This window comes from Triticum aestivum, chromosome 1B, assembly GCF_018294505.1.
Source record: "Triticum aestivum cultivar Chinese Spring chromosome 1B, IWGSC CS RefSeq v2.1, whole genome shotgun sequence".
NCBI lineage: Eukaryota > Viridiplantae > Streptophyta > Magnoliopsida > Poales > Poaceae > Triticum > Triticum aestivum.
This window is the reverse complement of record NC_057795.1, coordinates 15,800,461-15,872,549: the sequence shown is the minus strand read 5'-3', so window position 1 is coordinate 15,872,549 and position 72,089 is coordinate 15,800,461. Positions and strand designations below refer to the sequence as shown.

At 43.0% G+C, this 72,089-nt stretch overlaps 4 protein-coding genes and 1 long non-coding RNA gene across 7 annotated transcripts in view; 4 read left to right on the top strand and 1 right to left on the bottom strand.

Annotated features, from left to right (window-relative positions):
* Positions 1 to 526, top strand: part of LOC123103832 (uncharacterized) — a 10,499-nt gene extending 9,973 nt beyond the window's left edge. For both annotated transcript variants that reach the window (XM_044525522.1, XM_044525514.1), the window contains one exon: positions 1 to 526. This exon is cut by the window's left edge and continues 124 nt beyond it. The gene's annotated coding sequence lies outside the window, so the exon portion shown is untranslated.
* Positions 527 to 2,141: 1,615 nt separating this feature from the next.
* On the bottom strand, positions 2,142 to 3,948 carry LOC123103821 (uncharacterized). Its single transcript, XM_044525505.1, has 4 exons — positions 3,569 to 3,948; positions 3,227 to 3,421; positions 2,863 to 3,101; positions 2,142 to 2,754 (listed from the first exon to the last, which is right to left on the bottom strand). The coding sequence occupies exons 1-4, from the start codon at positions 3,660 to 3,662 to the stop codon at positions 2,611 to 2,613; spliced, it is 672 nt and encodes a 223-aa protein (XP_044381440.1). The 5' UTR covers positions 3,663 to 3,948; the 3' UTR covers positions 2,142 to 2,610.
* Positions 3,949 to 32,045: 28,097 nt separating this feature from the next.
* Positions 32,046 to 36,598, top strand: LOC123084735 (uncharacterized). Its single transcript, XM_044506234.1, has 6 exons — positions 32,046 to 32,344; positions 32,609 to 32,674; positions 32,966 to 33,242; positions 34,059 to 34,256; positions 34,345 to 34,574; positions 35,832 to 36,598. The coding sequence occupies exons 3-6, from the start codon at positions 32,981 to 32,983 to the stop codon at positions 36,390 to 36,392; spliced, it is 1,251 nt and encodes a 416-aa protein (XP_044362169.1). The 5' UTR covers positions 32,046 to 32,344; positions 32,609 to 32,674; positions 32,966 to 32,980; the 3' UTR covers positions 36,393 to 36,598.
* Positions 36,599 to 39,944: 3,346 nt separating this feature from the next.
* LOC123084727 (uncharacterized) lies at positions 39,945 to 41,841 on the top strand. 2 transcript variants are annotated; one of them, XR_006439386.1, is made up of 5 exons: positions 39,945 to 40,236; positions 40,306 to 40,441; positions 40,561 to 40,815; positions 41,274 to 41,371; positions 41,575 to 41,841. It is a non-coding gene; the product is annotated as an uncharacterized lncRNA (long non-coding RNA). The 2 variants fall into 2 exon arrangements; XR_006439382.1 differs by having other exon boundaries at positions 41,274 to 41,841.
* Positions 41,842 to 42,405: 564 nt separating this feature from the next.
* LOC123075898 (uncharacterized) lies at positions 42,406 to 46,703 on the top strand. Its single transcript, XM_044498403.1, has 6 exons — positions 42,406 to 42,714; positions 43,526 to 43,663; positions 43,884 to 44,154; positions 44,275 to 44,472; positions 44,556 to 44,785; positions 46,146 to 46,703. Exons 1-6 carry the CDS (start codon positions 42,406 to 42,408, stop codon positions 46,701 to 46,703), a joined length of 1,704 nt encoding a protein of 567 aa, XP_044354338.1.
* Positions 46,704 to 72,089: the final 25,386 nt, after the last annotated feature.

Here is a 72,089-nt window from a genome sequence, read left to right as displayed (position 1 = left end):
TTTGCCAAGGAAAACGTTGCTGCTGCTGTACACTAACCTGCCAACTTGAGAACACAAGACGCGATACAGAATCGGACATACGCTGCTACTGCTATCCGAAACATCTGTCTGTCTTACCTTGTTAGTTGTTGCAGATGAGAGTATGAGATGAGGAAGCTCTTTGCCGCTCTGCCAGATTCAAAATTAATGAACTCACCAAAGCCAGACCGAATTGCTATGTACAACAGAGCATAATTTGATGGCGTACCATGTGCACATGGTTGCAGATTCTTGTGCTGTTGTGCTTGCATATATATATATATATTTGCACATGGTTGCCCTTTCTTGCCAAGTTGCTTCCATTCTATCTATGTCTGCAAAACGTTTCCTTCTTCCGTTGTATTGCAGTATCGTTTATAGTTGCTGTGAAGTTGTGCTATAATTATTACAAAGTCCTTTTTCCTAAATGTAACGTACGCTGTTACATGTGAAGCAGGCTGTTCTATAATCTTCTTAGACCCACGTTTTTCTCCTAACTTTCCATCAATGTATAGAATCAGATCAAACAATTTATAAATCATGGTTAGCAATTTTTTTTCCAATTTATGCAATATATTTTTCTGAACTATATATGTAGATAAATTGTTTTCTACATATAAATGTTTGTGAATGTTAGATAAATTGTTTATGCAACTTCCTTTCTTTCGTGGGAACTACTGATGCAACTTATGCCTGAAAAGAAAATCTTGAGATAACTTAGGTTATCATATAAACTTGAGTGACAAAAAATAGGGCCATATATAGTATAAAATGTGAGACGTGGATGAGTTCGTTGTGTGTTTAGTTGTGACCCTTAAGTTGTGGGAAGGGCTCAACATAGGTGTGAGCATCAATATTGGTTCCTGATGAGGGGGGTGGGGGTCATTCGGTGAGAACGATAACTACGATCATTTCACGACCTGCAACTCTGCTACCAACCAACCATATTTGGAGAGCCACACACAACTAATATGTATGGCACTTGTCAAACAAATTTCAAGGTGTTAAAAAGGACCTGCTAGCAGCGGGGCTTTATTATTTGATTATCAATCAGTCTAGAAATAGCTACTCCCTCCGTCCCATAATATAAAAACACTTTTTATACTAGTGTAGTGTTAAAAACGTTCTTATATTATGAGACAGAGGGAGTACCTTTTACCGTGAGGTGGGGAGCGCCTAAGGCTAGAGCTACGATTAGAGAAAAGTGTTGACGAGGAAGACTTTCAAACTTAAATAAGCTTCATCGGATACCATACATGAAACTTGACAAAACTCAGCATCATATCTAAGACTTGTGAGACGTAATGTGGGTTCATAGTTTCATACTGATAGTATAGAATGTTTTTCTAAACTGAGGCAAAAGACTTCCCATAATGTAAGACGTTTTTTGACACTACACTAATGAAAAAAACATCTTAGATTACGGGACGAAGGGAGTACATAACAGTGTCTCCACAGAATAGCATGAGGAGAAAACAAACAAACAAACAACAAGCGGATTACTCTCGCAGCATGATGATGCTCAAGTGCCTAGCCCCCACGGTGGTCCAGAGTTTATTAGCCTCGTCTTGGATAAGCTCGAGTAGGTAGAATGGCGGCGTCGATTTCTTCCTGAAAACTCTAGCATTTCTCCCATTCCAAATGAACCAGCAGACAAGCATGGATGTCCTCTGGTTTGTGGTATTAAGAGCGTGATGTCCTCTGTTTTTCAATGGTACTATTCAAGCAATGACATTAAAATGAAAACTAGTCTTGTAGAGGTTTTAGCGGATGAAATTTCAATGCAGCTTTGAAATATTTTCAGGGTAAAAGGATAGAGAAAAAACTTGAATTATATTTTTCATTGACTAAACATACCAAGAAGTGGTTTCGAGCCTCCAGTTCTTAGTGGGAAACAAAACTGGTTACTACTTGCATAAGAAGTTGAAGAAAACCCAAAAGAAAACGTAGAACTCAAATAAATGACTTGCAAATTAGCTTTTGGAAGAATTCCATTTAAAATTTAGAATGATGCAAGTCTTCTGGTATTTTTGAGCTATGAAAACTTGATTTAACATCTAGTTCATAAGACATGCTAAAATAGTACACCAATAAGCACACATTTTGTTCTCTTCCTCTGCAAATACTATTGAGTTAACCTCCAACATATATATATATATATTCCTTAGTAGAGGACTGTCGACCAAGACACTTTCACAGACACCACAGCACTATTACAGAAATAATATTCTTTTTCTTCGCTGCCATGAATATCCGCTTTAAATGAAATTGGCATACTCCCCTCCATAAAATCAATAAACAATGTGTCATCCATCTGCACAGCTGCTACAAAATATTGTGAAAAACTCCCAGTTGAAGACACGAAGCTATTGCAGTCGCATTCTTTATCGTCTATGAAGGCATACAAGTTCTTCCAGATGGCAGTATACCCACACATCTTTATATCAAACCCATCTCCAGGCACTTCCAAAAAGTTCATATGTATGGTCGCCTCGACACTGTCTCGAAATATGATAAGATTAAAAACAAGAGCACCATGTTCACCTTCCATTTTGATTCTAGAAAGGACGTCGAAACTAGACCGGCCCTCGATTAGGTCGAAGCATCCATCAACAAGATTTTATCATCTGTACTATCACCCGACAATGCCTTTGTTCTAATATCCACTTCAACTAGGCAATCGAATTTCATCGAGATGCCTCTTTTGGGGCTCAACAAGCGCAGATAGTCGCCGGCCTGAAATTTAATCGAGAAGCAGAGTCAGCATACCAACATGGCAACATATGCTGTATTTAGAACACAGCTAAACAGTTAAAAAATAAATAAATAAAACTTGACGATTACCGAGTTGATAGTGAGCGGGTCATCTCGGGATCGGTTGAAAAGATAATTGCGGCGATAATCCTCGTCATCTCGGACCGCAATATAACCGTATACCTCGACTGGTCTGGTGCAATCTTCCAGAAAGGTATGCACCGTGGTAGAAAAGAGTTGGAGTATAGGGCGCGGCTTGTGAAAACACCTTTGCTGCCCAGTTGAAGCTTCATTGCAACAGCGAGTATACCGCATAGGAGGCAGGCAAGCTATTCATTCAAAGGCAGGCAGGGAGCAACATATTAAACACAAGAATGATGCAGCAAAAACAATCTAGACAGAAATGTGTATTGTATTGTAACACGGAGAGAGAGCTTGCAGTTGAGCTGCTTACTCTCGGAGACTTGATTCATCTGGTAGGCCTGGTGCCAGTAAAGATCACACGCAGACCTCCGATCTCTGGACGACCCGGGGAGCGGGCAGATGTTGGGCCAGTCATAGGGTTCGGGCGGAACCCCCATAGTGTCTTTCATCAACAATTTCCTCTTGGCAAGTTCCACGGAACCAACTCTCTCGACAAATCGCAGCACTGATGACGATACAAGGAAAAGAACACATCAACTAATAATAAAAATTATAACCAGTCGCACATGTAGTAGCTTGGAACCGCATCCATCCAAGGAAATAAGTAACCAACAAGGGAAAAATATTTGAGAGTATAATTGGGGAATGTTACCATCCTCGGGGCTTAGGGGGCCGTCCTCAAGATCATCGTCTTCCTCCTCCTCCTCCTCCTCCTCCTGCTCCACCTCCTCGTGAGAGAGAGCCATGAGTCCTGAAACACCAAATTCGTAGATCGAACTTGCCCTCTGCAGGAGGAATCACTTAGATTTGCAAATCTACGGATCTGCAAAAAAACGAAATATTCGTATGAAGAGATCGATCGAGCCGGCTCGGTAAATAAACTGTTAGAGCATCGAGTCCGAATTGGATTTGGGGGTGTAGAAATTAGGTCATGTAGACGGATTCGGGGCTGGCGAATTTTGGGGCGGCGGCGGCGATACGTACGCCAGGGTTAGGGTTTTCTTTCTTGGTTCCTGGGAGAGAGAATTCGTTGGGGGTAAGGTCAAGCCCGTGTCCCTTTTGGGCCACCTTTTTTTGTTGAGAATCCCTTTTGGGCCGCCCTACTGTTGGAGGGATCGACTCGGAACACCCTGCTAAGGGCCTGTTTGAAACTGCTCTTTTTTCCTAAAATCCAGCTCCGCTCTGAAAGAGATGCAAGCCAAATGAGGTAGCTCCATGATGTCTCACTTCAGAAAAGAAACAATAATCTAAAACTTGGTACAACTCCCTATTTGTGAAGCTATTACGGGGTGCTTCAAAAACTCTAGTTCAAAGAGCTCTTGTGGAGCTTGAAGAAAAATTATCCACCATTACCACCAGTAGTGGATACCCCCTTCATTTTATTTCTCACGTCACCCTATCAAATAGACTTTTCCCATATAAGTTTTCTATTAGTAAAGCTGCAACTAGCTGAAAGCCAAACATGATAAATTGCTCTGTGGTCAAGCTGGTACTCCTGGTTGAACTATTCGAAAGTGGATTTGGTGGAGTGGAGCAATCCCAAACAAGCCCTAAATTTAATCTACCTTAATAAATAATAAATTTGATCTAGATCGAGCACATGATCATTTTTTCAAACATGTGTTCGTTTTCCTGTTAGTATTTTTCGCTTTTTTGGCTTCTTCTCCGATTTTCATCCAGTTCTTCCAGGTTTTTTAATGTTTTGTTTCAACACACATTGTCATTTTTTGTATATTGATATATTTCGAATATTTTTTAAGTAAATGGTGAATATTGTTTCTTAAAATAAACGTGTTGAAACCCTCTTAATATATGTGTAATATATTTTTAAATACACATTGAACATTTTTTTACATTGTATTAAAATGTTTTTAAAAGTATCACAGGATTTATTTTGAAGTGCGTGAACTTTTTCTAAAAGGTGATGTTTTAAAATGGTAACAAAGTGATGCTACTGTGTCAGCACACTTCGCGCTCCCTAAGGCAAGCGGACGCTTTGTCTTGCACTCCCCTCCCGCGGCGCGACAACTATGGGGGTGTTTGTTTCCAGTGACTTTTTTGTGTAGGGACTAGAAAAAGTCCCTTTTAGAGATTTTTTTACCAAATGGGAGGACCATTTTAGGGATTAAACTAGGCATTTAAGACTAAATGAAGAAGACTCTCAAGGAGAGTCTTTTTTGGGACTTTTTCAACAATGCCCCTCCATGCATCCATTGGCCCGCCACCCCATGGTGTTGTTTGATTGTGAATTTTTTATATACTAGGGGCAACATGGTCATTTAATAACCTCTAGGAAGGGACTAGGGACTTTTTAGTCTTTGGAAACAAACATAGAGGGACTTTTTAGTTGGGACTAGAAAAAGTCCTAGGATTTATGAACCAAACAGGGCCTATATATCGCTTATAGATAGAGTATATACTGTCTCGCTGAAGCTTTTCCCTTACACGCTATAGCAGTGGGCCGGCCCGTTCGTTCGCTCGCACAATGCGCTCGCTATGTCGATGCCCTCGGGTCGCTGTTCGTTCGTTTTTTTTTTTTGGTTTTCTCTATTTCTTCAATGGTTTTCTTTGATTTGCTGTGTTTCTTTGTTTTTTCACCTGTTTTGTTGTTTTTCATTGGTTTTCTTCATTTCTTTATTGATTTCCATTGGGTTTTTCTTTTTCTTTTCGGTTTCTTTGTTTTTTCCTTTCTTTTCCTTTTTAATTCATTTTTTGTTTCTTTCCTCAGTTTTCTTTGTTTCCTTTTCTTGTCTGCATTGGCTTTCTCCGGCTTCCTGTTTTCTTTATTTCTTTTAAGATATCTTATTTTGTGGCATTTCCGTAAATTGTATATTGATGTAAGAAATCGTGTCCAATCTTTCATAATTTGAATTCAAAATTAATTTTTTGAGGAATTATACTCTCAAAATTTCCTCTTTAAATAATCAAATTTTTAGAATTGCATAATTTTCAAATTTAAAGCAACTCTAGAGAATTGGATGTTCAGATTTTTTTAATTCCAAGATTTATAATTTTCATTTTGAAAATTTCAAAATTTTGAAGCTTCGCATGGGAAAAAACTTTGAAAAATTCACACCTGCGTGGCCCTTCTCCCCTGTAGAACAGAGAAAGTTTGTAGGAGAAAGAGAGGATCACATACACTTGGCTGGGCCCACCCCCTTTATCGTGTAAGGCATGTGCGTGCAATAACAAAAAAAAAATGTGCGTGCAATAACAAACCCAACATGTTCCCAACAAAGCCCTCACGTCCCGCCATGGAGTTGTGATAGGTACACGGTTGTTCGATATATCTCGATGAGATAGTATCGATTTTGGTGGAGAGACTTTGATGATCTGACTACAACAAACAGTCGACGGTGTGCCTTAGCAATTGCTAAACTGACTCTGATATGGATATTGAGGATGTTGGAAACATGGTGAAACTAATACAAAGATGAATCCCTACGTGTGGACTAAGAACGAGCAAGAATTTAAGACATGCAATCTGAATTTTAGAAGATGGAGTACTTGATTGATAAACTAGGGTTTTGATGCTGCGTAGTACAAGAGGTCTCATCGGGACTTGTGCCTACGGCTAAAAGTAGCAAACGCTACACCTCAATCAAACAAAATCTCAACCCTAATTCGACGTCATAAGGAGGTATTTATGGAAGGATAAAGTGGGAATTTAGCCAGTTGAACTGCACCTAGTCTTTTACTCTAAAAATACGCGGTCATGGTCCAAATGTGAGGTGGCACAACATCCATAGATGTTTATGGATGAAATTATAAAGTGTCATCTGTATATTCCGCTTGTGTCTTTACTTGCTATCACGAAATATGCAATAGCAGCTTTTTGTCTTTGATCCATGTATGCTTGTTGCCATCTTCGTGTTTGACCATACTCCAGTGTCTTTCCCGACTGTCCATGTTAGGTCCTTTATTACCGAGTAAGACAAATACATCTGACTTACGCGTCATCATATTCTCATAAAACGCTTGAAAGAGTTCAAAAAAATATATGAAAGCACATGATATTTAAGTTGGAGTGTGCGAGCTCTAGTCATTGATCCTTGTGTTTCTGGAACTTGAACTAGCTAGTCACGGGGGCTTATGGTGTTACTTTAGTATGTATATCGTCATCGGGTTGGTTCCGCAGAGTGGTGACCATTGCGCGGTCACCCGCTATGGAGTTAGAGCATCTCCAATAGCATGTGTATATTTGGATGTCTATATATTCAGATAGACAATGGTCTAAAAAGATTCCCTCATATACACGTTCAGTTTTGCATTAGAATGTCTATATACAGGGACCATGACAGGTGGGCCTTCGCTGGGGAGAGGAAGAAATCATAACTGCAGCTGAGTTTAGACAACGCCTTCACATTGTCCAAGCGTGGACATTGTCGAGATCGATATAGAGGATGTCTATATTTGGACAACCATATAGACAAGCTGTTGGACGCCTGTTTTGGGCTCAAGTCGTGAAAAACAAGTATAGACATCCATATAGACAAGCTATTGGAGATGCTCTTACTATGCAGAAAAAACTAAACCTTTACTAAATCTGATCAAGGAAGAAGTCTCTACTTAGTCATCTCCAACTTTTGTGTTAGCGACCATGACAAAGGGCCCTCATCTTCATCGTCTCATGCAATCTAACCACTTTCAGGACAACTGTCCCCTCCCTCACATAGTTATGACACACTTCTTTTTTTTAGAAAAGGAGGATGACCCCCGACTTCTGCATATGTCCACTTTATTAATTATTTTTACAAGATCTTACAAAGTCATACAACAGTAAGACTAAAGCCACGGTCTAAGCAATAAATGTTGATACTCCTATCCAATTGATGAAGGGGCGCTGATAGTCTAGGCCTAATACCAAACAGACATCGCAACCAAACCTAAACATCTAAGACCTGAGGTCCCAACCAGGACGCCTGCCGGGTATGGGGCACCTACCAGTCCGGCGCACTCCTCAACCAGGACGCCTGCCGGGTATGAGGCCGCCGCAACCACCTGCCACCAATCCATCTTCAAGTGTTGTACTGCTGCACCACCTTGCCTGGCATATCTGCCATCGACGCCACCACGACGCCTGATAACGTCACCCTCCTACGCAAGTCCCTCGCCACACATCAGGCGCCGAGTCTCCGCTGTGCCACGCCGCCGAGATACGCCACCATTAATGTGTAGGATGAATCACCGCTTCACCAAATATTCCGTCCACTGGTCCCTCGAGCCCGTGTACACCTCCAAGAATGAGGCCACAAGAGGGAAACGACACAATAATGCCGCCGTCATCCGATCTACTGATCTAGGGTTTCCCCCGGAGGTAGCAGATAGTGGCCTGAAACATCTCAACAGCGATGCCTTCAACAAGGGAACGACACCGAATAGTGCCGCCATCGCCGGCCTCGGCAGCAGCCGCGAGCATGTCTTCACCCAGATCTGTTCCAATGGCCTCCATCAAGCGTCTTGTGCACGGATCGTCCACCACCGCGGCCGCCGCGTCGCCTATCGCGAGTCCACAACCGCCGACACATCCTCCGCCGTCCGAGGCCGCCGCCTCGGGATCCAGCCCTCGCTGGCTGCCGGAACGAAGCCACCGAGCCCCATCGAGGGCGGCTAACGGGGGCGGAGAAGCTAGATCCGGCCAAGCTCGACCAGGATCCGGCCTCTCCCCGCGCTAAAGCCACTCCCGCGGTCCTGCATCTCGCTCGCGCCCGAGGCGATGCAGGCAGCGCCGCGCGCAACGCCACGGAGAGGGGGAAACACCTCGCCACCACCTTCCTTGGGGCGCACGCAGACTTCACCGGCGGCCCCTCCAACGGCGGCAAAGCAAGGGAGACCTGGCGGTGGCGGCGCTAGGGTTCCCCCGAGTCTTTTAGGGAGTTGTTGGCTTGAGTTATGAAGAAACTTAACTGAAAGACGCCTGCTCTTGCTCTTCTCGAGCCAAGTTCTTTGTGTGGTCATTACCCGCTCCACTCTAAATCTGACATAAAAATATGTTAAAGGCGGGGTCCGTCCCGTAGGGTGACGGTTCACGTATCGCTCCGAAGATCACTGAGGCGATTAGGGTTTTGGGCCTCCTGGCTCCCGATCCAATCTGTGATCGTCCTCGCCTGGGTTCCTAGTTGATCTTCGTTGCGATCCGGCCCGAGCCTTTGTCCCCGATCCATCCACCTCGAAACCTTCTGCGCGTTCCTGGGGCGCGCAGTCGTAAAACACCGTAGACCCTAGGCGGCTGTTTGGGGGCACGGAGGAAGGGCGATGGAAAGGGTGGGGAAGTTGTTGAGTAGGCTGTTGGGGAACGTAGTAATTTCAAAAAATTTCCTACGCACACGCAAGATCATGGTGATGGCATAGCAACGAGAGGGGAGAGCATTGTCCACGTACCCTCGTAGACCGTAAGCGGAAACGTTATGACAACGCGGTTGATGTAGTCGTACGTCTTCACGATCCGACCGATCCAAGCATCGAACGTACGTCACCTCCGAGTTCAGCACACGTTCAGCTCGATGACGATCCCCGGGCTCCGATCCAGCAAAGCTTTGGGGATGAGTTCCGTCAGCACGACGGCATGGTGACGATGATGATGTTCTACTGGCGCAGGACTTCGCCTAAACTCCGCGACGATATGACCGAGGTGGAATATGATGGAGGGGGGCACCGCACACGGCTAAGGAACGATCCGTAGATCAACTTGTGTGTCATGGGGTGCCCCCTCCCCCGTATATAAATGAGCAAGGGAGGGGGTGGCCGGCCTAGGAGGAGGCGCACCAAGGAGGAGTCCTACTCCCACCGGGAGTAGGATTCCCCCCTTCCAAGTAGTAGGAGTAGGAGTCAAGGAAAGGGGGAAGAGAAGAGAAGGAAGGAGGGGGCGCAGCCCCTCCCCCTAGTCCAATTCGGACTAGGCCTTGGGGGGCGCCCAACCTCTCCTCTCTCTTTCCCCTAAAGCCCAATAAGGCCCATATACTCCCCGGCGAATTCCCGTAACTCTCCGGTACTCTGAAAAATACCTGAATCACTCGGAACCTTTCCGAACTCCGAATATAGTCGTCCAATATATCAATCTTTACGTATCAACCATTTCGAGACTCCTCGTCATGTCCCCGATCTCATCCGGGACTCCGAACTCCTTCGGTACATCAAAACTCATAAACTCATAATATAACTGTCATCGTAACGTTAAGCGTGCGGACCCTACAGGTTCGAGAACTATGTAGACATGACCTAGAACTATTCTCGGTCAATAACCAATAGCGGAACCTGGATGCTCATATTGGCTCCTACATATTCTACGAAGATCTTTATCGGTCAAACCGCATAACAACATACGTTGTTCCCTTTGTCATCGGTATGTTACTTGCTCGAGATTCGATCGTCGGTATCCAATACCTAGTTCAATCTCGTTACCGGCAAGTCTCTTTACTCGTTATGTAATGCATCATTCCGTAACTAACTCATTAGCTACATTGCTTGCAAGGTTTATAGTGATGTGCATTACCGAGAGGGCCTAGAGATACCTCTCCGACAATCGGAGTGACAAAACCAATCTCGAAATACGCCAACCCAACATGTACCTTTGGAGACACCTGTAGTACTCCTTTATAATCACCCAGTTATGTTGTGATGTTTGGTAGCACCCAAAGTGTTCCTCCGGTAAACGGGAGTTGCATAATCTCATAGTTACAGGAACATGTATAAGTCATGAAGAAAGCAATAGCAATATACTAAACGATCAAGTGCTAGGCTAACGGGATGGGTCATGTCAATCACATCATTCTCCTAATGATGTGATCCCGTTAATCAAATGACAACACATGTCTATGGTTTAGGAAACATAACCATCTTTGATTAATGAGCTAGTCAAGTAGAGGCATACTAGTGACGCTATGTTTGTCTATGTATTCACACATGTATCATGTTTCCGGTTAATACAATTCTAGCATGAATAATAAACATTTATCATGATATGAGGAAATAAATAATAACTTTATTATTGCCTCTAGGGCATATTTCCTTCAGTCTCCCACTTGCACTAGAGTCAATAATCTAGTTCACATCGCCATGTGATTTAACACCAATATTCATATTTGTATATGATTAACACCCATAGTTCACATCGTCATGTGACCAACACCCAAAAGGTTTACTAGAGTCAATAATCTAGTTCACATCGCTATGTGATTAACACCCAAAGAGTACTAAGGTGTGATCATGTTTTGCTCGTGAGAGAAGCTTAGTCAACGGGTCTGTCACATTCAGAGCCGTATGTATTTTGCAAATATTCTATGTCTACAATGCTCTGCACGGAGCTACTCTAGTTGATTGCTCCCACTTTCAATATGTATCCAGATCGAGACTTAGAGTCATCTGGATTGGTGTAAAAGCTTGCATCGTTGTAACTTTTTACGACAGGCTCTTTTATCACCTCCATAATCGAGAAACATCTCCTTAGTCCTCACTAAGGATATTCTTGACCGCTGTCCAGTGATCTACTCTTAGATCAAAATTGTATTCCTTTGTCAAACTCAGAGCAAGGTATACATGTTGGGGAACATAGTAATTTCAAAAAATTTCCTACGCACACGCAAGATCATGGTGATGGCATAGCAACGAGAGGGGAGAGTGTTGTCTACGTACCCTCGTAGACCGTTAAGCGGAAGCGTTATGACAACGCGGTTGATGTAGTCGTACGTCTTCACGAGTCGACCGATCCAAGCACCGAACGTACGGCACCTCCGTGTTCAGCACACATCCAGCTCGATGACGTCCCCCGAGCTCCAATCCAGCGAAGCATCGGGGATGAGTTCCGTCAGCACGACGGCGTGGTGACGATGATGATGTTCTACCGGCGCAGGGCTTCGCCTAAACTCCGCGACGATATGACCGAGGTGGAATATGGTGGAGGGGGGCACCGCACACGGCACATGTATAAGTCATGAAGAAAGCAATAGCAACATACTAAACGATCAAGTGCTAGGCTAACGGAATGGGTCAAGTCAATCTCATCATTCTCCTAATGATGTGATCCTGTTAATCAAATGACAACACATGTCTATGGTTAGAAAACATAACCATCTTTGATCAACGAGCTAGTCTAGTAGAGGCATACTAGTGACACTCTGTTTGTCTATGTATTCACACATGTATTATGTTTCCGGTTAATAGAATTCTAGCATGAATAATAAACATTTATCATGAAATAAGGAAATAAATAATAACTTTATTATTGCCTCTAGGGCATATTTCCTTCAATACAATAGGTCTGGTTCACAGCATAGCATACTTTATAGAACCTATGAATGAGGCATAGGGAATGAGTTTTCATTCTCTTTCTATTTTCTGCCATGGTCGGGTCTTGAATCTTACTCAACTTCACACCTTTGCATCACAGGCAAGAACTCCTTCTTTGACTGTTCTATTTTGAACTATTTCGAAAATTTATCAAGGTATGTACTCATTGAAAAAATCTTATCAAGCGTCTTGATCTATCTATATAGATCTTGATGCTCAATGTGTAAGTAGCTTCACCGAGGTCTTTCATTGAAAAACTTTTATTCAAGTATCCCTTTATGCTATCCAGAAATTCTATATCATTTTTGATCAACAATATGTCATCTACATATAGTATCAGAAATGCTACAGAGCTCCCACTCACTTTCTTGTAAATACAGGCTTCACCGCAAGTCTGTATAATACTATATGCTTTGATCAACTTATCAAAGCGTATATTCCAACTCTGAGATGCTTGCACCAGTCCATAGATGGATCGCTGGAGCATGCACATTTTGTTAGCACCTTTAGGATTGACAAAACCTTCTGGTTGCATCATATACAACTCTTCGTTAAGAAAACCATTAAGGAATGCAGTTTTGACATCCATTTGCCAGATTTCATAAAATGTGGCAATTGCTAACATGATTCGGACAGACTTAAGCATCGCTACAGTTGAGAAAATCTCATTGTAGTCAACACCTTGAACTTGTCAAAAACCATTTTGCGACAAGTCGAGCTTTGTAGATAGTAACACCACTATCAACATCTGTCTTCCTCTTGAAGATCCATTTATACAATATGGCTTGCCGATCATCGGGCAACTCCACCAAAGTCCACACTTTGTTCTCATATATGGATCACATCTCAGATTTCATGGCCTCAAGCCATTTCGCGGAATCTGGGCTCATCATCGCTTCCTCATAGTTCGTAGGTTTATCATGGTCTAGTAACATGACTTCCAGAATAGGATTACCGTACCACTCTGGTGCGGATCTTACTCTGGTTGACGTACGAGGTTCGGTAATAACTTGATCTGAAGTTTCATGATCATCATCATTAGCTTCATCACTAATTGGTGTAGTCATCACTGGAACTGATTTCAGTGATGAACTAGTTTCCAATTCGGGAGAAGGTAAAAATTACCTTATCAAGTTCTACTTTCCTCCCACTCACTTCTTTCGAGAGAAACTCCTTCTCTAGAAAGGATTCATTCTTAGCAACGAATGTTTTGCCTTCGGATCTGTGATAGAAGGTGTACCCAACAGTTTCCTTTGGGTATTCTATGAAGACGCACTTCTCTGATTTGGGTTTGAGCTTATCAGGATGAAACTTTTTCACATAAGCATCGTAGCCCCAAACTTTAAGAAACGACAACTTGGGTTTCTTGCTAAACCACAATTCATATAGTGTCGTCTCAACGGATTTAGATGGTGCCCTATTAAACGTGAATGCAGCTGTCTTTGATGCATAACCCCAAAACGATAGTGGTAAACTGATAAGAGACATCATAGATCGCACCATATCTAGTAAAGTACGATTACGACGTTCGGACATACCATTACATTGTGGTGTTCCAGGTGGCGTGAGTTTGTGAAACTATTCCACATTGTTTCAGTTGAAGACCAAACTCGTAACTCAAATATTCATCTCCACGATCAGATCGCAGAAACTTTATTTTCTTGTTACGATGATTTTCCACTTCACTCTGAAATTCTTTGAACCTTTCAACTATTTCAGACTTATGTTTCATCAAGTAGATATACCCATATCTGCTTAAATCATCTGTGAAGGTTAGAAAATAACGATACTCGCCACGAGCCTTAATACTCATTAGTCTGCATACATCAGTATGTATTATTTCCAACAAGTTTGTTGCTCGTTCCATTGTTTCGAAGAATGGAGTTTTAGTCATCTTGCCCAAAAGGCATGGTTCGCAAGCATCAAATGATTCATAACCAAGTGATTTCGAAAATCCATCTTTATAGAGTTTCTTCATGCGCTTTACACCGATATGACCCAAACGGCAGTGACACAAATAAGTTGCACTATCATTATTAACTTTGCATCTTTTGGCATCAATATTATGAATATGTGTATCACTACGATCGAGATCCAATAAACTATTTTCATTGGGTTTATGACCATTGATGGTTTTATTCATGTAAATAGAACAACAATTATTCTCTGACTTTAAATGAATAACCTTATTGCAATAAACATGATCAAATCATATTCATGCTCAACACAAACGCTAAATAACATTTATTTAGGTTTATCACTTATCCCGAAAGTTTAGGGAGTGTGCGATGATGATCATATCAATCTTGGAACTAGTTCCAACACTCATCGTCACTTCCCCTTCAACTAGTCTCTGTTTATTCTGTAACTCCTGTTTCGAGTTACTAATCTTAGCAACCGAACAAGTAGCAAATACTCAGGGGCTACTATAAACACTAGTAAGGCACATATCAAGAACCTGTATATCAAATATACCTTTGTTCACTTTGCCATCCTTCTTATCCACCAAATGTTTAGGGCATTTCCGCTTCCAGTGACCATTTCCTTTGAAGTGTAAGCACTCAGTTTCAGGCTATGGTCCAGCTTTGGGCTTCTTTGCAGGAGTGACAACTTGCTTGTCTTTCCACTTGAAGTTTCCCTTTCTTTCCCTTTGCCCTTTTCTTGAAACTAGTGGTCTCGTCAATCATCAAAACTTGATGCTCTTTCTTGATTTCTACCTTCGTTGATTTCAACATCACGAAGAGCTTCGGGAATCATTTTCGTCATCCTTTGCATACTATAGTTCATCACGAAGTTCTTCTAACTTGGTGATGGTGACTACAGAACTCTGTCAATCACTATCTTATCTGGAAGATTAACTCCCACTTGATTCAAGTGATTGTAGTACCCAGACAATCTGAGCACTTGCTCACTAGTTGAGCGATTCTCCTCCATCTTTTAGCTATAGAACTTGTTGGAGACTTCATATCTCTCAACTCGGGTATTTGCTTGAAATATTAACTTCAATTCCTGGAACATCTCATATGGTCCATGACGTTCAAAACGTCTTTGAAGTCCCGATTCTAAGCCGTTAAGCATGGTGCACTAAAGTATCAAGTAGTCATCATATTGAGCTAGCCAAACGTTCATAACGTCTGCATCTGCTCCTGCAATAGGTCTGTCACCTAGCGGTGCATCAAGGACATAATTCTTCTGCGCATCAATGAGGATAAACCTCGGATCACGGATCCAATCCGCATCATTGCTACTAACATTTTTCAACACATTTTTCTCTAGGAACATATCAAAATAAACATATGAAAGCAACAACGCGAGCTATTGATCAACATAATTTGCAAAATACTACCAGGACTAAGTTCATGATAAATTTAAGTTCAATTAATCATATTACTTTAGAACTCCCACTTAGACAGACATCTCTCAAGTCATCTAAGTGATCACGTGATCCAAATCAACTAAACCATAACCGATCATCACGTGAGATGTAGTAGTTTTTAATGGTGAACATCACTATGTTGATCATATCTACTATATGATTCACGCTCGACCTTTCGGTCTCCGTGTTCCGAGGCCATATCTGCATATGCTAGGCTCGTCAAGTTTAACCTGAGTATTCCGCGTGTGCAAAACTGGCTTGCACCCATTGTAGATGGACGTAGAGCTTATCACACCCGATCATCACATGGTGTCTGGGCACGACGAACTTTGGCAATGGTGCATACTCAGGGAGAACACTTCTTGATAATTTTTAGTGAGAGATCATCTTAAAATGCTACCGTCAATCAAAGCAAGATAAGATGCATAAAGGATAAACATCACATGCAATCAATATAAGTGATATGATATGGCCATCATCATCTTGTGCTTGTGATCTCCATCTCCGAAGCACCATCGTGATCACCATCGTCACCGGCGCGACACCTTGATCTCCATCGTAGCATCGTTGTCGTTTATGCCATCTATTGCTTCTACGACTATCGCTACCGCTTAGTGATAAAGTAAAGCAATTACAGGGCGTTTGCATTTCATACAATAAAGCGACAACCATATGGCTCCTACCAGTTGCCGATAACTTCGGTTACAAAACATGATCATCTCATACAATAAAATATAGCATCACGTCTTGGCCATATCACATCACAACATGCCCTGCAAAAACAAGTTAGACGTCCTCTACTTTGTTGTTGCAAGTTTTACGTGGCTGCTACAGGCTGAGCAAGAACCGTTCTTACCTACGCATCAAAACCACAACGATAGTTTGTCAAGTTGATGCTGTTTTAACCTTCGCAAGGACCGGGCGTAGCCACACTCGGTTCAACTAAAGTTGAAGAAACTGACACCCGCTAGTCACCTGTGTGCAAAGCACGGCGGTAAAACCAGTCTCGCGTAAGCGTACGTGTAATGTCGGTCCGGGCCGCTTCATCCAACAATACCGCTGAACCAAAGTATGACATGATGGTAAGCAGTATGACTTGTATCGCCCACAACTCACTTATGTTCTACTCGTGCATATAACATCAACGCATATAACCTAGGCTCGGATGCCACTGTTGGGGAACATAGTAATTTCAAAAAATTTCCTACGCACACGCAAGATCATGGTGATGGCATAGCAACGAGAGGGGAGAGTGTTGTCTACGTGCCCTCGTAGACCGTTAAGCGGAAGCGTTATGACAACGCGGTTGATGTAGTCGTACGTCTTCACGAGTCGACCGATCCAAGCACCGAACGTACGGCACCTCCGTGTTCAGCACACATCCAGCTCGATGACGTCCCCCGAGCTCCAATCCAGCAAAGCGTCGGGGATGAGTTCCGTCAGCACGACGGCGTGGTGACGATGATGATGTTCTACCGGCGCAGGGCTTCGCCTAAACTTCGCGACGATATGACCGAGGTGGAATATGGTGGAGGGGGGCACCGCACACGGCTAAGGAACGATCCGTAGATCAACTTGTGTCTATGGGGTGCCCCCCCTCCCCGTATATAAAGGGGGAGAGGAGCAGGGGGCCGGCCTAAGGGGAGGCACGCCCTAGGAGGGGGAAACCTACTCCAAGTAGGTTTGCCCCCTCCCTTTCCTATTCCAAGAAGGAGGGGGAAGGCAGGAGTTGGAGAGGGGGAAGGCAAGGGGGGCGCCGCCCCCCTTCCTTGCCCTATTCGGACTGAAGGGCAGGGGGCGCGCCACTTGCCCTGGCTGGCCACTCTCTCTCTCCACTAGGGCCCATCAAGGCCCATTACTTCCCGGGGGGGGGGGTTCCGGTAACCCTCCGGTACTCCGGTTTTTCTCCGAAAACACCTGGAACACTTCCGGTGTCCGAATATAGTCATCCAATATATAAATCTTTATGTCTCGACCATTTCGAGACTCCTCGTCATGTCCGTGATCACATCCGGGACTCCGAACAACCTTCGGTACATCAAAACTTATAAACTCATAATAAAACTGTCATCGTAACGTTAAGCGTGCGGACCCTACGGGTTCGAGAACTATGTAGACATGACCTAGAACTATTCTCGGTCAATAACCAATAGCGGAACCTGGATGTTCATATTGGTTCCCACATATTCTACGAAGATCTTTATCGGTCAAACCGCATAACAACATACGTTGTTCCCTTTGTCATCGGTATGTTACTTGCCCGAGATTCGATCGTCGGTATCCAATACCTAGTTCAATCTCGTTACCGGCAAGTCTCTTTACTCATTCCGTAATACATCATCTCATAACTAACTCATTAGTTACAGTGCTTGCGAGGCTTAGGTGATGAGTATTACCGAGAGGGCCCAGAGATACCTCTCCGACAATCGGAGTGACAAAACCTAATCTCGAATTACGCCAACCCAACATGTACCTTCAGAGACACCTGTAGAGCACCTTTATAATCACCCAGTTACGTTGTGACGTTTGGTAGCACACAAAGTGTTCCTCCGGTAAACGGGAGTTGCATAATCTCATAGTCATAGGAACATGTATAAGTCATGAAGAAAGCAATAGCAACATACTAAACGATCAAGTGCTAGGCTAACGGAATGGGTCAAGTCAATCTCATCATTCTCCTAATGATGTGATCCTGTTAATCAAATGACAACACATGTCTATGGTTAGAAAACATAACCATCTTTGATCAACGAGCTAGTCTAGTAGAGGCATACTAGTGACACTCTGTTTGTCTATGTATTCACACATGTATTATGTTTCCGGTTAATAGAATTCTAGCATGAATAATAAACATTTATCATGAAATAAGGAAATAAATAATAACTTTATTATTGCCTCTAGGGCATATTTCCTTCAATACAATAGGTCTGGTTCACAGCATAGCATACTTTATAGAACCTATGAATGAGGCATAGGGAATGAGTTTTCATTCTCTTTCTATTTTCTGCCATGGTCGGGTCTTGAATCTTACTCAACTTCACACCTTTGCATCACAGGCAAGAACTCCTTCTTTGACTGTTCTATTTTGAACTATTTCGAAAATTTATCAAGGTATGTACTCATTGAAAAAATCTTATCAAGCGTCTTGATCTATCTATATAGATCTTGATGCTCAATGTGTAAGTAGCTTCACCGAGGTCTTTCATTGAAAAACTTTTATTCAAGTATCCCTTTATGCTATCCAGAAATTCTATATCATTTTTGATCAACAATATGTCATCTACATATAGTATCAGAAATGCTACAGAGCTCCCACTCACTTTCTTGTAAATACAGGCTTCACCGCAAGTCTGTATAATACTATATGCTTTGATCAACTTATCAAAGCGTATATTCCAACTCTGAGATGCTTGCACCAGTCCATAGATGGATCGCTGGAGCATGCACATTTTGTTAGCACCTTTAGGATTGACAAAACCTTCTGGTTGCATCATATACAACTCTTCGTTAAGAAAACCATTAAGGAATGCAGTTTTGACATCCATTTGCCAGATTTCATAAAATGTGGCAATTGCTAACATGATTCGGACAGACTTAAGCATCGCTACAGTTGAGAAAATCTCATTGTAGTCAACACCTTGAACTTGTCAAAAACCATTTTGCGACAAGTCGAGCTTTGTAGATAGTAACACTACTATCAGCATCTGTCTTCCTCTTGAAGATCCATTTATACAATATGGCTTGCCGATCATCGGGCAACTCCACCAAAGTCCACACTTTGTTCTCATATATGGATCACATCTCAGATTTCATGGCCTCAAGCCATTTCGCGGAATCTGGGCTCATCATCGCTTCCTCATAGTTCGTAGGTTTATCATGGTCTAGTAACATGACTTCCAGAATAGGATTACCGTACCACTCTGGTGCGGATCTTACTCTGGTTGACCTACGAGGTTTGGTAATAACTTGATCTGAAGTTTCATGATCATCATCATTAGCTTCATCACTAATTGGTGTAGGCATCACTGGAACTGATTTCAGTGATGAACTAGTTTCCAATTCGGGAGAAGGTACAAATTACCTTATCAAGTTCTACTTTCCTCCCACTCACTTCTTTCGAGAGAAACTCCTTCTCTAGAAAGGATTCATTCTTAGCAACGAATGTTTTGCCTTCGGATCTGTGATAGAAGGTGTACCCAACAGTTTCCTTTGGGTATTCTATGAAGACACACTTCTCCGATTTGGGTTTGAGCTTATCAGGATGAAACTTTTTCACATAAGCATCGTAGCCCCAAACTTTAAGAAATGACAACTTGGGTTTCTTGCTAAACCACAATTCATATGGTGTCGTCTCAACGGATTTAGATGGTGCCCTATTAAACGTGAATGCAGCTGTCTCTGATGCATAACCCCAAAACGATAGTGGTAAACTGATAAGAGATATCATAGATCGCACCATATCTAGTAAAGTACGATTACGACGTTCGGACATACCATTACATTGTGGTGTTCCAGGTGGCGCGAGTTTGTGAAACTATTCCACATTGTTTCAATTGAAGACCAAACTCGTAACTCAAATATTCATCTCCACGATCAGATCGCAGAAACTTTATTTTCTTGTTACGATGATTTTCCACTTCACTCTGAAATTCTTTGAACCTTTCAACTATTTCAGACTTAGTTTTCATCAAGTAGATATACCCATATCTGCTTAAATCATTTGTGAAGGTCAGAAAATAACGATACTCGCCACGAGCCTTAATACTCATTAGTCTGCATACATCAGTATGTATTATTTCCAACAAGTTTGTTGCTCGTTCCATTGTTCCGAAGAACGGAGTTTTAGTCATCTTGCCCAAAAGGCATGGTTCGCAAGCATCAAATGATTCATAACCAAGTGATTCCGAAAATCCATCTTTATAGAGTTTCTTCACGCGCTTTACACCGTTATGACCCAAACAGCGGTGCTACAAATAAGTTGCACTATCACTATTAACTTTGCATTTTTTGGCATCAATATTATGAATATGTGTATCACTACGATCGAGATCCAATAAACTATTTTCATTGGGTGTATGACCATTGAAGGTTTTATTCATGTAAACAGAACAACAATTATTCTCTGACTTTAAATGAATAACCGTATTGCAATAAACATGATCAAATCATATTCATGCTCAATGCAAAAGCTAAATAACATTTATTTAGGTTTAACACTAATCCTGAAAGTATAGGGAGTGTGTGATGATGATCATATCAATCTTGGAACTACTTCCAACACTCATCGTCACTTCCCCTTCAACTAGTCTCTGTTTATTCTGTAACTCCTATTTCGAGTTACTAATCTTAGCAACCGAACAAGTATCAAATACTCAGGGGCTACTATAAACACTAGTAAGGCACACATCAATAACCTGTATATCAAATATACCCTTGTTCACTTTGCCATCCTTCTTATCCACCAAATATTCAGGGCATTTCCGCTTCCAGTGACCATTTCCTTTGTAGTGTAAACACTCAGTTTCAGGCTTTGGTCTAGCTTTGGTCTTCTTCATGGGAGTGACAACTTGTTTGCCATTCTACTTGAAGTTTTCCTTTTTTTCCTTTGCCCTTTTCTTGAAACTAGTGGTATTGTCAATCATCAACACTTGATGCTCTTTCTTGATTTCTACCTTCGTCGATTTCAACATCACGAAGAGCTCGGAAATCGTTTTCGTCATCCCTTGCATACTATAGTTCATCACGAAGTTCTAGTAACTTAGTGATGGTGACTAGAGAATTCTGTCAATCACTATCTTATCTGGAAGATTAACTCCCACTTGATTCAAGCGATTGAAGTACCCAGATAATCTGAGCACATGCTCACTAGTTGAGCGATTCTCCTCCATCTTTTAGCTATAGAACTTGTTGGAGACTTCATATCTCTCAACTCAAGTATTTGCTTGAAATATTAACTTCAATTCCTGGAACATCTCATATGGTCCATGACGTTCAAAACATCTTTGAAGTCCCGATTCTAAGCCGTTAAGCATGGTGCACTAAACTATCAAGTAGTCATCATATTGAGCTAGCCAAACGTTTATAACGTCTGCATCTGCTCCTGCAATAGGTCTGTCACCTAGCGGTGCATTAAGGACATAATTCTTGTGTGCAGCAATGAGGATAAACCTCAGATCACGGATCCAATCCGCATCATCGCTACTAACATCTTTCAACAAAATTTTCTCTAGGAACATATCAAAATAAACATATGAAAGCAACAACGGAAGCTATTGATCTACAATATAGTTTGCAAAATACTACCAGGACTAAGTTCATGATAAATTTAAGTTCAATTAATCATATTACTTTAGAAGTCCCACTTAGACAGACATCTCTCGGGTCATCTAAGTGATCACGTGATCCAAATCAACTAAACCATAACCGATCATCACGTGAGATGGAGTAGTTTTCAATGGTGAACATCACTATGTTGATCATATCTACTATATGATTCATGCTCGACCTTTCGGTCTCCGTGTTCCGAGGCCATATCTGCATATGCTAGGCTCGTCAAGTTTAACGTGAGTATTCTGCGTGTGCAAAACTGGCTTGCACCCGTTGTAGATGGACATATAGCTTATCACACCCGATCATCACGTGGTGTCTGGGCACGACGAACTTTGGCAATGGTGCATACTCAGGGAGAACACTTCTTGATAATTTTTAGTGAGAGATCATCTTAAAATGCTACCGTCAAGCAAAGCAAGATAAGATGCATAAAGGATAAACATCACATGCAATCAATATAAGTGATATGATATGGTCATTATCATCTTGTGCTTGTGATCTCCATCTCCGAAGCACCGTCGTGATCACCATCGTCACCGGCGCGACACCTTGATCTCCATCGTAGCATCGTTGTCGTTTACGCCATCTATTGCTTCTACGACTATCGCTACCGCTTAGTGCTAAAGTAAAGCAATTACAGGGCGTTTGCATTTCATACAATAAAGCGACAACCATATGGCTCCTGTCAGTTGCCGATAACTTCGGTTACAAAACATGATCATCTCATACAATAAAATATAGCATCACGTCTTGACCATATCACATCACAATATGCCCTGCAAAAACAAGTTAGACGTCCTCTACTTTGTTGTTGCAAGTTTTACGTGGCTGCTACGGGCTTAGCAAGAACCGTTCTTACCTACGCATCAAAACCACAACGATAGTTCGTCAAGTTAGTGCTGTTTTAACCTTCGCAAGGACCGGGCGTAGCCACACTCGATTCAGCTAAAGTGAGAGAGACAGACACCCGCCAGCCACCTTTAAGCACGAGTGCTCGTAACGGTGAAACCTGTCTCGCGTAAGCGTACGCGTAATGTCGGTCCGGGCCGCTTCATCTCACAATACCGCCGAACCAAAGAATGACATGCTGGTAAGCAGTATGACTTGTATCGCCCATAACTTACTTGTGTTCTACTCGTGCATATGACATCTACGCATAAGACCTAGGCTCGGATGCCACTGTTGGGGAACGTAGTAATTTCAAAAAATTTCCTACGCACACGCAAGATCATGGTGATGGCATAGCAACAAGAGGGGAGAGCATTGTCTACGTACCCTCGTAGACCGTAAGCGGAAACGTTATGACAACGCGGTTGATGTAGTCGTACGTCTTCACGATCCGACCGATCCAAGCACCGAACGTACGGCACCTCCGAGTTCACCACACGTTCAGCTCGATGACGATCCCTGGGCTCCGATCCGGCAAAGCATCGGGGATGAGTTCCGTCAGCACGACGACATGGTGACGATGATGATGTTCTACCGGCGCAGGGCTTCGCCTAAACTCCGCGACGATATGACCGAGGTGGAATATGATGGAGGGGGGCACCGCATACGTCTAAGGAACAATTCGTAGATCAACTTGTGTGTCATGGGGTGCCCCCCTGCCCCCGTATATAAAGGAGCAAGGGAGGGGGTGGCCGGCCTAGGAGGAGGCGCACCAAGGAGGAGTCCTACTCCCACCGGGAGTAGGATTCCCCCCTTCCAAGTAGTAGGAGTAGGAGTCAAGGAAAAGGGGAAGAGAAGAGAAGGAAGGAGGGGGCGCAGCCCCTCCCCCTAGTCCAATTCGGATTAGGCCTTGGGGGGCGCCCAACCTCTCCTCTCTCTTTCCCCTAAAGCCCAATAAGGCCCATATACTCCCCGGCGAATTCCTGTAACTCTCCGGTACTCCAAAAAATACCCGAATCACTCGGAACCTTTCCGAACTCCGAATATAGTCGTCCAATATATCGATCTTTACGTCTCGACCATTTCGAGACTCCTCGTCATGTCCCCGATCTCATCCGGGACTCCGAACTCCTTCGGTACATCAAAACTCATAAACTCATAATATAACTGTCATCGTAACGTTAAGCGTGCGGACCCTACGGGTTTGAGAACTATGTAGGCATGACCTAGAACTATTCTCGGTCAATAAACAATAGCGGAATCTGGATGCTCATATTGGCTCCTACATATTCTACGAAGATCTTTATCGGTCAAACCGCATAACAACATACGGTGTTCCCTTTGTCATCGGTATGTTACTTGCCCGAGATTCGATCATCGGTATCCAATACCTAGTTCAATCTCGTTACCGGCAAGTCTCTTTACTCGTTATGTAATGCATCATTCCATAACTAACTCATTAGCTACATTGCTTGCAAGGCTTATAGTGATGTGCATTACCGAGAGGGCCCAGAGATACCTCTCCGACAATCGGAGTGACAAAACCTAATCTCGAAATACGCCAACCCAACATGTACCTTTGGAGACACCTGTAGTACTCCTTTATAATCACCCAGTTACGTTGTGACGTTTGGTAGCACCCAAAGTGTTCCTCCGGTAAACGGGAGTTGCATAATCTCATAGTTACAGGAACATGTATAAGTCATGAAGAAAGCAATAGCAATATACTAAACGATCAAGTGCTAGGCTAACGGAATGGGTCATGTCAATCACATCATTCTCCTAATGATGTGATCCCGTTTATCAAATGACAACACATGTCTATGATTTAGGAAACATAACCATCTTTGATTAATGAGCTAGTCAAGTAGAGGCATACTAGTGACGTTATGTTTGTCTATGTATTCACACATGTATCATGTTTCCGGTTAATACAATTCTAGCATGAATAATAAACATTTATCATGATATGAGGAAATAAATAATAACTTTATTATTGCCTCTAGGGCATATTTCCTTCATAGGCTTAAGCTTTCGGAGGAGGAGAAGAAGGTAGTCAAGATCCGCGGATCAGCAAGGGAGAAGGGGAAGAACACCAGTCCACAGGCGATCGGCAAACTGCTGTTTGAGAAACCAGCCCACCCCGATGCGATCTCACTCCCCCTGGGGCGCGTCTGGTGTCCAATAGGGATCGAATGCACGGAGGTAGGAGACAACGTGTTTATGTTCACATTCAAGCAAGAGTCAGGACAAAGGAAGGCTTTGGAGGATGGGCCATGGATGTTCGACAAGGAGTTGATGGTGGTGGAGAACTATGATCCAGGTAAACATATTGAGGACTATGAGTTTAATGACATACCCATATGGGTGCGTATTTTTAGTCTGCCACTGGGCATGATGAATGAGGAAGCGGCAGAAGATATAGGGAATACCATTGGTAAATTTGTAGAGGCGGATCCAGGAGCGGATCACTACTAGGGAAAAGCCTAGCAGCAGCGCGGGTTTTGGGCCTATTAGTAGCGCGGGGACCGGCGCTACTAATAAGGCGCTACAGCTAACTTATAGCAGTAGCGTGGGTGCTACCCGCGCTACAGCTAACGTATAGCAGTAGCGTGGGTAAAAACCCACGCTACTACTAATCTGTAATCTCTGAATTTTTTTTTGAATTTTTTCAATTTTTTTTTGATTTTTTCCCTAATTTTCAAATTTCTGAATTATTTTAACCTGAAATCTCTAATCACCCATCATCATTCCAAATCATCTAACTTCCCGGACGGTCACCCATCCTCTCACTACTCCAGCCTGAGCACGCTTAACTTCCGGGTTCTATTCTCCCTCGTTTCCAAGTCTGCACTTGTTGTTTTCCTGACAATAGTAAGATGTCAATCCTATTAACCTCAGGAATTTAGCTTGAGCATGTAGTCACACATTTCACTGTTTGAGTTTGAAACTATTGTTCTAAAAAATTAGTAACACTAATATTTCTTGAATAATTAGTTTGACCCACAGTTTGACCATAGTTTGACCAGATTTGACCACAGTTTGACCAGATTTGACCAAAATTCAAAAAAACTAAAATAATTATTTAGTAACACTAATATTCTTGAATAATTAGTTTGCCCATAGTTTGACCAGATTTAACAAAAATAAAAAAAACTGAAATTTGATGAATTTTTTTGCCTCCAGATCTTAAAAGCCCCGTAACTTTTTTCTGTTAGGTTTTTGAGGATTTTGAAAATGTTTAACGGGGTTCCCCCAGTTAAATTCGGATGTAACTTTTCAAGTAGATGATTTTTCATATAAAAAACTTTTTAATCCGAGTTCGTATGCAAAAGTTATGGCCATTTTACAAATTTCCAGAGAGATTTTGCAAATAAAGTCGAAATTCATATTTGTAAATTTTCCCAACAACTAGACCATATATCACATGGGATACTTATTTTCTTTTATTTTTTTGACATTTTTATCACATGGGAAACTTAGTAGTAGCGCGGGTTTATAACCATCGCTACTACTATGGCATGGTCCAGGGGCCACTTAGTAGTAGCGAGGGTTAAAAACCCGCGCTACTACTATGTCATGTCCCGGGGGGCACGGTAGAGACCGCTTAGTAGTAGCGAGGGTTATAAACCCGCGCTGCTGCTATCAACTTAGTAGTAGCGAGGTTTAAAAACCTGCGCTGCTAGTAAGTAGCAGTAGCGAGGGTTTTTAACCCTCGCTGCTGCTAAGATTCTGTGTATAGGCTTTTCCCTAGTAGTGGATGGAAGAGCCATAGGGAAATCCCTGCGAGTTAAGGTGAGGATGGATATTGCAAAACCCATCATGAGGGGTTTCATGCTAGAGGAGGAGGAGGATGATCAACACAAGCAGAAACAGAAGAAGAAGATGGCTATAGATAATACGGTTGAGGAGGTAGAGGAGGGGCAGTGGTGTCGTTTTGAGTATGAATTCATGCCGGATTTCTGCTACACATGTGGTCTGATTGGCCATGGTGAGAAGGACTGCACAATTAAGCTCCAAAAAGGAGAGAAAGCACAGTTTGGGAGTTGGCTAAAGGCAGATATGGGAAGAAAGCGTGCCAGCAATGATGACCACTGGGGTTGGAAGGGGAAGAATAGAGGCAGTGATAACCACCGCAGTTACGATTTTAGTCGCTCTGGTGGTAGATCAGGCAGTGGAAGTGATAGTTTATCATGGAAACAAGAGGGGGATGGAAGGAAAGGAGGGAAGGAAGATGGCTCAGAGAAGGGAGAGGAAGTTACTAGCGCGCCGAAAAGAATCACAAGTCAACACAGAGAAGGTACCCCCAAGAAGCTTGACATGGGGGGTAAGGACGGACCGGTTGCTGCGAAGGAAAAGGGTGGCCAGGGAGAGTTGGTTCGAAGGGGAGTAGATGGCGAGGAAAAGGAGGGAAGGGAGAAGGAGGGAAGCCACCGGGTGCCAGTTAGCAAGAAGGGGAGTCCAGAGCAAGGGGGAAACAAAAAGGGCAATGATCTTAAACGTTACAGGAAGGTCCGAAGGGAGGAGAAGGGTGGGGCGGAGAAACAGCCGCTACACACACTTTTGGGGCAGAAGAGGAGTAAGGAAGATTATAAGGAGTTGGAGACCGAGGCTAAGAAGGGGCGAATGGAAGCGGGAGAAGTGACAGAGAAGGAGGAGGCAGGTTTGACTGTCGCTGAGAACGGTAAAAACAATAGCATATCGGCCGGGCTGCTGGAGCAGCCCCGCCGGGTGCAATGAAAATCATTGGCTGGAACTGCCGGGGGCTCGGGAATGGCCCGGCAGTTCGCAGTCTCCTCGAGATGGGGAGAATGGAGGAGCCCAACGTGCTTTTCTTGGCAGAGACAAAACTAACAGCAAAAGAGATGGAGAAATTCAGGTGGATGATGGGCATGACACAGATGGTTGCATGGAACCCAGAAGGGAGGAGTCGTGGGATTGCTTTGTTCTGGCGTAGGGGAGTGGGAGTTTCGCTAATATCTTATGGACGAAGGCACATAGATGTGGATGTCACAGATGATGAGGGGTTGGCTTGGAGGTTGACCGGTGTTTATGGGGAATCCGAATCGGGACGTAAACAGGAAACTTGGAGGACCATGCGCATACTTGGACAACAGCATCAGACCGGAAGACCTTGGTTATGTCTTGGTGATTTCAATGAAATCCTGCATGCGATGAGAAGGTTGGAGGGGGGACTCGACCGCAATAGCTCATGAACAATTTTCGCGAAGCCTTAGAGGCATGTGATCTGTGTGATATCGGGTTTAGGGGGGATAAATTTACCTGGAGGAATCACAGTAAAGAGCTTCAGAACTACATTTGCGAGCGGTTGGACCGGGCCACGGCTACCGCGGAATGGTGCGAGGCGTTCCCTGCTTTTTTGGTCATAAATGGTGATCCTCGTCACTCGGATCACAGGTCAGTGATCGTCAACACAGAAGGTGAGCTGGTTAGGAGGACGGGAGGCGATCGAGGGTTTAGATTTGAGGCATGGTGGTTGAAAGAGGAGGGGTGTAGCGCTGAGATACAAGGAGCCTGGGAGGAAAGTTGGCGGGATGGGGAGGCCAGTGTGGGCGGAGCACTTAAAGGAGTAGCTGGGAGAATGAAAACATGGGCGAAGGAAGTGGTGGGAGAGCTTGATGGAAGGTTAAAGAAGGCTAAACAGGAGCTGGAGAGGTGTATGAAGGCTGCAGTTTCGGAAGGAAAAAATCAAAGAAGAGGGTCGCTTGAGGTGTGTGGTGGAGGACCTAAAGCAGAAGAAGAACACCAAGGCCAAGCAGCGCTCTCATGTGGATTGGCTAAGGGACGGCAACAAAAATACCCGTTATTTCATGGCCTATGCGTCGGCCAGGAGGAAGGCAAACCGGGTGAAGGAGTTGAAGAAGGAAGACGGGTCGCTAGTGAAGGAGGGAGAGGACCTTAATAACTACATTTGTTCTTTTTTTCAGGAGTTGTTCACTTCCAGTGCTGGGGACAGAATAAATGAGCTCAGTGAGAAGGTTCAACCCAGAGTTACGGGCCAAATGCGTGACATGTTGATATGGAATTTACCAGGGAGGAGGTGAAAGCGGCTTTGGACCACATTGGCGATCTCAAAGCGCCGGGGCCGGATGGCATGCCCTCGGTGGTCTTTAAGCAACATTGGCACTTCATGGGCGATCGAGTGGTAGAGGAGGTCCTTGCAGTTCTGAATGGAGGTAATATGCCACCGGGCTGGAATGATACTACGGTTGTTCTCATCCCCAAAGTCAAGAACCCGAACAGGATCAAGGATCTTCGACCGATAAGTCTTTGCAATGTCGTCTACAAGCTGGTATGAAAGTGATTGCTAACAGGCTCAAGTTGATCCTCCCAATGCTCATACCAGAGAACCAGAGCGCGTTCGTACCAGGGCGTTTGATCACTGACAACGTCCTAGTGGCATATGAAATCTCACATTACCTGATGAACAAGAGGAAAGGGAAGGAGGGAGTGGCAGCAGTCAAAGCTGATATGAGTAAAGCGTATGATAGAGTGGAATGGGAGTTCCTCCGTGCGATGTTGCATAAACTGGGTTTCCAAGCAAGGTGGGTGGAGCTGATTATGAAATGTGTAACCACGGTCCGGTACCAGATCAAGCTGAACGGAGAATTGTCACACCAGTTTTGCCCTTCACGAGGTTTACGCCAAGGGGACCCGGTGTCCCCATATCTGTTTGTGATCTGTGCCAAGGGCCTGTCTGCGCTCCTCCATGACGCTGAACGGAAGGGAAGAATCTCAGGAGTTAAAATATGCCCGATGGCACCATCGATCTCCCACCTCTTGTTTGCTGACGACTCTGTTCTTCTGCTGAAGGCGAACCAGATGGAAGGTGCAGCGCTCAGAGAGGTGTTGGACCTGTATGAAAACTGTTCGGGACAATGCATAAATTTGGAAAAATCTGCGCTCATGTTCAGCCCTAATTCAAGAGAGGAGGACAAGGAAGCGATCAAAACAGCCTTGCAGATTCACAGTGAATCCTAGAATGAGAAATATCTAGGGCTTCGAGTGCATGTCGGGAAGTCAAAAAGAAAGGCATTTGCTTATGTGAAGGGTGGCATTGCGGGTCGGTATATGGATGGAAAGAAAATCTAATTGCGAAGTCAGGCAAGGACACCCTAGTTAAAGGAGTGGCCCAAGCAATACCCACCTTCGCTATGTCATGTTTCGACCTTACCAAGACGTTTTGCAAGGAAATAAGCTCTTTGATCGGAAATTATTGGTGGAGTCAATAGGACAAGGAAAATACCACACACTGGATTAGTTGGCAAAAATTAACTTTGAGCAAGGCACATGGGGGCCTAGGATTTTGGGACATGCACAACTTCAATATAGCTTTATTGTCGAAGCAAGTGTGGAGACTGATTCAGAGCCCGGATACGCTTTGTGCAAGAACCCTTCAGGCTCGTTACTACCCTAATGGTAATATCATCGAAGTTGCCCCTAAGGATGGAATATCATATGCCTGGCGTAGTTTGCTAGCTGGAAGGAATCTCATCAGGGAAGGATATATTTGGAGAATCGGGGATCGCTCCACTGTGAGGATATGGGATGATCCATGGATCCCGAGGCCGTGGTCACGCCGGATCATCACGCCGAGGGGCAGTAATATCCTACAGTGGGTAAATGACTTGATCGACCCAGCTTCTGGGACGTGGGATGAGCAGTTAGTCTGCGAGACTTTCTGGCCGGATGATGCGAGGCACATCTTGCAAATTCCCTTGCGGGAAGGAGTCCAAGACTTTGTAGCCTGGCAGTATGATAGCAAGGGGAGGCACTCGGTAAAAACCGCGTACAAGCTGCACATCCAAACGGAGCGGCAAAAGAAGGACAGAGGTGTCGGCATGAGCTCAGACACTGTTGGTAACCTGGAGAGCCACCAGGATGAACAATGGAAGAGGCTGTGGAAGATCCCGGTGCCAAAGAACATCTAGATGTTTGTGTGGAGAATGAAACACGAATCATTGCCGCTCAGAACCAACATTGAGAAGCGAGGCATCCCGATTGAGGACACAACTTGTCTCTTTTGTGGCCGTGCAGCGGAGGATGGCGCCCACTTGTTTATCAAGTGCAAGTCAGTTAAGATGGTGTGGCGAGATTTGGCCTTGGAGAAAGAGAGAATGGATTTGGAGCGAATCGCGTCCGTGCATGCAATGCTCGATTATTTGTGGGGGCTGGATGAGGAAAAACGCATGCACGTCCTCACATTTTGGTGGCTCTGGTGGGCAAACCGAAACAAGTTGAGGGAAGGAGAGCTGCCAGCGCCGGGCGAGAAGATAGCCAGGAGAACTAGAAGCAATGTCCTGGAGTACATCGAGCTTCTTGGTGACCAACCGAAGAAAGTGTTGGGCAAATGGAGCCCTCCTGATGGTGATATGGTGAAGATCAGCATAGATGGCTCGTTCATTCTAGGAACAAACCAAGCGGGGTGGGGCGTGGTGGCGAGAACTTCAGATGGCGCAATCATCCGTGCCCGCGCCGGCTGCCAGGCAAGTGTCAATGATCCGTTTGCTGCTGAAGCCTTTGCGATGTCTCAGGCTGTCTCGCTTGCTGCTGATCTCGGGCTCACTCGTGTGGAATTCCAGACGGACTCGTAACTGCTACTCGAGGCACTTGACATGTAGAAGGCGGATTCGTCAGCATATGCAGCAGTGATAGAGGACACTAAATTCCAGTTGAAGCTGTGGTTTTCTTTCCATGTAATTTCTGTTTGTAGGCGCGCCGCCAACACTGTAGCCCACGAGCTAGCAGCAGTTGGACGCATGTACGATCCGAACCTATACGTTGAGTGGGAGGATGATGTATCAGCCCGTGTGGCTGATTGTGCGATGGGTGACCTGCCCAAGCACCGTTAAGTTATAAAGCTTTTGCTTTGCCTTAAAAAAATATGTTAAAGGCATTCTCTGATCTGATCTGTTCACACCCCCTACTTGTTTCAAATTCGCGAACTTTTTGTGAATTTGTATTTTCTTTCAAATCAACAAACTTTTATGAATTTTCAAACTGTTTTTCAAATTCATGAATGTTTTTTCAACTCGTGAACTTTTTGAGTTAACGGTCTTAGCAGTCAACGTTTTTTTTTGAGGGATTCTTAGCATTTTTTTTTGAGGGATTCTTAGCAGGCAACGTTATTCACGGTCAAATGAGCGACAGTCCTTAATGGGCCGCGGCCCGGCGCCTTTTTTTATGCCAATTACTGGCTGCAGCCCAACTACTGGCCCATCATCGCCATACCGCGACTCGCCGTCTCGCCATAGAGTCCCCCACGGAGATCGAACGGAACGCCGCCGCCGCCGCCGCCGCTTCCACCACCGGCCGCCCCGCCTCCCGCCTGCGGCCATCCCGCACTGCCTGCCCCGCCTCCGCCGTCCGGCCGCAGTTTCCGCCCTCCCCTGTGTGCTCCCGCCCTGCCCCGGCGGCCGAACTCCGCCGTCCGGCCGCAGTTTCCCAGGCCGCCAGGCACGAGAAGCTGCCACCCCCCCGGCGAGGGGTGGTCGCCTCAACGGCTCCGCTCAACCGGTCGGTTCGGAGGTATGTGCCATGGCCTGCTGAGCAGCTTGCTGACCTGCACCCGCTCCTTCCATGCTCACCAATGCTGTCGGTCGGCCCTCTCAGAATTAAGCAACGCTAAGCAGTTGTCGTCAGCGGAGCAAGCAAGGAGATGTGCTCCTTGTCGTCGTTCTACTCCTGTTTCTAGTGCAGCACACAACATGTTGATGATTGTTTTCCAGTTTTCATTAGTTTATACAGTACAAATGAGAGATGTTTTACCTGCTTCCGGTTGTTTGATTTCAGGCTCAGGGTTTAGGGAGGGACTCGATTTGTTTCAATCATCAAGTCGAGTGGATTCTGTACTGAAAGGTCGGTTTGATCACTTCCTTCCTTGTAGTGCATGTTTGGGCCCTCAGGCATTTTTGACAGGCAGCATTCCAGTGTTTCTCAACTGCTGCACACTGTTTCGTCGGCCAATTTCGTATTACGCGCGCGATATCGATGTTTTGTTTGTTTGGCGGTGACGCACAGTCAGAATTTTTTCTGTCTTAATAGCTTGTGTTGGTGACTTGATGCATACGAGCAATCCACTTTTTTCTGTCTTACAAAGTACCATCCGAGCTTCTTTACCTTTTCTCATTCTCCACTGTGATTTTATAGGTGTGCTCGCTGACAATGGCTCTTCTCATGCTGAGCTGTGAAGGATTTCAGAAGCATGAGGATAGATTCCAGGCAACACATATTGGCCATCGGTTGCTTTACTCCCCTGCTGCTGATAATAGCTACAGGGACGATGTCACTGCTGCTGCTGCTGCTGCAGATGATAATATAATAGATGGCAGCATTCTCAGCAAGAAGAATCTTCAAAGTTTGCCCGCTAATGAGGATTTTCTCTCAATTGAGGATAATCCAGTGGATGAGCTAGAATTGGATGATGGTAACATCTCTCTCTCTCTCTCTGGAGATATTTACACAAATGTGACTTGAGGAAATTCTATGTACTCATCAGTTAATAGTAGTAAACTACTACCTCTGTTTATAATCTGTATATGTTTGGTAGATGATACTCAACAAAACCAAAATGACTTATTGTGGAGGGGGAAATATACGGCAGAAATTCGGTCTTCAGAGGGATCATGGATGTGTTTTCAGTTTTGGCGCCAAATAACAAATTATGACATGCCATAAATGAGTGTGGAACATGAAGATAAACTAACCTGTGGACAGCTAGGCATTATTTTCCCAAAAATAAACTGTGAGTAAGTGGAAGCGCCAAAAGTGCATTTCCACGTAAAGCAACGAAAGGTGCAGTAGTTCAATCATTTTATGCATTGCAGTACATATGTGGTTTGGTAATCAGCATAATGACAAGAAAAACTTGTTGAAATCACTGCCATTTAACATGTTATACTCCGAGAATATATCATTGGCTTCTACAGAGCACGCATCAGGAAACAACTTCTCACTGTTATAATGTTTGATTTCTCAATTCTGCTTTTTAGTAAAGTCACCCCTCTCTTCCCTGCATAATTTGGTTTCTCCGTGTGTATTTGTGCATGCATTTATGTTCTTAATTATTAGAACTTGACACAACTTCGACTCAAGGGAGAATGATAAGTACTCATCCACTAGTATATGTTGCGTGTGTATTTGTCGGCTCATGTGTGTTTCCTATTGTAGACCTTGATGCAACATTGAGTCAAGAAAGCACTCTATGTACCTATTCACTAATATATTTCTGTGTATGTACCAGGGTTGGGAATTGTTGAGAGGGTTAGTCCCATTGAATATATCAAGAGGTTACTGTTGATGAGATCAGCACTGGGTGATTCTTCTATTGAGCTAGGTATTAACACTGTCATGCACATGCTTCCAGAGTCTTCTAGGGACTGTAGGCATACTGGGGACCTCTATTGGCATGGTTATTATCAGATGAACAAATTATCTCCAAGTGAGTTATTGATTTTAAAACTTCATTAATTACTCATTTCGCACACAGACATAAATGTGTATTGAATCTTTCCCTACCTTTTGACTAGCTGCCTTGCCGCCGATGCGGTACACTCACTGTGCATCTTCAAACGAGCTTCGGTGTTTCCATAAGCCGCGTGCTATGCTCCAAGTCTTTTGTATTAAGTTGAAATCATATCTGGAAGATGCGGGTGGGCCAATTGAGGTGTATGGGTTTATTGCAATTCGTGATGCGGAAGACTATCGGCGCAACTACGTTTTCAACCGATCTCGTGATAACCCAATCATTGTCAACAAGGTAACTAATCAATTGTCTAGTATGATATATGAGTGCCGATTTCTTATGATCGTTGATTTTCCACTTGGATGGTGCAATTTAGTTACGTGGTATGGTTGAAATATGTTGACTTGATTGGGAAGTAACTGCTGATATATTTGGCTGGTACTTTACCAGTCTAATATGTGGAGTAATGCCTCAAGTCTTATATAGAAAGTATGTCTCAGCTAGGTTGGATTCTTCTAACAGTAGAAAGAACCACTCTTTGTTTGTGCTAGCTATATATATGCATGCTGTCTGGTTAAGCTGTTTGTCTAGGCAGGTATTGATTTTTTTTTTGAAATTTCAGTTTACTAAGTGTTATCCTCCAACTGAGAAAATTCTAGGTCTAGGAATGTTTGAGAAACTAAATTGTTGCAGAAGGCCTATTTCCAGTTTTTGCGGTTAGTTGTCAGTGGTAGGAGAATGAATTGACCAGTTGGTTCTCACATGTCCGGATGTCCCCTATGTTGCCACCCCCTCCCGTCATTGTCATTTGCTCATTGCTATTGTTAGCTAGCCATTCTTCATGGTACTGTTGCATGCATGTTGAGCCATATGACAACAGCACGTAGGACTCAACTCGGTCATGGCTCTTAGCTTTCCGTATTTTCTTGCCGTTTCAGTTATTCATGAGCAATGCAATGGTCTCGGACTTACGGTTATGTTGTGTTTCCTTCACTCACTGCAAGAAGGCAGTGCTATGCTTAGGCAGAGGCTGTGGGACTTCTATTTTTCGCATTTCAGTTTAAGTGAACTATCTTGTTTCTGTACTGAAGTCTGAAGATCTGTCATGGCCTCTAAATGACCAATGAAATATATATCCATTATGCAGAGTTAGCAGGTAGAGACTAATCGTGTACTTGCTGGAAATTAGGAAAATGATGCTTAGCACGACAATCACGCTTATTGTGTCAGTCACGTGAAATACATTGTTTGCTAGGCTTTTCCATTTGCTTGCCACTTTATAATATTAGCAGAGTATTAATAGTGAAGTCATGACATGACCTAGAAAAAGTACACGTTTTTCCATTGTTCAGTGCTCCCAGTTTTGAAATTCCTCAATATTGTGAATGTACTTCCCTTGAATTAGATGACATGATAAACTAAATTAGAAGTGCATGTAGATCTATCCTTGAATGATTGGATTGCGTAGTTACACCATGATCGACTTCACCTGGTATATATTCTGCCATAAAAATAAAAATAATAATGCCGACTCCCTTGGTTGAGTTTCAGACCAGTGACTACCTGACTTTGGTGAGCCCTAGCAGAGGCATTTCAATGACAATCGATTGCCTGATGGAAATAGATCTGAGAGCCAAGGGACCCATGGAAGACGTGACTCTGGTGGATGGGTGCTGTGATTTCGTGGAGGGCCGTTGCGTGTACGACACGGAGCTGGAGTGCACCCTGGATGGCACCAACGGCACTCTCATCTTTGATCTCATCGTGTTTCGAAGAGCGCTGGAGGCGACCGTAGAGCTGTGTTTCACCAAGGTGCCCGCGGGAGGCTTTGAGCTGAAGATGTGCGGGTACACCGCGGTTTCAGAGAGCCTGTACCTCTTTGCCGGTGAGCAGTGCGACTGCGATGGCTTGGTCGCCTCGGCCGGGAAGCACCCGCAGAGGTTCGTCGCAGCCATACCGTTCGATGACACGCTCTTCATCGATTTCATGGAGGGGAGGCTGCCTGTCCCGTTTAAGGCGACGTCCGTTCATGGCTGCCTAGAGAAGGAGTACTGCTTCTGCAACGGCGCTGTGGTGAGCGTGAAGGTGTCGTGGTCAACGAGCTTCTACTAAGCCTCCACCGACTTGTACAGCTGGCGAATTTTGTCCACGAAGCAAATGAATCGTCTGCTGCTGCTTTTTTTGCACAGGAAGTAATTGACTGCTTATTCCTTATTGCCAAGCAAATTGATCGTCTGCTGCTTTCTTCACAAAAAGCATATTTGGTCGTCGGCTGCTTTCTTCACAAAAAGTATAAATGATCCTCTGCTGCTTATTAATTCCTTGTTACAAATTCTCTTGATTGTTCTGTGAATGTTTAACAAACAAACTATGTGACCATGTGACCATACCTGGGTATGTATGTATCAATATCATCTTGACATATCTCGCTAAAATCTCTGTTTTTCTTTTTCAAATTCGTGAACATTTTTTTGTTCATCGAATTCCAAAAATGTTCATCAATGAAAAAATTGTTCGTTGAATTAATTTTTTTCATCGGATTTAAAAAATGTTCATCATCTTCAAATTGTTTTTATCAAATTAATTTGTTTTTTCATCAAATTCAAAATTTGTTCATCACTTTGAAAAATCTTCATCAATTTCAAAAAATTTCCATCCATTTTTTTAAATGTTCTTGAATAGAAATTTTGTTTATCAAGTTAAAAGTGTTCATCCAATTAAGAATTTGTTCATCAAATACAAAACAATGTTCATCATTATTAAAAAAATGCTCAAACAAATTGTTCGTCAATTTAAAACAAATTGCATTAAAATGTAAAAATGTTCATTCTTTTGAAATCACAAACATCTTAAATTCAAGAACTGGTTTTGAAAATTCAATTTTTTTTTTGAAATTTTGGAACCTTCTTCTAATCCCGAATTATTGTAAGATAGAATAAAAGAAAAAAGAAAATAAAAATTGATTAAAAAAATAGCGTCCAACCCCATATATGGGCCGGCCCAAACTGGCACGCTTGGTGGCGCTCATGGGCACTCTTCCCCTTCTTGCAGGCACCGTTGTGGAGTTTCTTCGACCCTCTCCACCCCCGTTTTTCCTTTTTTGGTCGTAAGCTTAGACTCGGCTAGGTCAGGTGACGACGTTGTTCCTATGGTGTTTCTTTCCCTTTGAGGCATTGCTTTGAAGACCCATGACTGTTAGAATAATTCAAGGTGCACATCGATCCGTCGAGGACAAGCAATCACACAACACGAGTCTGACTCCAGGATTTGTTAACGAGGTTCATCAACATGACTATTTCATGGGGCATTAACCACAAATGCTCCTCCCTAGACCGTCGCTCTTGTGTTCTTTGTCTAGCCTACCAGTTTATGTCTAGTCTCTTGGGTTACCCCACGGTGCCTTTATATAGTAGCTCAGGTTACACTTGTTCGACTCAAACAGCTAACCCTCTGTGTACGCCAAGTTTAACTGTAGCCCAATGCACATATTCACACACAATTTTAACAGTGATCCTTCTCACACTTTCGCAGGGCAGGGCACAAACATCATCATGATCGTCAGGTATATGACATGCGGTGTGGGTGTGTGTTGTGTGACAACGATGATGATAGCTAGAGGAGCAAGGCCGCAACTTGTCCTCATTGTCGATTGCCTGGCATGTCCCTGACCATGACGTCGGAGCTGCAGCGACGCAAGGCAATGCAACGGGCAACTATGCCATGCCATGTGTTTGATAGGTCAGATTATCTTGATGCAAGGCATGCTTCTTTTTCTTGTGATGCTTGTATTTGAAGTTGAAGCTGCCTATCCCTCGATGCATGTTACTGACCATTTGGCATAGGCTGGCATGAGTTCTCGTGTGTGTTTTGTTCTGAGAGATCTTGAGGGGCCATCTACGGTGAAGTCAGTGCCGTTTGCTCGAAGAACAGTGATGACGATGACATTTATTGACAACCTCGACGATGTGTGTGAGTCTTGTTGGTAGCCAGATCGGTCGGTGTGCCCTAGCTTGTGCGCGTGTTGTATCGGTTTTTGACTTTTTTTGTAATTAATTGGACAACTTTTTTTCCTAATCTATAATACCGAAATAGTTCATTCCCACTATAATCTAGTAATAATAAAACCGGATTCTCAAGGCACGACTTAGGGCATCTCCAACAGTTTGTATGTTAGTTTGTTGATAAAATATGTCATGTCAACAACCAACACCTTAACATACAACTACTCCAATAGGTTGTATCTAGTTTGCCCAATGGGATGTGAGATAATAAATAAGGTGCTTTCTCTTTTTATATTGGAGCTTGTGCAAGGGGTGTTAGTTCATGTACATACAACCTTACTCTCTTTCCTTATTTATTGTATGACACATCATAAAAAATCCTATGTGACAAAGTCTACCAACAACTATCTTACAACTATTAGAATTATATTATAACTGCCTTAAGCAGTTATTTAGTGCCTAGACTGCCTCAAGCAGTTATTAAGAATTAGATTACAACTTTTGGAATAGATTATAACTGCCTTAAGCAGTTACTTAGTTCCATATCCTAGTGACATTGGACCCATCACATGTAATTGGTTGGGGCTCAAGAATATCTTTCGATATCGCCAATACATCAAACATTTTGTCCTAATCTTCTGATACCAGATTCAGAGAAATATGGACACCATTATCATTGGATAAATTGATCAGATCCCCACCATGTGAGATCGTAGACAAGATTTGTATTCCTACTATGTGTGGTAGCCATCTCATGAAAGTCTTTGAACAGACCTTAGTGGCTACATCCACCAATCATAATCTCATAGATAATGTTGCTTGTGTTGCCCTGATGAAAATATGTTACGTAAAAAGTAATATCACTATATTGCATATCTTGCAAGTCAAATCACGTGACTGTGTTCACCAAGTCTCTACCAACTTCTACATTCCAGAAATATATTCATGGAATTAGTATGTGACGGCTTTGGAATTTGTGAGAATTGAGGGGGGGGGGGGTATATCTTCCTGAATTATTCATGTTTGAAGCATCATATTATACTTCTTTTCCCTTCATGAGTTTACTTTACAGGTTCTCATAAAGATATTTAATGAGGTAATATCAACATGATATCATATGTCATACTTTCAGTATTCCCCACCGGGTTTTTTAAGAAAGTATATATGACATATTTGTTCTCCCTTAAATTCTATGAGTTTCTCATATTGAGTTTTTTGAGCAAATTCTCATGTTGAGTTAAAGGAGACAATCACAATTATATGTTGCATCATTTTCTCTTTATTTTCTCACTAGGTTTGCAGGAGTTTAGCAACATATCAAACACATTTCTTCATATTTTTCCCATAGGGTTTTTGGAGGAGTTACTATACAACTGTGATTAAGATGGCACCATTGTACATGCCCCTCAACAGGCACCTCGTACAGGCGTCTCCTCTTATAAGTTGTAATCTACTACCACTATAAAAGGAAGAGAGGGGCAGATCCAAACAATCAGGCCCATCCATCATCAAGATCTAATGGCCCTTAACCCTTCGGTGTTTAACGCTTCCAACCACGCGTTAAGCTACTAACAAGCCATCGATCGATAACCAAGGCCCGCCGTTAAAAAAAAGGAAAGCCGATCGCCCGACCCGCACGACCACCCTCTTCGCACGACTCTCGCGCGCACAACCTCCCCTCCTCCTCCCGCGCCGTTCGCCGCCCCGCAAACTCCGGCAGACGTTAGCCGCCCTTCGCCGTAGGAGCCGTCATAGGAGCCGCTCGCATCTGGAGCCGCCGCCCCGCGGGAGCCGCTCGCCGCTGCAGCCGCCGCCCGCGGGAGCCGCTTGCCGCGCGAGCCGGAGCCGCCCTGCCCCTGGATCCGCTCGCCGCTGGTCGCCGACGGAGCTGCCCCGCCCCTGGATCCGCTCGCCGCCGGAGCCGCCCGTCGCTCTCCCACTCAGCTTGGCCTCTCGTAAGTTGAGAAATTTGATTGTACCAATGATTATACTAATGGATTTGACTGACCTGCAACTTACTATAGGAGTTGCAGCCTACTGCTTGCAATCACTGAAAAAGAAATTGCTTTGCCAGAGCGTGCATGGATGTGCAGGGTGTAGTGTTGCCGTTTGATTCAGAGTGGAGAATGTATGGAGCTCCCAAGTCTGACCCCTCTACCAGTAATCCTTTCCACCGATGCACTTGAGATATTATATACTCTTTTGCATGCATGCCACCCTTTACTCTGGATGTTTCTGAGAAATGGATTTCAGCTAACATGAGTACCTGCAACTTGCAGGTGTTAAAATTAACAATAACTAGGATGCACTCAGAATACTCATGTATTTGTTTCCCATATTATTATCAATCCAAGGATCGAAGATTGTTTCCCATGTTATTATCAATCCAAGGATCGAAGAAGAAAAAAAAGGGACATAGCAAAATTGACTTTAGAGAGATGGACCAGGATCTACAAAAATGATCACACTTAGGGCAGAATAATGATGAAGCCCCGTGCTTTTCTAATCCAGGGGTCACTTCTGACCTGGCTAAGGTAGGAAACATTAATCATGTTTTCATTTTTTGTATATATTTCTGTGATTGCTGGAGGTAAGGCAAAGAGTTGTTGTAGACATGAAATTTGTGAAGTTTGTAATGACTAGATTTCAGCAACGGTCATGGTTACAAAATTTCATCTTGGTCACTTCATATGCTTAACTTTTTTTTAGATAATGGAAGATTGTTTTTCCGTCCTCTGCATCGTTCCACCTGAACATGTTTTTGCTTTTGCCTGATCTTGGATCCTACTAATTTGTTATACAACCTTGTTTCTCTTGTGCTAACTCTTCATATCAAAATCCTTTTACGTACTATGCAGTTATGCTTTATCTGCACTGTAACCCAACCTGTCTTCCTTCCAGTTACAGCTGCTATCTCTGTTTGTCTCGTGCATATTTTGAAGTACAGTTTTTTGGTTGATTACAACTATGTACCATTCTTTCACTATTTCAGAGAAGATCAGAAGAACATTTAGGGATACGATGGAAGGGAGTTAGTTCCCTATCTGAAACTGTTTAACGTCCTCTATCTCATCAGACTAATAAACAAAGGTATGACTCGTATTTCTAAGAAACGGAGGCCCATGTGGGACACAAGATAAATTTCTCCTGCTATTGTTGAGATCAATGAAGATGGGTCTCCTGAGTACACAGATAATCGCCGTAAAAATTGCTCTCCAGCCTCTGCTCCTCCATCGAACTATTAACATGCCCCGTTTATTTATTTTCCCATAATATGTCTCATCTACTTGCAGCCATGGAATATTCGCATATCTTCACTACAAAATGTGACCAAGATGGAAGAGGCCCTCCTACAAACTTTGCTGCATGTATTTGTTGCTTGTAAGGCAGCTGCCCAACTAGCATTTATAATTTCTTGTGGATTTACATGGTGTGCATGAAATTTCTCTTACATGCAAACTTGTATACTTGGAAATCAGGGTTCTATGCATTACTAACCAGAATCCGGGGATTTTGTTTTGTTGTGAACACAATCAAATCAATTAGTTTTCCAATGTTTACCCTTGGTTTTTATCCGGCACTATTTCTTCTGGCATTTAGGCATGACATTTTCGGGACTGGACTATAAAAGAGATGAAAGAGGGGATACTTTGGAGAACGATTGTGCATGTTGCTTCTCAAGTTTAGCTTGTGAATTTTAGTGTTGGGATATTTTTGTGAAGAATAAACTAAACATTAACATGTCGAGAGCGTCTTGACGGTGCACATAAAAAGTGATAAGGCGGGGCAATGGCTGGGAGGTTTATGGTTTGATGTTGTCCTATGTCATATCTCATATTTGTGTACCAGAAAGGAACATCCAAGCTTCCACATAATGGAAATTCTTCCTATTTGTCACCGTAGTCGGAAAGATTTTTTTCTACTACACATCGACTACTACTTGAAATCTATCATTCTATTATAGAAGTATAGTTTTGTTGATTTTATTTAACAATTGCCTCTTAACGGAGATAAACAAAGAAACATCTTATTATGGTCGTTGTACGTGCATGGCACGTGCACGCTTACTAGTCCCGAACAAGTTTTTTCTAGTCACTTCGTTTTTTTTACAACAACCATTGGAGATGCCCGTAAACAGAACCGAGATAGATGGGCCCGAGAGCCAGACGGAGGCGGCCGCTTCCTGCCAATTACAAATTGGGTGGTCGTCCCCACAGTTTCCGTCCCCTCCCACCGCACCGCCGCCCTCCACCAAAATCCGTCGCCGCACCTCGACGAGCACCGCTCCCCGTCGCCTCACCGGGTTCGGCGGCCGCACCGGCGGAGATCCAAGGCCGCCTCTGCCGGCGCAACGCCGCGTCAACGACACGGTCCCCGGTTCCTCGGTTCAGCCTAGGGTTTCTCTCGGGCCACCCGTTCACATGGCGAACGAGGTCGTTCTCGAAACTCGAATTGCCCCTAGCGTGTTATTATCGATTTCTCTCTGGTTTCTATCGTTTCTACTACGACAGGAAACATTACTGCTCTGTTAGGTGTTCATCACATGAGTTGCTATCGTTGTTAAAAGCGATGTAATACCCTCCTTGGCAACTTGTGGCTCACCTTATTTTTCTCAGTATCCAACTATTTGTTCGTCGGTAGCAAAGATGACAACTTATGGCTGGTTTACACCAAGAGATTTATTCCCCGCTTTTGCTTGCTCAAGAGGTTGACTGATCAAGTCCTTCTTCCTCTTCTCTTGTGGTAGTCTCAGTTTCTTCCCACACGGTAGGATTCCGTGGTCATCCTTGATCTCAGCTGTAATATCAGTTTTCCAATGCTCTTCAGCGCGTTGAGTACATGCTCCCTCTGTTCCATATTACTCGTCGCTGATTTAGTACAACTTTGTACTAAATCAGCGACGAGTAATATGGAACGGAGGGAGTACGTATTATGGCGGGCAGCCATGGTTTGTAGCTATTTGGTGAAGCTCCACAGCTCTGTTTATTTGCCCGAACAAGACACGTCTTATTTGAATTGACTGAATAAGTCAGAAAAGAAAATATTTCTTTTGGGAATACATTACTAGATGGACATGTTCTGTCCAGTCAGTTTAAATGTTTCAATTGCATTAGTTGCCATTCTTGTTTGCTTTTTGTTCATTAGTGGGGTTGCACTCAACCTGTATTTTGTATGTTTCAAAGTCCACATAGTGATCAGTTTTTGTGCTTCTTCATTAGACATTTCCAAGTTATCATTTTGTAGGTGTGCATGCGTTCAACTTTTGATCTCATCCAGAGTTGTGAGCGGTTTCAGAAACGTAGCCATGGGTTTGCTGAGGAGGGCACAAGCAAGAAAAAGTTAGCTACTTCACCATCTCCATCTTCTATGGCAGGCAGACAGGTTTTTAGCTGCTTACTCGACGTTGAGGGGTGCTTTTCGAATTCAGTTCATTTGTTTCACTTGCGTTTGTTTTCATTTGCTTAGTTCTCAGCCAAAGTATTTTTTCTGTATGTCGTATTAGTGCATACATTTCTCAGACCTTTGTTTTGAAGTCCCTAAAAAAGTGATTATAAGATTTCCATGTGTAAGTGTAACATGTGTTTGATTTATTATTTTGTAGGCTTCATTGTCGAGTTCTGATCTCATGCCGAGTTGCGAAGGATTTCAGAAGCATGGCTATGAGTTCCCAACGGCACATGTCAGCCATCGGTTGCTTTACACCACTGGTGCTGAAAGTTGCCTCAGTGATAATGGCAACGCCACTGCTGCTAAGGACAACCTTAGCAACAACCTCGACCTAAAAAATGATGATAGTCTTGGAAACATCCCTTGTTACGATGATACTCTCCCTCTTGAGGATGATTCCGGTGATACGCCTACACATGATGATGGTACTTCCTCTCCCTCCCTGCCCCACTCTCATTTACGTGTATGCATGTTCAGGTTTTCTTTTGAAGAATATTATCAGAACTGGCACTCAAGGGAAAATTCTGTTTACTTGTCTGTATCAGGGATAGGAATTATCCAAAGGGTTAGTCCTATGGAATATATCAAAAGGCTACTATTGAAGAGATCTGCGTTGAGTATCTCTTCTGCTGAGTTAGGTGTCAATACGAAGTTAAGTATGATTCCAGAATCTTCGAGAGATTTTAGGCATAGTGGTGATCTTTGTTGGCACGAGTATTATCACATGAGTGAAGTATCTCAGAGTAAGCAACTTTTTCCTTACCCTGTGTCTATTCACTTTATTTGCAGACACGTACTTATGTACTGAATAAGTATCCTTTTTTAGCTGTTTTGCCACCAAAGCGATATACTCGGTGCGAACCTTTGACTGCGGTGCGGTGCTTTCACGAGCCACAGGCTATGCTCCAGGTTTTTTCTATCAAGCTGAAGGCATATCTCCAAGCTATAGGCAGTTCAGTCAATGTATATGGTTTTGTTGCAGTCCGGGATGGTGAGGATTATCACCGAAATTATCTTTTCAATCCACCCCGAACTGATCCAGTGACCATCAACACGGTAATTACTTTTACGCCAAATTTTGACTTGATATTTTGGTAGTAAATGTGCATATAATGGTCTTCTGTACTGTCCAGTCAAGCTTCTGCGGCTTTACTTCTATTTTTTGTATGGACATGTTTACAATAATTTAGAGTAAAATGCACAGTAGGTCCTAAAACTATTTAAGGATTGTCAAGCTAGTCCTAATACTATGAAAATGCACATCTACATCCTAAAAGTTTGCTAAGTGTGTCACCTGCAGTCCTATCTGCACTGCATCAGCTTTGACTTGCACAGCTGGCAGGTCGACAACTGCCATGTGGCAACTTTTTGCACAAATCCCCCGGAAAGGTCTTCTCTTTGAATTTTATTACTCCTCATCTTTGCACGTATCATCTATTCCTCTCTCTGGCCCTCCTCTCCACCTATGCCGATGACATCTATCCATCAACTAACCAAAACACTTGCAATTCTCGTACATAGGCTAATAGCATAGCACAAAGCAAGAAAAAAAAAACAAGACAAAGAAACATGGAAGCAAAGGGGATTGATCACGGTGGTGTGCATCGCATGTGGAAGCAGAGCTACAACAGCGGCACCATAAAATTGACCAATGGGAAATAACAAGGGAGCAGAGTGGAGGGCACACACTAGACTAATCGAGCTAGAACTCACCAATGGTGGAGGTTGAGGGCAGCGGCTCGACATCTGATGTCGGGGACAAACATTCCAATTGAAACGTTGTGGTACGTTGGACAACAAGTCTGTGGTGGGATTTGTCCGGCTCGTTGTGGTGCTCCTCTACGTGGGTGGAATCGGGTCAGCATGCTCTGGTGATTGCCGGTGGCGGGGGCGACATGCTACATGTGCAAGTCAAAGCTGATACAACGTGGATAGGACTGTGGGTGACACACTTAGCAAACTTAACAAGGCATCCCTCAAATAGTTTTAGGACTTGTTGTGTATTTTACTCTTTACATAACTAAGTAAGTTTGTATGTTTGTCTTGGATATAATGCTTTTACATTCATTGATCATGGTACAAGATTAGCATAACACTTGACAGTAAAGTTGGAACTTGTGAGCATATCTTACTTAGAAATGCGCACTGTTCACTTCTTTTGGCTCTGAAAGCCCTCAAATGTGAATGCATGACAGCACACTTCCTTGGTAAGCTTAACTTAGATGACATGATAAATAAAATTAAGCACGTGTAGATTATTTTTAAGACATTCATGCTGATTTGTTCTGAAAAGTTCCATCTCATTTGACGTCTCAACTAACTTGGCTATATAGTTGCGACATCTCTGTCTCCGATATGTTGCCATCAAGAAAAGATTTTGACATGCTAATTAATTATTTTCCCTGTCGAAATTCAGACCAGCGACTACCTGCCTTTGATGAGTCCGATACGAGGCATGTCCATGACATTTGAATGCTTGATCGAAGTTGATATCAGAATAAAGGGAGATATAGAAGATGTCACTCTGGTCGATGGGTGTGCCGATCTTATTGAGAGTCGTTGTCTATATGACACGGAAATTGAGTGCACGATGGATGATACAAATGGTGCGGCCATGTTCGATTTTATCATCTTTCGTAGAGCGCTTGAGGCGACGATAGAGTTGAATTTCACAAAGGTGCCTACAGGAGGCATGGAGGTGAAGATGTGTGGATACACGGCGATTTCGAAGAGCCTTTATGACTTCATGGGCGAGCAGCGTGAGTGTGATCAGTTCGTTGCCTCTGCTGGGAAACATCCACAGTACTTCATAGCAGCTGTGCCGTTTGAAGACACACTGTTTGTTGACTTCATGGAGGGAAAGCTGTCGATTCCTTTCAAGGCAGCAGTTCATGGCAGCCAAGAGAGAGAATACCATTTCAGCAACGGTGCCCTGGTGTCGGTGACGGTTTCTTGGTCGTCGACCTATTACTGAACCTAGCAAGATATATAGATAGGTAATGCAGAATGTCAACTAATCGCCACCTGTTAGATTTTAATTCATGTAACTTGATAGATTGTAAACTAGTATATTTATGTCGCTTTGTGCGACACACATCCACTTGTACGGAGTATTCTTATCGACTCAGCCTTTGCGCAGTGAGAGTATTATTTTGGAAATTCAAACTTTTACTGACGAAAAATTGGGAGTTTGATTTTATTTTTTGTACCTTTTGGAAAATTAAACTTTCCTAAAGCTAAAATTTTCAGCTAAAAATGAATTTGAAATTCTGAATCATTCATGTTTTTTGGAGCTTCATAAAAGGAGAAGATAACCCTGAAAAAATGATACACGAGCGAGCACCACTGAGGAGAGAACCACAACAACGTCTAACTGTTGTGGAGCGGTTTCATTCAGGTTTTTTGAATTAGGAGGGTTGACCGAGATCAATTTGAAACCAAAAGGGAAAAAGAAAAAGAAGAATGAAATAGAAGAATGAAAGAAAAAAAGAAACCGAATAAATAATGCAAAACAGTGAAACCTATAAAGAAACAAAGGAAAATACTGTTGAAAAACAAGAAAGAAATAAAAACCAAAGAAATTAAAAAGAAAAATGATAAAGAAAAGAAAGACAGATGTAAACCATGAAATAAGCAAAAGAAAAACCAAAGAAAAGCACAAGGAAACTAAAAACCTGTACTATAATGACGTAAGCATAATAATAAACAAAGAAAACTGAAGAAGAAATATGAAAACCAACAAAAAAATTAAAATAAAACAAAAACAAACAAAAAACCTGAATGTACACAGCAACGAAGCACCGAGGAATGAAGGAAACAAGTAGCACACCATTGGGCCGGCCCACAAGCGCTTTCTGTGGAGGAAAACTTCATCGACGATGCTAGTCTCACTATAAGCTAGACATAATGCATACAAAATGATTCAAATTACGAAACTGAATAGAGAAGCATGGCTGGATGAACAAGAGGGGACAAACTGTTTGGGATGGACAAATTCATCTTTAACCCCCAAAAAATTACATGAAAAATTTGACTTTACCCAAAACAATTACATAAAAATCTCTTCTTGAGGTGTGTCAATTGCTCTTAAAATTTATCCAATGTAGTTGCTAGTTTATTCATTCACTACTGCCAATTTATTTGCCTCAAGCATTTGTTAAGGAGATGTATCCATTCTTGATCATCCACTCCATACTCCAGTGGTTGTTAATGTTCTGGTAGGTCCAATAAGCCCATCCAAATGTGGCTTGCTTATACACATCCATCTGTGCATTCGCGAAGCTCTGGTACTCTTCCCGAGTTGCGCCAGATGCCTTCCACTTAGCCACCCATTGTCGCATGCATGAGATATTTACACTAGTAGAAAACGGGGCATACGTTCGGGTCAGATAAGCCCTTTAGTCCCGGTTCGGTCACAAACCGGTACCCATGGGCCCATTGGTCCCGGTTCGTGAGGCCAGGGGGCCTGCCGGGCCTCGTGGGGCCATTGGTCCCGGTTCGTCTGGTCCCTTTGGTCCTGGTTGGTGGCACGAACCAGTACCAATGGGCCTCGCTCCTGGCCCACCACCATTGGTCCCGGTTTGTGGCCTGAGCCGAGACCAAAGGAAGGTCTTTAGGACCGGGTCAAGCCACGAACCTGTACCAATGAACCAGCCAGGGGAGAGGGCTTTTGTGTGTAAAACATTAAAAGGAAAAAGAATTTTCATAAAATAAGTAAAAAAGCAAAAAAGAAAAGAAAATAAATAAGTAGAAAAAAAATAAAAAAAAATAAGTACAAACAGAAAAATTTAATAAATAAGTAGAAACAAAATAAACTTTAATAAAGTAAAATAAATGAACTATAATAAAATAAATAAAAATAGCAACAGTAAGTAGAAACAAAATAAAATAAATAAAGCAAAAAAGAAAGATTTTTCATAAAATAGATAAAAGAAGAAAAAAGAAAAGAAAATAAATAAGTATAAACAAAGTAAACTTTAATAAATAAGTAAAAACAAAATAAACTTTTATAAAACCTCTAGTATTATTGAAACTAAAATTATATAAAATTTATGCAACTAAAATTATCAAAGTATTTTCTGTTCAAAACATTAAAAGGAAAAAGAATTTTCATAAAGAAATTTTTTGTTAGAAACTTTAATAGCAAAAAGAATTATCATAAAGATTTTTTTGTTAGAAACTAAAATAACAAAATATGTTTTTGAATATAATGATAAAACACAGTAATATTAAATAGCAGGAAAAAGAATCACTCAAAAATCTATTTTTATTGTAAAGCTATTCAAAAACTAGTGGTTCACACAAATTTTCAAAATTTCAGATTTAAACTATTCAAATTAGAAAACAAATGGCACTAACAGAAAGTTTATAATTTTTATTACCTAAAAGCAAAAGGAATCACTGAAAAACTAGTAATTATTTTGCTGTAAGTAGAAACAAAATAAAATAAACAAAGCAAAAAAGAAAACAAAAAAAATAAAAAAAGTGCCACCTAAAGGGCCACCATGGCCTGAATATGACTAGAAACCCAACAATGGGCCAGGATTCATGCCCGCTATAGGCCCAGTAGGCCTACAGGCTCATAGTGACATATTAGGCCCGAAAGCCTGCAGTTGAGAGGAGCTCGAGAGGGTTGGCGCAGCAGCGCTTATAAACCACTCTCGAGCTCTCTCAACTAGCGAGGTGGGACTAAACTTTGGCCGCGACGTGGGCAACACAGGTCCTTTGGTCCCGGTTGGTGGCACCAACCGGGACTAAAGGGGGGCATTGGTCCCGGTTGGTGCCACGAACCGGTACCAATGCCCCCCTTTAGTCCCGGTTGGTGCCACCAACTGGGACCAAAGGCCTCTGCTTCCCATGGTATTAGGAACAGATACTTGACATGAAGAAAGCGGTAGCAATAAACTAATACGATCAAATTCTATGCTTACGGTTTGATCCTGTTATCAAATGACAACTCATGTCTATGAATAGAAAACCTTAACCATCTTTCATCAACGAGCTAGTCTAGTAGAGGCTCAGTAGGGACACGTTGTTGTCTATGTATCCACGCATGTATGTGAGTTTTCGATCAATACAGTTCTAGCATAGATAATAAACGATTATCATGAACCGAATATGATAATAACCAATTCATTATTGCCTCTAGGGCATTTTCCAACATTAATCATATTGCTTTGTTTTATTCTATCTACATTATGTCATCATACTTCATGCATTACTCTATTTGTTATGAACTTAATACACAGAGAGGCAAGCATAGAAGCGCTCTTGAACTGGAGTAATAGTAGTAGATGCAGAATCATTTCGGTCTACTTGTCACGGACATAATGCCTATATACACGACCATTGCCATGAATAATGTCATAACTATGCGGTTTTCTATCAATTGCCCAACACTAATTTGTCTAACCACCGTATGCTATTTTGAGAAGCCTCTAGTGAAAACTATGGTCCACGGGTCTACTTTCAGCATATTACTAAAACCAAAAATACCTTCCTACAATTTTACTTCTTTTATTTTACTCTGCAATTTATATATCTATCACTATTAGATTTAATCCTTGCAAGTAACGAGTTCAAAGAGAGTAACATCCCCGTTGCCTGCATTGGGTACAGGTATTTGCTCTTGTGTGTATATGTACAGTTTACTAGGCGTTTGCGTGGTTCTCCTATTGGTTTGATAACCTTGATTCCACAAAGGGAAATACTATCCGCTACTATATTGCTTCATCCTCCCTCTTCAGGGAAAATCCCAATGCAACTCACAAGTAGTAGAAATAATTTCTAGCGCTGTTGCGAGGGAGACATCATGAAATACCTATAGGTTCCTACATTTACATTACCATTTACTTGCTCCACTTTATTTTCTTTTATTTGTTTTTATTAGTCTCATTAAAAAATCAAAACCAAAAAAACAAATTATTTGCTAATTTGCTATCTCATTTGCTTTGCCACTATGTCTCAAGAAAATACTAAACTGTTTGACTTCTTGAATACTAATAACAATGATTTTATTAGTACTCCAATTGCTCCTACCGCCATTAGTGCAGAGTCATATGATATTAATGTTGCATTGCTAAATCTTATCATGAAAGGACAATTTGCTAGAACTCCTAATGAAGATGATGCATCCCATCTTAATATCTTTGTTGAATTATGTGACATGCAAAAGAAAAAAGATGTGGATAACGATATTGTTAAGGTGAAATTATTTCCTCTCTCGCTAAGAGATTGTGCTAAAACTTGGTTTTCATCCTTACCTTGCAATAGTATTGATTCATGGGATAAATGTAAGGATGATTTTACTGCTAAGTACTTTCCTCCTGCCAAGATTATATCTCTTTGAAATCAAATCATGAACTTTAAGCAAGTTGAGCAAGGACATGTTGCACAATCTTAGGAGAGAATGAAATCGATGATTAGAAATTGACCCACTCATGGATTAACTTATGGATGATAACACAAAAAAATTATGCGGGACTAAACTTCGTGTCGAGGAAGAGCGCGTGTGAATGTCTCTCTTGTTCTCGTCCTCATACATGTGGAGAAACAACCTCCCTTATAAGAAGGTCTAACTCCTACTAGATGAGCAGTATGGGACTAAACTTTTAGTCCCACCTCTTGACTTGCATGAACGGGCTAAGTGGGTGTGTAGGATTTATTAGGAATTCTGAAAATGCTATTAAGCTGGCCCAAAAATAGAATAAATTTGAGCACCTCTTGTGTATGTGACTATTCACTATTCTCAACTATGGTGAATACCAAGGAATTATTAGCAGATGGTCGGCAGCCAGAGCCTATCAATTGTCAGAACCTTTTAAAAGTGACACCATCGTCGATGAACTGAACCATAGCAACACCCAAGGGAAGCATAGCAAGAACATCAAGCCTCACAATCACATGTGATCTAGATCACAGCGATACTGGCTCATGATGCTAGTATTGCGGAACATAGTAGAAAACATAAATTGTGTGCCTACGGTCACCCAGGATTAATATGAAGATGCATAATGGCTTGGGATCACGATCGTTACCGTCACCGAGTTGTAGAAGAAGAAGAACATGTTGGTGTAGATCATACTTGGTGTCCCTCGAACCATCAATAAACGATCCCACGAACCGCCCACGAATAGTCCCTCAAACCAAAGACCGAAAGCACGACCTCTACTTGGTTGCATCTGTGCATCCTTCACGATCCGACAATGCTTCACCACCGAGAGCTTTCTGTTGGGGAACGTAGTAATTTCAAAAAAAATCCTACGCTCATGCAAGATCATGGTGATGCATACCAACGAGAGGGGAGAGTGTGTCCACGTACCCTCGTAGACCGAAAGCGGAAGCGTTAGCACTATGCGGTTCATTTAGTCGTATGTCTTCACGGCCCGACCGATCAAGCACCGAAACTACGTCACCTCCGAGTTCTAGCACACGTTCACCTCGATGACGTCCCTCGAACTCCGATCCAGCCAAGTGTCGAGGGAGAGTTCCGTCAGCACGACGGCGTGGTGACGATCTTAATGTTCTACCGTCGCAGGGCTTCGCCTAAGCACCGCTACAATATTATCGAGGAGGACTATGGAGGAGGGGGGCACCGCACACGGCTAAGAGATCAAGAGATCAATTGTTATGTCCATGGGGTGCCCCCCTGCCCCTGTATATAAAGGAGCAAGGGGAGGAGGCGGCCGGCCAGGTAGAGGCGCTCCAAGGGGGAGTCCTACTCCCACTAGGAGTAGGACTCCTCCTATTTCCTAGTAGGAGTAGGAGAGGGGGAAGGAAAGGGAGAGGAGGAGAAGGAAAGAGGGGGGCTGGCCCCCTTGCCCTAAACCAATTCGGTTTGGGCCTTGGGGGGGGGGGCGCCCCACACTCCCCTTGCTGCCCTCTATTTCCACTAAGGCCCATGTAGGCCCATTAAGCCCCCGGGGGGGGGGGGGGGGTTCCGGTAACCCCCGGTACTCCGGTAAAATCCTGATTTCACCCGGAACACTTCCGACATTCAAATATAGGCTTCCAATATATCAATCTTCATGTCTCAACCATTTCGAGACTCCTCGTCATGTCCTTGATCACATCCGGTGTTGGGGAACATAGTAATTTCAAAAAAATTCCTACGCACACGCAAGATCATGGTGATGGCATAGCAACGAGAGGGGAGAGTGTTCGTCCACGTACCCTTGTAGACCGTAAGCGGAAGCGTTAGCACAACGCGGTTGATGTAGTCGTACGTCTTCACGATTCGACCGATCCAAGCACCGAACGTATGGGGCCTCCGAGTTCAGCACACGTTCAGCTCGATGACGATCTCTGGCCCTCCGATCCAGCAAAGGCTCCGGAGATGAGTTCCGTCAGCATGACGGCGTGGTGACGATGATGATGTTCTACCGGCGCAGGACTTCGCCTAAACTCTGCGACGATATGACCGAGGTGGAATATGGTGGAAGGGGGCACCGCACACGGCTAAGGAACGATCCGTAGATCAACTTGTGTGTCTTTGGGGTGCCCCCCGCCCCCGTATATAAAGGAGCCAAGGGGGAGGAGGCGGCCAGCCTAGAGGGCGCGCCAAGGGGGGGAGTCCTACTCCCACCGGGAGTAGGACTCCCTCTTTCCAAGTAGGAGTAGGAGAAGGGGGAAAGAGGAGGAAGAGGGGAAGGAAAGGGGGGGCGCCGCCCCCCTTCCCTTGTCCTATTCGGACTAGGAGGGGGAGGGGCGCGCGGCCCCCTCCTGGCTCCTTCCCTCTTCTCCCTCTTGGCCCATGTAGGCCCATTAACCCCCCCCCCCCCCGGGGGGGGGGGGGTTCCGGTAACCTCCCGGTACTCCGGTAAAATGCTGATTTCACCCGGAACCATTCCGATGTCCAAACATAGGCTTCCAATATATCAATCTTTATGCCTCAACCATTCCGAGACTCCTCGTCATGTCCGTAATCACATCCGGGACTCCGAACAAACTTCGGTACATCAAAACTTATAAACTCATAATAAAACTGTCATCGAAACGTTAAGCGTGCGGACCCTACGGGTTCGAGAACTATGTAGACATGACCTAAAACCATTCTCGGTCAATAACCAATAGCGGGACCTGGATGCCCATATTGGTTCCTACATATTCTACGAAGATCTTTATCGGTCAAACCGCATAACAACATACGTTGTTCCCTTTGTCATCGGTATGTTACTTGCCCGAGATTTGATCGTCGGTATCCAATACCTAGTTCAATCTCGTTACCGGCAAGTCTCTTTACTCGTTCTGTAATACGTTATCTCATAACTAACTCATTAGTTATAATGCTTGCAAGGCTTAAGTGGTGAGTATTACCGAGAGGGCCCAGAGATACCTCTACGACAATCGGAGTGACAAAACCTAATCTCGAAATACGCCAACTCAACATGTACCTTCGGAGACACCTGTAGTACTCCTTTATAATCACCCAGTTACGTTGTGACGTTTGGTAGTACCCAAAGTGTTCCTCTGGTAAACGGGAGTTGCATAATTCTCATAGTTATAGGAACATGTATAAGTCATGAAGAAAGCAATAACAGAATACTAAACGATCATGTGCTAAGCTAACGGGATGGGTCATGTCAATCACATCATTCTCCTAATGATGTGATCCCATTAATCAAATGACAACACATGTCTATGGTTAGGAAACATAACCATCTTTGATTAATGAGCTAGTCAAGTAGAGGCATACTAGTGACTATATGTTTGTCTATGTATTCACACATGTATCATGTTTCCGGTTAATACAATTCTAGCATGAATAATAAACATTTATCATGATATGAGGAAATAAATAATAACTTTATTATTGCCTCTAGGGCATTTCCTTCAGTCTCCCACTTGCACTAGAGTCAATAATCTAGTTCACATCGCCATGTGATTTAACACCAATATTCATATTTGTATATGATTAACACCCATAGTCCACATCGTTATGTGACCAACACCCAAAGGGTTTACTAGAGTCAATAATCTAGTTCACATCATTATGTGATTAACACCCAAAGAGTACTAAGGTGTGATCATGTTTTGCTCGTGAGAGAAGCTTAGTCAACGGGTCTGTCAAATTCAGAGCCGTATGTATTTTGCAAATATTCTATGTCTACAATGCTCTGCACGGAGCTACTCTAGCTAATGGCTCACACTTTCAATATGTATCCAGATTGAGACTTAGAGTCATCTGGATCGGTGTAAAAGCTTGCACCGATGTAACTCTTTACGACGGTCTCTTTTATCACTTCCATAATCGAGAAACATCTCCTTAGTTCTCACTAAGGATATTCTTGACCGCTGTCCAGTGATCTACTATTAGATCAAAATTGTATTCCTTTGCCAAACTCAGAGCAAGGTATACAATATGTCTGGTTCACAGCATAGCATACTTTATAGAACCTATGACTGAGGCATAGGGAATGACTTTTCATTCTCTTTCTATTTTCTGCCATGGTCAGGTCTTGAGTCTTACTCAACTTCACACCTTGCAACACAGGCAAGAACTCCTTCTTTGACTGTTCCATTTTGAACTATTTCAAAAATTTATCAAGGTATGTATTCATTAAAAAATCTTATCAAGCGTCTTGATCTATCTATATAGATCTTGATGCTCAATGTGTAAGCAGCTTCACAGAGGTCTTTCTTTGAAAAAAACTCTTATTCAAGTATCCTTTCATGCTATCCAGAACAATATGTCATCCACATATAATATTAGAAATGCTCCAGAGCTCCCACTCACTTTCTTGTAAATACAGGCTTCTCAAAAAGTCTGTATAAAACCATATGCTTTGATCAACTCATCGAAGCGTATACTCCAACTCCGAGAGGCTTGCACCAGTCCATAAATGGATCGCTGGAGCTTGCACACTTTGTTAGCACCTTTAGGATTGACAAAACCTTCTGGTTGCATCATATATAACTCTTCTTTAATAAATTCATTAAGGAATGCAGTTTTGACATCCTTTTGCCAGACTTCATAAAATGTGGCAATTGCTAACATGATTCGGACAGACTTAAGCATCGATACAAGTGAGAAAATCTCATTGTATTCAACACCTTGAACTTGTTGAAAAACCTTTCGCAACAAGTCGAGCTTTGTAGATAGTAACACTACTATCAGTGTCCGTCTTCCTCTTGAAGATCCATTTATTTTTTATGGCTTGCCGATCATCAGGCAAGTCAATCAAAGTCCATACTTTGTTTTCATACATGGATCCCATCTCAGATTTCATGGCCTCCAGCCATTTTGCGGAATCTGGGCTCATCATCGCTTCCTCATAGTTCGTAGATTTATCATGGTCTAGTAACATGACTTTCAGAACAGGATTACCGTACCACTCTGGTGCGGACCGTACTCTAGAAGACCTACGAGGTTCTGTAGTAACTTGATCAGAAGTTTCATGATCATCATCATTAGCTTCCTCACTAATTGGTGTAGGAATCGCTGGAACTGATTTCAGTGATGAACTATTTTCCAATTCGGGAGAAGGTACAGTTACCTCATCAAGTTCTACTTTCCTCCCACTCACTTCTTTCGAGAGAAACTCCTTCTCTAGAAAGGATCCTTTTTTAGCAACGAATATCTTGCCTTCGGATCTGTGATAGAAGGTGTACCCAACAATTTCCTTTGGGTATTCTATGAAGACACACTTCTCCGATTTGGGTTCGAGCTTATCAGGATGAAACTTTTTCACATAAGCATCGCAGCCCCAAACTTTAAGAAACGACAACTTGGGTTTCTTGCTAAACCACAGTTCATATGGTGTCGTCTCAACGGATTTAGATGGTGCCCTTTTAACGTGAATGCAGCTGTCTCTAATGCATGACCCCAAAACAATAGTGGTAAATCAGTAAGAGACATCATAGATCGCACCATATCCAATAAAGTGCGGTTACGACGTTCGGACACACCATAACGTTGTGGTGTTCCCGGTGGCGTGAGCTGTGAAACTATTCCACATTGTTTTAATTGAAGACCAAACTCATAACTCAAATATTCGTCTTCGCGATCAGATCGCAGAAACTTTATTTTCTTGTTACGATGATTTTTCCACTTCCCTCTGAAATTCTTTGAACCTTTCAACTATTTCAGACTTATGTTTCATCAAGTAGATATACCCATATCTGCTCAAATCATCTTGTGAAGGTCAGAAAATAACGATACTTGCCACGAGCATCAACACTCATTGGATCGCATACATCGGTATGTATTATTTCCAATAAGTCAGTAGCTTGTTCCATTGTTTCGGAGAACGGAGTTTTAGTCATCTTGCCCAAAAGGCACGGTTCACAAGCATCAAATGATTCATAACCAAGTGATTCCGAAAATCCATCTTTATGGAGTTTCTTCATGTGCTTTACACCGATATGACCCAAACGGCAGTGCCACAAATAAGTTGCACTATCATTATTAACTTTGCATCTTTTGGCATCAATATTATGAATATGTCTATCACTACGATCGAGATCCAACAAACTATTTTTCATTGGGTGTATAACCATTGAAGGTCTTATTCATGTAAACAGAATAACAATTATTCTTTAACTTCGAATGAATAACCGTATCACAATAAACATGATCAAATCATATTCATGCTCAACGCAAACGCTAAATAACATTTATTTAGGTTTAACACCAATCTCAAAAATATAGGGAGTGTGTGATGATGATCATATCAATCTTGGAACTATTTCCAACACTTATCGTCACTTCCCCTCAACTAGTCTCTGTTTATTATGTAACTCCTGTTTCGAGTTACTAATCTTAGCAACCGAACAAGTATCAAATACTCAGGGGCTACTATAAACACTAGTAAGGCAAACATCAAACACCTGTATATCAAATATACCCTTGTTCACTTTGCCATCCTTCTTATCCACCAAATATTTAGGGCATTTCCGCTTCCAGTGACCATTTCCTTTGTAGTGTAAGCACTCAGTTTCAGGCTTTGGTCCAGCTTTGGTCTTCTTCACGGGAGTGACAACTTGTTTGCCATTCTAGTTGAAGTTCCCCTTTATTTCCTTTTGCCCTTTTCTTGAAACTAGTGGTCTTGTTAATCATCAACACTTGATGCCCTTTCTTGATTTCTACCTTCGTCGATTTCAACATCACGAAGAGCTCGGGAATCGTTTTCGTCATACCTTGCATACTATAGTTCATCACGAAGTTCTAGTAACTTAGTGATGGTGACTAGAGAATTCTGTCAATCACTATATTATCTGGAAGATTAACTCCCACTTGATTCAAGCGATTGAAGTACCCAGACAATCTGAGCACATGCTCACTAGTTGAGCGATTCTCCTCCATCTTTTAGCTATAGAACTTGTTGGAGACTTCACATCTCTCAACTCGGGTATTTGCTTGAAATATTAACTTCAATTCCTGGAACATCTCATATGGTCCATGACGTTCAAAACATCTTTGAAGTCCCGATTCTAAGTCGTTAAGCATGGTGCACTTAACTATCAAGTAGTCATCATATTGAGCTAGCCAAACGTTCATAACGTCTGCATCTGCTCCTGCAATAGGATTGTCACCTAGCGGTGCATCAAGGACATAATTATTCTGTGCAGCAATGAGGATAAACCTCAGATCACGGATCCAATCTGCATCATTGCTACTAACATCTTTCAACACAGTTTTCTCTAGGAACATATCAAAATAAACATATGAAAGCAACAACGCGAGCTATTGATCTATAACATAATTTGCAACATACTACTAGGACTAAGTTCATGATAAATTAAAGTTCAATTAATCATATTACTTAAGAACTCCCACTTAGAAAGACATCTCTCTAGTCATCTAAGTGATCACGTGATCCAAATCAACTAAACCATGTCCGATCATCACGTGAGATGGAGTAGTTTCAATGGTGAACATCACTATGTTGATCATATCTACTATATGATTCATGCTCGACCTTTCGGTCTCCGTGTTCCGAGGCCATATCTGTATATGCTAGGCTCGTCAAGTATGACCTGAGTATTCCGCGTGTGCAACTGTTTTGCACCCGTTGTATTTGAACGTAGAGCCTATCACACCCGATCATCACGTGGTGTCTCAGCACGAAGAACTTTCGCAACGGTGCATACTCAGGGAGAACACTTCTTGATTATTAGTGAGAGATCATCTAAAAATGCTACCGTCAATCAAAGCAAGATAAGATGCATAAACGATAAACATCACATGCAATCAATATAAGTGATACGATATGGCCATCATCATCTTGTGCTTGTGATCTCCATCTTCGAAGCACCGTCGTGATCACCATCGTCACCGGCGCGACACCTTGATCTCCATCGTAGCATCGTTGTCGTTACGCCTTCTATTGCTTCTACGACTATCGCTACAGCTTAGTGATAAAGTAAAGCAATTACAGGGCGTTTGCATTTCATACAATAAAGCGACAACCATTTGGCTCCTGCAAGTTGCCGATAACTTCGGTTACAAAACATGATCATCTCATACAATAAAATATAGTATCACGTCTTGACCATATCACATCACAACATGCCCTGCAAAAACAAGTTAGACGTCCTCTACTTTGTTGATGCAAATTTTACGTGGCTGCTACAGGCTTTAGCAAGAACCGTTCTTACCTACGCATCAAAAACCACAACGATAGTTCGTCAAGTTGGTGCTGTTTTAACCTTCTCAAGGACCGGGCGTAGCCACACTCGATTCAGCTAAAGTGAGAGAGACAGACACCCGCCCGTCACCTTTAAGCACGAGTGCTCATAACGGTGAAACCAGTCTCGCCATAAAAAAGCGTACGCGTAATGTCGGTCCGGGCCGCTTCATCCCACAATACCGCCGAACCAAAGTATGACATGCTGGTAAGCAGTATGACTTGTATCGCCCACAATTCACTTGTGTTCTACTCGTGCATATAACATCAACGCATAAAACCTAGGCTCTAATGCCACTGTTGGGGAACGTAGTAATTTCAAAAATTTTCCTACGCACACGCAAGATCATGGTGATGGCATAGCAACGAGAGGAGAGAGTGTTCGTCCACGTACCCTCATAGACCGTAAGCGGAAGCATTAGCACAACGCGGTTGATGTAGTCGTACGTCTTCACGATTCGACCGATCCAAGCACCGAACGTACGGGGCCTCCGAGTTCAGCACACGTTCAGCTCGATGACGATCTCCGGCCCTCCGATCCAGCAAAGGCTCCGGAGATGAGTTCCGTCAGCACGACGGCGTGGTGACGATGATGATGTTCTACCGGCGCAGGGCTTCGCCTAAACTCTCCAACGATATGACCGAGGTGGAATATGGTGGAAGGGGGCACCGCACACGGCTAAGGAACGATCCGTATGTCAACTTGTGTGTCTTTGGGGTGCCCCCCCGCCCCCGTATATAATGGAGCCAAGGGGGAGGAGGCGGCCGGCCTAGAGGGCGCGCCAAGGGGGGGAGTCCTACTCCCACCGGAGTAGGACTCCCTCTTTCCAAGTAGGAGTAGGAGAAGGGGGAAAGAGGAGGAAGAGGGGAAGGAAAGGGGGGGCGCCGCCCCCCTTCCCTTGTCCTATTCGGACTAGGAGGGGGAGGGGCGCGCGGCCCCCTCCTGGCTCCTTCCCTCTTCTCCCTCTTGGCCCATGTAGGCCCATTAACCCCCCCCCCCGGGGGGGGGGGGGGTTCCGGTAACCTCCCGGTACTCCGGTAAAATGCTGATTTCACCCGGAACCATTCCGATGTCCAAACATAGGCTTCCAATATATCAATCTTTATGCCTCAACCATTTCGAGACTCCTCGTCATGTCCATAATCACATCCGGGATTCCGAACAAACTTAGGTACATCAAAACTTATAAACTCATAATAAAACTGTCATCTAAACGTTAAGCGTGCGGACCCTACGGGTTCGAGAACTATGTAGACATGACCTAAAACCATTCTCGGTCAATAACCAATAGCGGGACCTGGATGCCCATATTGGTTCCTACATATTCTACGAAGATCTTTATCGGTCAAACCGCATAACAACATACGTTGTTCCCTTTGTCATCGGTATGTTACTTGCCCGAGATTTGATCGTCGGTATCCAATACCTAGTTCAATCTCGTTACCGGCAAGTCTCTTTACTCGTTCTGTAATACGTTATCTCATAACTAACTCATTAGTTATAATGCTTGCAAGGCTTAAGTGGTGAGTATTACCGAGAGGGCCCAGAGATACCTCTACGACAATCGGAGTGACAAAACCTAATCTCGAAATACGCCAACTCAACATGTACCTTCGGAGACACCTGTAGTACTCCTTTATAATCACCCAGTTACGTTGTGACGTTTGGTAGTACCCAAAGTGTTCCTCTGGTAAACGGGAGTTGCATAATTCTCATAGTTACAGGAACATGTATAAGTCATGAAGAAAGCAATAGCAGAATACTAAACGATCATGTGCTAAGCTAACGGGATGGGTCATGTCAATCACATCATTCTCCTAATGATGTGATCCCATTAATCAAATGACAACACATGTCTATGGTTAGGAAACATAACCATCTTTGATTAATGAGCTAGTCAAGTAGAGGCATACTAGTGACTATATGTTTGTCTATGTATTCACATATGTATCATGTTTCCGGTTAATACAATTCTAGCATGAATAATAAACATTTATCATGATATGAGGAATTAAATAATAACTTTATTATTGCCTCTAGGGCATATTTCCTTCATCCGGGACTCCGAAAAAACCTTCGGTACATCAAAACTCATAAACTCATAATATAACTGTCATCGAAAGCATAAGCGTGCAGACCCTACGGGTTCGAGAACTATGTAGACATGACCGAGACACGTTTCCGTTCAATAACCAATAGCGGAACCTGGATGCTCATATTGGCTCCTACATATTGTTCGAAGATCTTTATCGGTCAAACCGCATAACAACATACGTTATTCCCTTTGTCATCGGTATGTTACTTGCCCGAGATTCGATCGTCGGTATCTCAATACCTGGTTCAATCTCGTTACCGGCAAGTCTCTTTACTCGTTAGGTAATGCATCATCCTACAACTAACTCATTAGCCACATTGCTTGCAAGGCTTATAGTGATGTGCATTACCGAGAGGGCCCAGAGATACCTCTCTGACAATCGGAGTGACAAATCCTAATCTCGAAATACGCCAACTCAATATGTACCTTCGGAGACACTTGTAGAGCTCTTTTATAATCACCCAGTTATGTTGTGACGTTTGGTAGCACACAAAGTGTTCCTCCGGTAAACGGGAGTTGCATAATCTCATAGTCATAGGAACATGTATAAGTCATGAAGAAAGAAATAGCAACATACTAAACGATCAAGTGCTAAGCTAACGGATGGGTCAAGTCAATCACATCATTCTTCTAATGATGTGATCCCGTCAATCAAATGACAACTTTTATCTATGGCTAGGAAACACAACCATCTTTGATTAATGAGCTAGTCAAGTAGAGGCATACTAGTGACACTATGTTTGTCTATGTATTCACACATGTATTATGTATCCGGTTAATACAATTCTAGCATGAATAATAAACATTTATCATGAAATAAGGAAATAAATAAGGGAGCAGCGTTTTGGCTCCCGAGCCCAGGTGCTCCTGAAATCTGGACCGAAGAAAGCTGGGTAGGGATCTGTGCCGGGGCCTTTTTCCCTGCAGATACGGTTCCCTAGAAAATTGGGTAATCCGTCGTCCGTATGTGCCTGTTTTGTACGCTGGGCCCATGATGAGACGATTCTTCATGGAATAGTCCATGACTTGCCGTCCTCCTGTTCTGGCTTAGCTTCTCTGAGGTCGACCAGCTGTCCATGGCGGCTCAGAACTCGTCTCAGACATACATCGTCGTGTAGATATTTCGTCTCCGCTCGGCCACGTGTCTTGGCAGTGCAGACTAATGGCGTATGCTGCTTAAGTTGTTGTGCAATGAGCTGGAGCATTCATATGGAAGAAAGCGGTCGTTCGGTGTGCCACTGCCTCTTCGTTCTAATATGCTCTTTGATCGCCATAGCCATGGATCTAGGAATCTAGGAGGTGGAGGACATGGCCATTGCTCATTTGCTCTACGCAATGGGACCGACCTAGAGACACTGATAAAACACACATGGAGCCTTTGGGGGCGGTACTGAGCAAGTGATACATTCGCCCAGCAAGTCTTGTGATTAGGTACAGGCTGCAGAGGCTTTCGGACAGCTCGCCACCTGAATTAGAGCTTTATTTGAGAAGCTTAGTGCGAGCAAACTAAACATCTACCCATTTAATTAATGCGGCAATCAATCAAAGTCCTGTACATTATTCAACATCAACCATTAGAATGCTTGATGTAGACAACAAAAGGCATAACAAGTACCACATGGAGCAGTTCTGCAATTGTGCTCCTGGTAATGGTTTATTGGTTTCAGTTCTGCAATTGTGTTCCTAACAATGCTTTCATCTTATGCATCCGTGCCTCTCTCATAGTAGAAAATATGAACACGTTTTTCCTTGAAACCAGTAATAGATTATACCGTCGAAACTCTTCGCTCTTAATTACGATATGGTCTGCTCATGTCCCAATTCAAATGGTAACAAAAAAAATCGCCACGGCAAGCTGCGGAGAGAGATGTATCCCAGGGTTCTAAGACCTGCATAAAGTATGCGTTTGTCCAGTGGAGTTCGGTGGGGGTTGAGATTTCTAATAAATGCGGCCAGGCAGCAGTGAGATGATGGCTGTGCTAAGTGGGCTCCAACGTTATCAATGCTTTCACATGACAGATACCAAAAATCAAAATACAATCAGAATACACTGCCAAATACAATGCAGATCACAAATCCCAAGTTAGTCGTGCGGCTGTGATTTCAGGAGCAGATGAGCTCGAGCACCGTTTTGCATTTCCCAATAAATAATAACTTTATTATTCCCTCTAGGGCATATTTCCTTCAGTCTCCCACTTGCAGTAGAGTCAATAATCTAGTTCACATCGCCATGTGATTTAACACCGATATTCATATCTGTATATGATTAACACCCATAGTTCACATCGTCATGTGACCAACACCCAAAGGGTTTACTAGAGTCAATAATCTAGTTCACATTGCTATGTGATTAACACCCAAAGAGTACTAACGCGTGATCATGTTTTGTTCGTGAGAGAAGCTTAGTCAACGGGTCTGTCACATTCAGAGCCGTATGTATTTTGCAAATATTCTATGTCTACAATGCACTGCACGGAGCTACTCTAGCTAATTGCTCCCACTTTCAATATGTATCCAGATTTAGACTTAGAGTCATCTGGATCGGTGTAAAAGTTTGCACCGATGTAACTCTTTACGACAGGTTCTTTTATCACCTCCATAATCGAGAAATATTTCCTTAGTCCTCACTAAGGATATTCTTGACCAATGTCCAGTGATCTACTCCTAGATCACTATTGTACTCCTTTGCCAAATTTAGAGCAAGGTATACAATAGGTCTGGTACACAGCATAGCATACTTTATAGAACCTATGACTGAGGCATAGAGAATGACTTTCATTCTCTTTTCTATTTTCTGCCGTGGTCGGGATTTGAGTCTTACTCAATTTCACACCTTTGCAATATAGACAAAAACTCTTTCTTTGACTGTTCCATTTTAAACTACTTCAAAATCTTGACAAGGTATGTACTTATTGAAAAACTTATCAAGCGTCTTGATCTATCTCAATAGATCTTGATGCTCAATATGTAAGTAGCTTTACTGAGGTATTTCTTTTAAAGAACTCCTTTCAAATACTCCTTTATGCTTTCCAGAAAAATTCTACAACATTTTTGATCAACAATATGTTACTCACATATATTGATCAGAAAGGCGGTAGTGCTCCCACTCACTTTATTGTAAATACAGGCTTCACCGCAAGTCTGTATAAAACTATATGCTTTGATCAACTTTATCAAAGCATATATTCCAACTCTGAGATGCTTGCACCAGTCCATAGATGGATCGCTGGAGCTTGCACATTTTGTTAGCACCTTTAGGATTGACAAAACCTTCTGGTTGCATCATATACAACTCTTCTTTAAGAAAATCATTAAGGAATGCAGTTTTGACATCCATTTGCCAGATTTCATAAAATGTGGCAATTGTTAACATGATTTGGATAGACTTGAGCATCGCTACAGTTGAGAAAATCTCATTGTAGTAAACACCTTGAACTTGTCAAAAAATTTTTGCGACAAGTCGAGCTTTGTAGATAGTAATACTACTATCATCTTCTGTCTTCCTCTTGAAGATCCATTTATACAATATGGCTTGCCGATCGTCGGACAACTTCACCAAAGTCCACACTTTGTTCTCATACATGGATCCCATCTCAGGTTTCATGGCCTCAAACCATTTCGTGGAATCTGGGCTCATCATCGCTTCCTCATAGTACGTAGGTTTATCATGGTCTAGTAACATGAATTCCAGAACAGGATTACCGTACCACTCTGGTGCGGACTGTCCTTTGGAAGACCTACGAGGTTCTGTAGTAACTTAATCTGAAGTTTCATGATCATCATCATTAGCTTTCTCACTAATTGGTGTAAGAATCACTCGAACTTATTTCTGTGATGAACTACTTTCCAATTTGGGAGAAGGTACAAATTACCTTATCAAGCTCTACTTTCCTCCCACTCACTTCTTTCGAGAGAAACTCCTTCTCTACAAAGGATCCATTCTTAGCAACGAATGTTTTTGCCTTCGGATCTGTGATAGGAGGTGTACCCAACAGTTTCCTTTGGGTATTCTATGAAGATGCACTTCTCCGATTTGGGTTCGAGCTTATCAGGTTGAAACCTTTTTCACATAAGCATCGCAACTCCAAACTTTAAGAAACGACAGCTTAGGTTTACTGCCAAACCATAGTTCATACGGTGCCGTCTCAACGGATTTAGATGGTGCCCTATTTAAAGTGAATGCAGCTATCTCTAGTGCATAACCCCAAAACGATAGTGATAAATCGGTAAGATACATCATTGATCGCAGCATATCCAATAAAGTGCGGTTACGACGTTCGGACACACCATTATGCTGTGGTGTTCCATGTGGCGTGAGCTGTGAAACTATTCCACATTGATTAAAATGAAGGCCAAACTCATAACTCAAATATTATTTTTTATGATCAGATTGTAGAAACTTTATTTTCTTGTTACGATGATTCTCCACTTCACTCTGAAATTCTTTAAACTTTTCAAATGTTTCAGACTTGTGCTTCATTAAGTAGATATACGCATATCTGCTCAAATCATCTGTGAAGGTCAGAAAATAACGATACCCGCCACGAGCATCAACACTCATTGGACCGCATACATCGGTATGTATTATTTCCAACAAGTTAGTAGCTCGTTCCATTGTTCCAGAGAACGGAGTTTTAGTCATCTTGCCCAAAAGGCACGGTTCGCCAGCATCAAATGATTCATAACCAAGTGGTTTTGAAAATCCATCTTTATGGAGTTTCTTCATGCGCTTTACACCGATATGACCCAAACGGCAGTGCCACAAATAAGTTGCACTATAATTATTAACTTTGCATCTTTTGGCATCAACATTATGAATATGTGTATCACTGTGATCAAGATTCAATAAACCATCACCATTGGGTGTATGACCATAGAAGGTTTTATTCATGTAAACAGAATAACAGTTTATTCTCTATCTTAGATGAATAATCGCATCACAATAAACATGATCTTATCATATTTATGCTCAACGCAAACACTAAATAACATTTATTTAGGTTTAACACTAATCTCGAAAATATTGGGAGTGGGTGATGATGATCATATCAATCTTGGAACTACTTCCAACACTCATCGTCACTTCCCCTCAACTAGTCTCTGTTTATTATGTAACTCCTGTTTCGAGTTACTAATCTTAGCAACCGAACAAGTATCAAATACTCAGGGGCTACTATAAACACTAGTAAGGCACACATCAATAACCTGTATATCAAATATACCCTTGTTTACTTTGCCATCCTTCTTATCCACCAAATATTCAGGGCATTTCCTCTTCCAGTGACCATTTCCTTTGCAGTGTAAGCACTCAATTTCAGGCTTTGGTCCAGCTTTGAGCTTCTTCGCAGGAGTGACAACTTGCTTGTCATTCTATTTGAAGTTCCCTTTCTTTCCCTTTGCCCTTTTCTTGAAACTAGTGGTCTTGTCAATCATCGACACTTGATGCTCTTTTCTTGATTTCTACGTTCGTTGATTTCAACATCGCGAAGAGCTCGGGAATCATTTTCATCATCCTTTGCATACTATAGTTCATCACGAAGTTCTACTAACTTGGTGATGGTGACTAAAGAACTCTATCAATCACTATCTTATCTGGAAGATAAACTCCCAGTTGATTCAAGCGATTGTAGTACCCAGACAATCTGAGCACATGCTCACTAGTTGAGCAATTCTCCTCCATCTTTTAGCTATAGAACTTGTTGGAGACTTCATTTCTCTCAACTCGGGTATTTGCTTGAAATATTAACTTGGACTCCTAGAATATCTCATATGGCCCATGACGTTCAAAACGTCTTTGAAGTCCCGATTCTAAGCCGTTAAGCATGGTGCACTAAACTATCAAGTAGTCATCATATTGAGCTAGCCAAACATTCATAACGTCTGCATCTGCTCCTGCAATAGGTCTGTCACCTAGCGGTGCATCAAGGACATAATTCTTCTATGCAGCAATGAGGACAATCCTCAGATCACGGATCCAATCCGCATCATTGCTACTAACATCTTTCGACACAGTTTTCTCTAGGAACATATCAAAATAAACATATGAAAGCAACAACGTGAGCTATTGATCTGCAAAATACTACCAGGACTAAGTTCATGACAAATTTAACTTCAATTAATCATATTACTTAAGAACTCCCACTTAGATAGACATCCCTCTAATCATCTAAGTGATCACGTGATCCAAATCAACTAAACCATAACCGATCATCACATGAAATGGAGTAGTTTTCAATGGTGAACATCACTATGTTGATCATATCTACGATATGATACACGCTCGACCTTTCGGTCTCAGTGTTCCGAGGCCATATCTGCATATGCTAGGCTCGTCAAGTTTAACCTGAGTATTCTGCGTGTGCAAAACTGGCTTGCACCCGTTGTAGATGGACGTAGAGCTTATCACACCCGATCATCACGTGGTGTCTAGGCACGACGAACTTTGGCAACGGTGCATACTCAGGGAGAACACTTTTATTTTGAAATTTAGTGAGAGATCATCTTATAATGCTACCGTCAATCAAAGCAAGATAAGATGCATAAAGGATAAACATCACATGCAAGCAATACAAGTGATATGATATGGCCATCATCATCTTGTGCTTGTGATCTCCATCTCCGAAGCACCGTCATGATCACCATCGTCACCGGCGCGACACCTTGATCTCCATCGTAGCATCGTTGTCGTTTTGCCAACTATTGTTTCTACGACTATTGCTACCACTTAGTGATAAAGTAAAGCAATTACTGGGCGATTGCATTGCATACAATAAAGCGACAACCATATGGCTCCTGCCAGTTGCCGATAACTCGGTTACAAAACATGATCATCTCATACAATAAAATATAGCATCATGCCTTGACCATATCACATCACAACATGCCCTGCAAAAACAAGTTAGACGTCCTCTACTTTGTTGTTGCAAGTTTTACGTGGCTGCTACGGGCTGAGCAAGAACCGTTCTTACCTACGCATCAAAACCACAACGATAGTTCATCAAGTTAGTGATGTTTTAACCTTCTCAAGGACCGGGCGTAGCCACACTCGGTTCAACTAAAGTTGGAGAAACTGACACCCGCCAGCCACCTGTGTGCAAAGCACATCGGTAGAACCAGTCTCGCATAAGCGTACGCGTAATGTCGGTCTGGGCCGCTTCATCCAACAATACCGCCAAACCAAAGTATAACATGCTGGTAAGCAGTATGCCTTGTATCGCCCACAACTCACTTGTATTCTACTCGTGCATATAACATCAACGCATAAAACCTAGGCTCGGATGCCACTGTTGGGGAACCTAGTAATTTCAAAAAATTTCCTACGCACACGCAAGATCATGGTGATGCATAGCAACGAGAGGGGAGAGTGTGTCCATGTACCCTCGTAGACCGAAAGCAGAAGCGTTAGCACAACGCGGTTGATGTAGTCGTATGTCTTCATGGCCCGACCGATCAAGCACCGAAATTACGGCACCTCCGGGTTCTAGCACACGTTCTGCTCGATGATGTCCTCGAACTCCAGTCCAGCCGAGTGTCGAGGGAGAGTTCCGTCAGCACGACGGCGTGGTGACGATCTTGATGTTCTACCGTCGCAGGGCTTCGCTTAAGCACTGCTACAATATTATCGAGGAGGACTATGGAGGAGGGGGGCACCGCACACGGCTAAGAGATCAAGAGATTAATTGTTATGTCCATGGGGTGCCCCCCTGCCCCTGTATATAAAGGAGCACGGCGAGGAGGCGGCTGGCCAAGGAGAGGCGCGTCAAGGGGGAGTCCTACTCCCACTAGGAGTAGGACTCCTTCTATTTCCTAGTAGGAGTAGGAGAGGGGGAAGGAAAGAGGGGGGCCGCCCCCCTTGCCCTAAACCAATTCAGTTTGGGCCTTGGGGGGGGGGGGGCGCCCCACACTCCCCTTGCTGCCCTCTATTTCCACTAAGGCCCATGTAGGCCCATTAAGCCCCCGGGGGGTTCCGGTAACCCCCGGTACTCCGGTAAAATCCCAATTTCACCCGAAACACTTCCGACATCCAAATATAGGCTTCCAATATATCAATCTTCATGTCTCGACCATTTCAAGACTCCTCGTCATGTCCTTGATCACATCCGGGACTCCGAACAACCTTCGGTACATCAAAACTCATAAACTCATAATATAATTGTCATCGAAACCTTAAGCGTGCGGACCCTACGGGTTCGAGAACTATGTAGACATGACCGAGAAACATTTCCGGTCAATAACCAATAGCTGAACCTGGATGCTCATATTGGCTCCTACATATTCTTCGAAGATCTTTATCGGTCAAACCGCATAACAACATACGTTATTCCCTTTGTCATCGGTATGTTACTTGCCCGAGATTCGATCGTCGGTATCTCAATACCTAGTTCAATCTCGTTACCGGCAAGTCTCTTTACTCGTTACGTAATGCATCATCCCACAACTAACTCATTAGCCACATTGCTTGCAAGGCTTATAGTGATGTGCATTACCGAGAGGGCCCAAAGATACCTCTCCGACAATCGGAGTGAAAAGTCCTAATCTCGAAATACGCCAACTCAACATGTACCTTCGGAGTGTTGGGGAACGTAGTAATTTCAAAAAATTTCCTACGCACACGCAAGATCATGGTGATGCATAGCAACGAGAGGGGAGAGTATTGTCCACGTACCCTCGTAGACCGTAAGCGGAAGCGTTATGACAACACGGTTGATTTAGTCGTACGTCTTCACGATCTGACCGATCCAAGTACCGAACGTACGGCACCTCCGAGTTCAGCACACGTCCAGCTCGATGACGATCCCCGGACTCCGATCCAGCAAAGTCTCGGAGATGAGTTCCGTCAGCACGACGGCGTGGTGACGATGATGATGTTCTACCGGCGTAGGGCTTCGCCTAAACTCCGCGACGATATGACCGAGGTGGAATATGGTGGAGGGGGGCACCGCACACGGCTAAGGAATGATCTTGAAGATCAACTTGTGTGTTCTAGAGTGCCCCCTGCCCCCGTATATAAAGGAGGGAGGGGGAGGTGCGGCCGGCCCCCAAGGGGTGCGCCTGGAGGAGTCCTACTCCCACCGGGAGTAGGACTCCCCCCTCTTGCCTTGGTGGAGTAGGAAAGGGGGGAGGGGAAAGAGGAAAGGGGGGCGCCGTCCCCCTTCCTTGTCCTATTCGGACTAGAGGGGGAGGGGGCGCGCGGCCTGCCCTGGCCGGCCCTCCTCTTCTAACTCATGGCCCACTAAGGCCATTAACCCCCGTGAGGGTTCCGGTAACCCCCCGGTGTTCCGGTAAAATCCCGATTTCACCCGGAACCATTCCGATGTCCAAACATAGGCTTCCAATATACCAATCTTTATGTCTCGACCATTTCGAGACTCCTCGTCATGTCCGTGATCACATCCGGGACTCCGAACAAACTTCGGTACATCAAAACTTATAAACTCATAATAAAACTGTCATCGTAACGTTAAGCGTGCGGACCCTACGGGTTCGAGAACTATGTAGACATGACCTAGAACTATTCTCGGTCAATAACCAATAGCGGAACCTGGATGCTCATATTGGTTCCTACATATTATACGAAGATCTTTATTGGTCAAACCGCAAAACAACATACGTTGTTCCCTTTGTCATCGATATGTTACTTGCCCGAGATTCGATAGTTGGTATCTCAATACCTAGTTCAATCTCGTTACCGGCAAGTCTCTTTACTCGTTACGTAATGCATCATCCCGTAACTAACTCATTAGCTACATTGCTTGCAAGGCTTATAGTGATGTGCATTACCGAGAGGGCCCAGAGATACCTCTCCGACAATCGGAGTGACAAAACCTAATCTCGAAATACGCCAACCCAACATGTACCTTTGGAAACACCTGTAGTACTCCTTTATAATCACCCAGTTACGTTGTGATGTTTGGTAGCACCTAAAGTGTTCCTCCGGTAAACGGGAGTTGCATAATCTCATAGTTACAGGAACATGTATAAGTCATGAAGAAAGCAATAGCAATATACTAAACGATCAAGTGCTAGGCTAAAAGAATGGGTCATGTCAATCACATCATTCTCCTAATGATGTGATCCCATTAATCAAATGACAACACATGTCTATGGTTAGGAAACATAACCATCTTTGATTAATGAGCTAGTCAAGTAGAGGCATACTAGTGACTATTTGTTTGTCTATGTATTCACACATGTATCATGTTTCCGGTTAATACAATTCTAGCATGAATAATAAACATTTATCATGATATGAGGAAATAAATAATAACTTTATTATTGCCTCTAGGGCATATTTCCTTCAGTCTCCCACTTGGACTAGAGTCAATAATCTAGATTACACAGTAATGATTCTAACACCCATGGAGTCTTGGTGTTGATCATGTTTTGCTCGTGAAAGAGGCTTAGTCAACGGTTCTGCAACATTCAGATCCGTATGTATCTTGCAAATCTCTATGTCTCCCACTTGGACTTGGTCCCGGATGGAATTGAAGCGTCTCTTGATGTGTTTGGTCCTCTTGTGAAATCTGGATTCCTTTGCCAAGGCAATTGCACCAGTATTGTCACAGAAAATCTTCATTGGTCCCGATGCACTAGGTATGACACCTAGATCGGAAATGAACTCCTTCATACAGACTCCTT

Coding starts and splice junctions, on each gene's coding strand:
- LOC123084735 (XM_044506234.1), top strand. CDS start 32,981: ATGGCTCTTCTCATGCTGAGCTGTGAAGGATTTCAGAAGCATGAGGAT. Junction 34,257..34,344: donor GATGAACAAATTATCTCCAA/GTGAGTTATTGA, acceptor CCTTTTGACTAG/CTGCCTTGCCGCCGATGCGG. Junction 34,575..35,831: donor ACCCAATCATTGTCAACAAG/GTAACTAATCAA, acceptor GTTGAGTTTCAG/ACCAGTGACTACCTGACTTT.
- LOC123103821 (XM_044525505.1), bottom strand. CDS start 3,662: ATGGCTCTCTCTCACGAGGAGGTGGAGCAGGAGGAGGAGGAGGAGGAG. Junction 3,422..3,568: donor CCCCCTAAGCCCCGAGGATG/GTAACATTCCCC, acceptor TATCGTCATCAG/TGCTGCGATTTGTCGAGAGA. Junction 3,102..3,226: donor GATGAATCAAGTCTCCGAGA/GTAAGCAGCTCA, acceptor TTGAATGAATAG/CTTGCCTGCCTCCTATGCGG.
- LOC123075898 (XM_044498403.1), top strand. CDS start 42,406: ATGCCCGTAAACAGAACCGAGATAGATGGGCCCGAGAGCCAGACGGAG. Junction 43,664..43,883: donor CTTCTATGGCAGGCAGACAG/GTTTTTAGCTGC, acceptor ATTATTTTGTAG/GCTTCATTGTCGAGTTCTGA. Junction 44,155..44,274: donor TACGCCTACACATGATGATG/GTACTTCCTCTC, acceptor TGTCTGTATCAG/GGATAGGAATTATCCAAAGG.